General features: G+C 48.7%; 1 protein-coding gene and 1 long non-coding RNA gene across 2 annotated transcripts; both read left to right on the plus strand.

The window, feature by feature from the left end:
- Positions 1-14,090: 14,090 nt before the first annotated feature.
- Positions 14,091-34,407, plus strand: LOC311510330. Its single transcript, XR_014709075.1, has 2 exons — positions 14,091-14,301; positions 33,804-34,407. It is a non-coding gene; the product is annotated as an uncharacterized lncRNA (long non-coding RNA).
- Positions 34,408-36,103: 1,696 nt separating this feature from the next.
- Positions 36,104-47,192, plus strand: LOC311510449 (syntaxin-binding protein 2-like; the record flags this gene model as incomplete). The annotated part of the gene is made up of 4 exons (XM_084610114.1): positions 36,104-36,351; positions 37,378-37,425; positions 46,419-46,576; positions 47,113-47,192. The coding sequence occupies 4 exons, from the start codon at positions 36,104-36,106 to the stop codon at positions 47,190-47,192; spliced, it is 534 nt and encodes a 177-aa protein (XP_084466240.1).
- Positions 47,193-72,089: the final 24,897 nt, after the last annotated feature.

Here is a 72,089-nt window from a genome sequence, read left to right on the forward strand (position 1 = left end):
CTAACTGCCATTGGCTTTAGTGGGATTTGAAGGTAGTGGGGAGCACTTTGCCCTAAAAGTAGGTGTATCTAGTGTCCTTGCTAAGAGGAATTAGGGCCCAATCCTGTTCTCTATGAAGTGGATGGCAAAATTCGCATTTCCCTCAAGGGCACAGGATTAACCCCTTACTGAGCATCACCTGAAAAGCAAAGGAAGAGAGAAGTGGAGAAGAAGAGAAGACAGAGAAAGAGGGTGAAAGGAGATGATGATGATGATGATGATGAAGAAACTAAGGAGAGAGAATGGGTGGAGAAGTGGGAAACAGGGGATTTTTAAATGTACAGTAATGAAATCTGCTCCCTTCACCTCCTCCCCCAGGAGCCTCCTGGCAGAGGGGCAGCTTCAGCCTTTGTGTCTGTTTAAACGATATGCGTGAGTCACAAAGGGCCTGAACTTACAAATGCTCAGCACCTCCTGCAAAGTAAGGAGCATTCTCAACTTCACTGAGTGCCACGGGAGCCAAGGAACGCAGCACCTGGTGCAATCCAGGGAAGGGAGCACAGTTCAGGGCCTGTTTGCAGACTTGCTCAGTCACTTAAATCTGTACCAAGACCCCCTAAATATCCTGGCTGGGATGATTTAACTGGGAATTGGTCCTGCTTCGAGCAGGGGGTTGGACTAGATGACCTTCTGGGGTCCCTTCCAACCCTGATATTCTATTCTATGATCCATTTGGAGCACCTACAGGAAGTGCTGGCACTTACCACCACAAAATGCTTGTCTCATCCTGCTGTCCTCGACTAACTCCAACATGGAGATCATGACGTTCAGGATCATTCCCACAAAAGGGATACACTTAAGTGCTGCAGAGAAAGGCCAGAAGAGAAGGAAGACAGACAATCAGCTGCTCTCTGCCTTCTTACAACACACTTAGAAACACTGTGGGGCAGGATGCTATGGGCTCCGAGGCCATTGGCGCTGCGTAAGCAGAGCAGAATGGCTTTAAAGCAGCCATTGAAAGCCACTGGGGGAGTCACCCTGAAGAGGGGAATCCTCCACAAGTGTACAGCTGTGCCCAATGCCCAACTCACTCCCAGAGTAAGGGGAGAGAGCACTGGGGCGGGATGGGAAGTGGGGTGGAGAAGAGCTCCACTAGACCTGATCTTCCACTCATTCCCATCCTTCAGGTACTTCACTCAGGGGCATAAGTTAGAGCTTGCACCTCCGGCTGGATCGCTCATGATCTGGAGGCCAGAACTAGCAACAGCAGTTAATCTTGTGTTTCTACACACACACTCAAACAGAGCTCTGTTTAGCGGTAACATTTTTAGGTAGAGAGATAATCCCCTGTCCTTAAATGAAAAACAATCACTTTGAAAGAAAAGAGGGAAGTGACCATACCATAGGCGGATGACAGGTTGCCCAACGTAATGAAAATAAACTCCTCAGGCAGCTCCAGATGATATATCAGCTCTAATATGACATCACTGAAATAGCAGCGTGCCAGAGTCACTAAGGTGTTGCTAGCTGCCACTTTTAGTTCATTTCTTGCTTCCTAAAAACAAAAACCAAAAGAGAGAGACTGAGGTGACTGAAGCCGGTTGCACTAGCCAGAGTTGGTTACATGAGTCAAGTCCTTATTTCTGTGCACAAGTTGTGAATGAACCAACCCAACTTTCTGAGGGTAGAGTCATTCGTCATAAATATTCCTTGACTCACTTGGCTAAACAGTTTTCAGCCTTCGAGTTGCTTGCAAGCTGCTTCGTTAGCCTATTCACTGTTAGCTACTTGTGGTGGGTGACTGGTCACCATAGTCACATGATATTTTCCCTGCCCTTCCCTGAGGCGGTAAGTGAGACACAGACTGGGCAGCTTCAAGATATTCCGAGAGCTTTCCTGGAATAAACTGTCCCCCAAAAGGAGGCTGACTTCCTTTGGAACAAGAGAGGGATTTTTCCATGGGGTTTCCTGCTGGCAAACTAGATTCTAAATCCAATGCTGCTTCTTTTGGAGATAGCTCAGATTCTGTCTGTCTTGGGGCTTTATACTGCCACTTATCGCTACAGTATCAGAGTGCCTTCCCCATAAAATCAGTATCAATAATGAAATCCTGAGTAGACTTCGGGAAAGACTTGCTCCTTAAGACACCATAGGCCTGTCTCTGGGTCTGAGATCATGTGTCTCAGGTCCTGATCCTGCAAAGCACTTCAGCACATGTGTAACTTTCAGCATATGAGTTGTCCCATCTTATGCATGTGCACAAGTGCTGTCTAGGACTTGGGCTTTGGTCTGGAGGAAGGTGTGGGCCTCTAACAGAAGAATACATTTTCATTTCAGTATATAGTTTATCCCCCCAAAAGAGAGTTTGAATGAGTTAAAGCTTTGGATCCTTTGATTGGTATCTCGGGAGAACTAACTTACCTGAGTCTCTCTCATGTGGTTTGAGGCTAGTGTAATTATTTTCTTCAGAAGCCTTCTCTCCAGGCCCTGGGTGTCCTGCTGTAAGACTTTCTCCAGGACACAGTAAATGTCTACTCTGTTTTGCTGGGGACAAAACATAAAAGAGAAGAATTGGGAAAACTCTTTCTTGCCGACCAGACAGTAATGTGGCTAATAAGCCCCTGCCCTAATTGGTGGCTTAATTGGTGTAAAACGTGCCCGGCCCTCCACAAGCACCGCATTGAGCAGCGCTTCAGAAGTAGCCGAGCAACTGACATCGTTTAATCTTCCTGGAGAGAAAAGAGCCAGAGGAAGCGCCCTTCACTGCCCCCTTCTCTAGTTTCATTTATTCAGAACAAACAATAAAAATGAGCACCTTGCCCTTGCTCTAGCCACTCCAGGCAGAATTTGTAAATGTGGAATATAAAATACCCAACTCCTGCAGTAAGTCCTCAACCGCTCCCAGGGGCAATGAGCTCTGCCGTTAGATCTTCATGGGAGTGGGTTTCTGAGTGGGGGTGGAGGGACACATGTGGACAGGGGGTGCCAGGACCCACGGGTGTGCAGGAACACATGGAGACAGGGGCAGATTGCCTTACTGAATGGGAGAGGTTAGGGGTCAGACAGGGTCTGCATGGGGGGAGCTGCCTAACAATTCCTTCCCGCCCCTCCCAAAAAAACTCTTCCATACTTTTCCCACCCATACCCAGCAACGCTCCAAGTTCACACCCAGGCTCCTTCCCAGCAATTTACTTCCCTCTCCCTCAGCTCCTCCATTACCCCTGACTCTACCAAGCCTTTGCACTGCGCCTAAGGGGTGCAAGAAATATGGTTCTGTATTGAGTTTAAATGAATTAGTACTTTGAGTTCTGTATTAACATGCATAGTAAGGAATCAGTTTGTCAAAAAACATCTCCTGAATCCTTTTTGTTGTCTGTATTCATACAGACATACTTGCTGACAGGTATTTTGAAATAAATAACCAAAAATAATTTTAACGGGTGTAATTATATTGTATTATTTTGACAAACAAAATATGCAGAATTTTGCAGAACTTCTAAAATATTGTACGCATCATTTTTTTTTTTTTCTTGCAGAATTCCCCCCGTAGAAAATATATAGATAAGGGTCCCTTCAATGCTATAATCTCAATAATATGTCATCATAATAAAGGAGTGTTGGCTAGGATTTAGAGCAGGGAGTCAGTTCACTTGGGTTTTATTCACATTCTTTGACTAACTTGCTAAGTGGTGTTGAGCAAGTTACTTAATTCCCTGTGACACAAGTCATCCGTACATGAGGATAATGCTTCCCATTCTCACAAGGGGGCTGTGAGTCTTAATTCATTAGTATTAGGGAAGTGCTTTGAGATTTTTGGATGAAGATGCGAAAGAAGGGCAAAGTATTATTAGAAGAGATTACTGCTAGTCCGATCGTGTACTTTTACTGTCTACAGCCCATGTACTCCACTGTGTGTAAAAGGACAATGCTCTCTTTATAGAGCATGATATCATCCTGATCTGTAAGAACAGCATTTTGCATGATGAGTTTACGCCTGAGGACAGAAGGGCGAATACTGATTCTCCTGATGGTGCGCCAAGCCAAGTTCTACACTGAATTATCCCCGTGCAGTCCCCTGTACCCCCATGAAGTCAGGCAGAATTTGGTGTGGACACCTGGAAAGCGGATGTAATTTCATGAAACTGCCCTACCTCATCCTTTTGCAGTTTCTCGAGCAGAACTGTCAGAACGATAGCCAGCTTGGTCTCGGCTATAAAGGCAATCCTGAGGGCAATTTTGCCCTTATCTTGATCATCCATATGTGCCAGGAGGGAGACAACCTCATTATAAACACCTGAAATTAAATAAAAGGATAGCAGAAATTGGTGCTGGCCTCTTTAATTCACTATCCAGTCAAGATTCTGCAGGAGCCCCAACACTGTGAGAAGTAGACCTGGGAATCGTGGAAATCCTCTTCCTTCCTCCTCATGACCAGGTTTGTTTGCTGAACTACCCAGTGTGCTTGGGGGGAAATCATAATGAAGCAAATTTGCTCCTTTCAAGTAGATCCCCCCGTAAAATAATCTTCCTTTCCCTCTTTACTGTCAATTGATGAGTTTTGATAGCATACAGAGTAATAATTTAACTCTAAACCAAGAAATAGAGCTAAAGTGAAGCACATGCTTAAGAGTTTTGCTTAGTCAGGGCCCCATTTTCAAAAATCCTGAGCACCCAGATGTACCTATTGGCTATGCTGGGAACTTTTGGGGCTCGGTATCTCTTGAAAATCAGGCCACTGTTGGAGAGCTCAGTATGAATTTAGAAGCCTAACTTTAGGCCCCTTGTTTTGAAGAAAGCCTTTAATCTTCTTTTATGGTAGTTTAAATACTTGCAGAGAAGACTCATGGAACAGAGTTCATCCAGTTCATAGAATATCAGGGTTGGAAGGGACCTCAGGAGGTCATCTAGTCCAACCCCTTGCTCAAAGCAGGACCAATCCCCAACTTTTGCCCCAGATCCCTAAATGGCCCCCTCAAGGATTGAACTCACAACCCTGGGTTTAGCAGGCCAATGTTCAAACCACTGAGCTATCCCTCCCCCCTGTACAGTTGCCTGTAGAGGTCATAAAGGAATTCTCCCGCCCCCCCTCCCTACCCCCATGCACAATTGGCGAGGTGTACGCTGTGAGTGGGGTGGGGTGGGCTGAGTCCCTCCAACCTTCATCTGAAGCGTCAGGGATTGACCATAGCAGGAGATGGGACACCTGGTAGGGTGGACCAGTGCTCTAAGATGGTTCAGAGAATCTGTTTCCTTAGCTGTCCTGTTCACATGCTCAGGGTCCAACTGATCTCCAGAGTTGTGGGTGGGAAGGAATTTCCCCCTGGTCGGATTGGCAGGAACCTTTGAGTGGGAGGATGGGGCACTGATCACCTGCTAGGATAATCTGAGTATATCTGACCTAATCAATTCTCGACCATTGCAAGGGCCTCAGGCATTGGTGGAACCTCAGTCTCTCCTGTCCTCTGCCGATGGCACACAACAGTTTTGTCTCCTAAAGACTGAAATGTTTTTGGGGTTTTGGGGTTAAAGACAAGTTTTGGGGTTCAGGTAGTGTTGCTAGGTGAAATTTAGTGGCCTGTGAAATACAGGAAGTCAAACTAGATGATCTAATGGTCCCTTCTGGCCTTAAACTCTAGGAAACAATGAAATAGCTGGTGTATGAAAAAAACCAGGATTTGATCTCCCATGTATCTCTTCGCTCTGGGCAGAAATTCTACAGGAGACTTAATATTTCACAAGAAATCTGAAATGCCGTATTTATCTGTCTCCATTGTAACAGCATTCCAAGCATGAAGGAGGAACTAACAAGATTTCCCCTTCCCAGGAAAGACTGCCCATCCGTTATGCAAATTGAATCCTTCAGTTGTAACACCCAGATGCAAACGGAATCATAACTGTAACCTACACTGCCCATCCGTGTGGGATGAGGAGCACTAGTGTTGCTAAGAAATGTGACCCCCATGGTTTGTTCTCTTGCATTTAAGATATTAGCAGAGCTTCATTTAGACAGCCAGAGGAGAAGTCCTTCTGCCTTTTTTGTTCTAACTTCCCCTCTCTCTGATGGAGTTGGCTCCATGGATGCAGAAGACACAAAATGAGGGCCCATAACAAACATAAAACAACTGGGAGAAAAGAAGGAAGACCTCCCCCATAACATTCCCTAGAAACTCAGATTCTCAGGAAAGTTTCCAGGTCCAGAGGCTGTAGGCCAACTCCTCAACTGGTGTAAATCAACACAGCTACAAAGAAGTCAACAGAGGGACACTGGTTTCCAGCAGCTGAGGTTCTGCTCATACAAAAGGAGAACATTACAGCTAATCTGTATGCCTATGCTTTCTAAATGTGTGTGTGAATATAGAATGGATATAGAGAATACAGTGCTGACCCTTACCTCTGTCGGTTACCTCCTGCTCACTCACAAATTTATTCATGTTTTAATCTTTCCTCAACACTTCCTCCAGTCCTTTCTCCAAAGAGCTCCAGTACTGATAGGCAGCTGGCCTCTCAGGCTGTCCTGTCCTGTCCAGGATAGCCAGTTCAGATTATGCAAGCACTATTATGACATCGCTGTGACTGTGACATAGCACATAAACTGCTGCTGACCAGGTAGGTGCTGTGATGACATGGACAAGAGCCTCAAAGGGATTTAGGCTCCTAACTCACACTGAAATCAATAGATGTGAGGAACCTAAATACATTTCAATATCTGGGCCCATCCATGTACGCAGTCCAATAGGTGGCTAAATTTGCTCCAGTGTAGAATTTCTCATTCGCTCAAAATCATTTTGAATTTTGGTTCCGTCCCTCTCTCAGTTTGCCACACTTTCCAATATTGGTTTTATTGGAAAATCTGCTCCTGGTTGAATGGATAGAAAATAAAAGCACCGAACAAAGAAAGAGAAGAAACTGCCTTGGAGAATGCACAGTGACACTTGAGTGTGATTGGTTGGTTGCAATGCACAGTGACACTTGAGTGTGGGTGGTTGGTTTCCTTTGCTTTTTAATTCGGTTGATTAAAAAGCTTGATGAAATCTTATTGGACTGTATTACAAATATTGATTTTATATTGTTTTACAATGAATTGAAATTTATTCTTCATTTCCATGTCCCGCCAAACAAATCAACTAAATTATTTTTTGTTGTGTTTAATACAGTGTGGTGTCATATGTATGGCCATATGTAGAGGCCACACTTGATTTTGGAGATGATGTTGCCTTCAAAGCATTCAGAGTGATGACACTCTTTGCAGTAAACCATATGGAAAAAGAATTCCAATGACATGTGTCCTTTGCTATGTATAAGTGATTTTGTGCCTTACCCTTTCTGATTTTGCCCTTACACGGACATGCTATTCTTTTGTACTCCTCCTTAGTAATTCGTCCATGTTTCCCCATTTTGTAGGATTTCTTTTTGATTTTCAGGTCATTACAAAACTTCTGATGGAGCCATTGGCCTCTTACTATTCTTCCTGTCTTTCCTTTGCATTGGCAGTTGTGCCTTTAATATTGTCTCCTGGAGGTTAAACTGCCAGCTTTCCTGAACTCCTTTATGCCTTAGACTTTTTCCCCATGGGTCGCTACCTACCAATTCTATGAGGATGTTAAAGTCTGCTTTTGGCAGTCCTTCTCCTGTCATTCTCACTCCTTCCTTTCCTTAGAATCATGAAATCTATCCTTCATGATCCCTTTCACCCAAATCACCTTCCACCTTCACATTCACCACCAGCTCCTCCCTGATGGTCAGAATCAAGTCTAAAATGGCTGTCCCCCCGCTTACTTCCTCCATTTTCTGAAACAAAGCATTGTCCCCAGTACATTCCAGGAACTTATTGGGTAATTTTGAGTTTTACCATATTCCTTTTTCAGCAGATGTCTGGGTAGGTAAAGTCCCCCATTACGATCAGGATTTGTGTTTTGCATATTGCTGTTGTTCATTCTAGAAATGCCTCGCCTCCCTCCTCTTCCTGATTTGGTGGTCTGTAATAGACCCCCTATCAGGACCTCACCCCTGTTTAGTCCCTCTTTTATCTTTACTCAGAGACTTTCAACTGGTCTGCTTCTCACCTCCTTCTGGACCTCAGAACAGGTTTACAATGCAATATGTCCTCTCTTTTTTTTCCTGCCTGTCCTTCCTCAACAAGCTATAGCCCTCTATACCAATAGTCCAGTCATGAGATTTATCCCATCAAGTATCTGTGATGCAGTTAAGCTCAGTTAAGATTCATGTACTAAAACTCCCAGTTCTTACTGCTTATTCCCCATTATTATTACTCCTTGCTTGTGTGTACAGACATCTAAGATGTTAAGCGGATGCCCCCATGGATTTCCCTCTTGTTTCTCCTGTAATTCTACTGCAATTTTCCACATCTACTTCTCCCCACACAGCTATTAAGGCCACCTTTTTTTACCTGGTGGCTTTTTTCACCTGCCCCTCTGAACTTAGTTTTAAGCTCTTCTCCTGAGGTTGGTGAGTCAGTGCATGAAGATGTTCTTCTCCTTCTTGGTCAGACGGACCCCATCTCTTCCCAGCAAACCTCCTTCCTGCAATAGCATCCCATGGTAGAGGAAGTCAAAGCCTCCCAGAGACCCATCTTCATAACCCTATTCTGTGGGCATGCCTACCATTGAGTGTGTATTGAGCAGAAAGAACACTCAGTGCAGGAGACAAGGGGACTGAGTTAAACTGCAGATGTCAGGTTCACATACTTCCATTTACCGTGACTAATCTCTTAAGCTAGTGGGGATGGCCACACTATAAAAATATTTCTGGAGATCAGCATGTGATTATTTGTATTGCAGTACTGCCTCACAGTCCCAGTCACAGAGCAGGATCCCATTGTGCTAGGACCTGTACAAACAGAGAACAAGATGATCCTTAACTGTCATTAATTAATTAACACATCTTAACAGCACAACAAACAGACAAGAGGATAATAAAGCAAGCAAAAAGCCCCCTTTGACCAGGTACCAGCAGATAACTAATATAGTGCTACCTATTTCGGGAACTTTCTTCCTGAGTTAGGGTCTGATGTGACTCAGCCCCTGTTCCATGCCATTGTGTAAACTGGGGACTCGTACATTTGCACAAGATGGAAAGTATCCAGTGGCACACAGTTGAGGCCTACTCCATTTTTAGTACATAAACAGCAGGCCGCTCTGCAAGAAGCTAAGGGCATGGTCAGCACAGAGAGTTTGCCTGTCTCTGTGCTGGTGTTCTGCACCCCTCACAGTCTACACCTGGCTCCATAAAGTCGGGACTTTCAAAAATGCAGCATCAGGTAGGAGCACAAGTAATTGTAAGAATGCTTGCTCATTGCAGCTGTTAACATCCGGGCAAGGCATCCACATATAAGTCCACTACGGATGGACCAGTGATGGGAAGAGTGTTCAGCATGTGACAAGTAACACCATGAACTATGTCATGCCACAGAACAAATTAAGATCAAGAACAGAACAAGAGTATGTGTGGCAAAACCATGACAAACACTGTGCAGGCATCAAGGAGCTCATAAATTAGCACATCATCACCCAAACACTGCCACAGCTTGACTTAGAACTTGGGCAACAGTAGACCCTCAAAAGGAGGAGGCCACAGCTTTACACCCGTGGTCACTGTGATGTTAACTGGCTGCATTTGACAAGAGCTGGATCAGAGGTTGACTTTGAGTGTATTTACAGGGGGCAAGGTTTTCAAAACACAAGCCTTGTGCACACACGCAAATAGTGTTCTGTAGCAGTGCAAGTTGAGCTGCAGCAATGAGCAGCGGGATCCTGCTTGGGCTCGTAATTCATACACTTCTCTCACTAATGAGGATCAACAGATTAACCCATACTGAATGCAGCTTGACAATATACCATCACTTAAAACACATTACAGTCAGAGAGGATGATAAATATTCCATTTATACACATTATGTACAAGGCCCAAAATGACTGAGGATGTAAGAAAACAAAGCTGGTAAATACAGAAAATGCATTTGTCATAAATATAAAGGGAAGGGTAAACCCCTTTAAAATCCCTCCTGGCCAGAGGAAAAATCCTCTCACCTGTAATGGGTTTAGAAGCTCAAGGTAACCTCATTGGCACTTGACCAAAATGACCAATGAGGGGACAAGATACTTTCAAAAGCTGGGAGGAGGGAGAAAAAACAAAGGGTCTGTGTCTGTGTCTGTCTGTCTGAAATCAGTGGAAGCTAGGAGCCTAAATACCTACTGTAGAATTTGACCCAATAACAACAATAATAATGATTTGCATTTCTAGAGAGATAGAATCATAGAATATCAGGGTTGGAAGGGACCCCAGAAGGTCATCTAGTCCAACCCCCTGCTCCAAGCAGGACCAATTCCCAGTTAAATCATCCCAGCCAGGGCTTTGTCAAGCCTGACCTTAAAAACCTCTAAGGAAGGAGATTCTACCACCTCCCTAGGTAACGCATTCCACTGTTTCACCACCCTCTTAGTGAAAAAGTTTTTCCTAATATCCAATCTAAACCTCCCCCACTGCAACTTGAGACCATTACTCCTCGTTCTGTCATCTGCTACCATTGAGAACAGTCTAGAGCCATCCTCTTTGGAACCCCCTTTCAGGTAGTTGAAAGCAGCTATCAAATCCCCCCTCATTCTTCTCTTCTGCAGGCTAAACAATCCCAGCTCCCTCAGCCTCTCCTCATAACTCATGTGTTCCAGTCCCCTAATCATTTTTGTTGCCCTTCGCTGGACTCTCTCCAATTTATCCACATCCTTCTTGAAGTGTGGGGCCCAAAACTGGACACAGTACTCCAGATGAGGCCTCACCAATGTCGAATAGAGGGGAACGATCACGTCCCTCGATCTGCTCGCTATGCCCCGACTTATACATCCCAAAATGCCATTGGCCTTCTTGGCAACAAGGGCACACTGCTGACTCATATCCAGTTTCTCGTCCACTGTCACCCCTAGGTCCTTTTCCGCAGAACTGCTGCCTAGCCATTCGGTCCCTAGTCTGTAGCTGTGCATTGGGTTCTTTCGTCCTAAGTGCAGGACCCTGCACTTATCCTTATTGAACCTCATCAGATTTCTTTTGGCCCAATCCTCCAATTTGTCTAGGTCCTTCTGTATCCTATCCCTCCCCTCCAGCGTATCCACCACTCCTCCCAGTTTAGTATCATCCGCAAATTTGCTGAGAGTGCAATCCACACCATCCTCCAGATCATTTATGAAGATATTGAACAAAACCGGCCCCAGGACCGACCCCTGGGGCACTCCACTTGACACCGGCTGCCAACTAGACATGGAGCCATTGATCACTACCCGTTGAGCCCGACAATCTAGCCAGCTTTCTACCCACCTTATAGTGCATTCATCTAGCCCATACTTCCTTAACTTGCTGACAAGAATACTGTGGGAGACCGTGTCAAAAGCTTTGCTAAGGTCTAGAAACAATACATCCACTGCTTTCCCTTCATCCACAGAACCAGTAATCTCATCATAAAAGGCGATTAGATTAGTCAGGCATGACCTTCCCTTGGTGAATCCATGCTGGCTGTTCCTGATCACTTTCCTCTCATGCAAGTGCTTCAGGATTGATTCTTTGAGGATCTGCTCCATGATTTTTCCAGGGACTGAGGTGAGGCTGACTGGCCTGTAGTTCCCAGGATCCTCCTTCTTCCCTTTTTTAAAGATTGGCACTACATTAGCCTTTTTCCAATCTTTTGAAGATTTTCTTCTTCAAAGCATTTTACACACATGTTTGCTAACTCTCTGCTTCAAATAAAAGCCATTATTGACAGACAATTATATTTTTCCGTCACAGCACAGACAAATAGGAGAGTGAAGAAAACACAGTTTATTAATGGGATTTTAAGCAGGTTCTCGTATGGAAAAAAAATTTAGGATCCAGCACTCAAAAGATGACTCTGCTTAGCTGTGTGCCTTGTGGCTTAAAGCAGAATTCCAAGAACATTACTTTGCTTTTTGAAATGGTTTCTCAATTAATGACAACTCAAAATATCTGCTTCCACCTAGTGGTGCGGGTTTGCATAACATGTGTTGTTTGTATTCCCTGTTTTCGATATCTTTGCCTGAAAGATTAAATACATCAGAATCTACTGAGACAATTCACACTTCTGCACAAAGCCACAACAGCACTAAGAATGTATATCTTTGTTAGCAAATAGGATCATTAGGGAGAAGGAAAAGGATAATCTCAGAAAGAGGCTCTCTCTTTCTCCTTCACTTTATTCTATCTAGGTTTTTCTACTGTTCTCATCAATGAAGTATCTGAGTAGCTTCCTCTAGTACATTAATAATATGACTCACATCTGTCATGGTAATATCTTTTATTGGACTAACTTCTGTTGGTGAAAGGAGTGCACAGAGTTCTCCTTCAGGTCCTTGAAAGGTTATTTCTTTCACCAACAGAAGTTGGTCCAACAGAAGATATTACCTCAGCTAGGGTGACCAGATGTCCTAAGTTTATAGGGACAGTCCAGATATTCGGGGTTTAGGCGCCTATCAATCCCACCCCACCCCCATCACGATTTGTCATACTCACTATCTGGTCACCCTATCCCTCACCCACCTTGTCTCTCTAATAGCCTCGGAATGACATGGGAGTTTGTTCTCCTGTCACAGACTGTCCCCTGAGAAAGCTCTATCTACTGCACAGACAAGCCTCATCCTTAGAGTAGAACACTTCATGGTGCCTGAGAAATAGGCCCTGTCAGCCACACCCCTAATCCCAGGGATTTACCTGATATTTTAGATATACTGGGCCCTGGCCACTGAGCCCCTGGAAGAGAAGGACTGCGACCTGGAACCTGACTTGATGTGTTCACGTTGCAGAAGTATGTACACAGTGTCGGAAGGCAAACAACAAACAACACTTCAATGGTCACTGAATGAGGGGCCTGTGGAAAAAAATACTACCATTGTGCAATTCAAGACTGTGTCAAAATGCACGTGCACAGTACTCAGACTCCCTGAATCCTGGCATTTCCGAACTTTCCATTGCTCAGTTTTGCAAACTTACTAATTGTTATTTTCATGCAGATTTTTATGTATTTGATGGGCGTCTAAAGATAATAATAATAATAATAAACAATAATCACAACGGGGTGGAGAAGCAGAAAAGTTTATTTGCAGCTGCAAAAAGGTACAGGGAGAATAGAATCTCCAATCCTGCACCCAGAGCAAGAAGTTACACAGGCTTTTATACATCCTTTTTCCCAGCATACCTGTCCAATAGCAAGCTGCCCTAAGTATCCATATAGCCAGCCAATCCAGTTCCCAGCTAGTGCCCTTGTTCTCTGTATCATTTGTTAAACTATACATAAAGCTGCTTTAGTCAGCATTGGTCTTCCATATCTGCCCTGTTTGGCCTTGTTTAGTTTCAGGCAGTCTGACTCTGCAACATATTGTTGCAGATCCTCAGCATAACTGCTGCGAGTGCCTCCAGGCGCGGGGGCCAAGGACACTTGGGCCTAGTATGCAGAGCTGCTGCGAGTGCCTCCAGGCGGGCGGGGGGGAGGGGGGGGAAGGACACCTGGACCTAGTGCGAGGGGGCCTCATCGACACTCGTGGTCTTCCATCCCCTCGAGTTACCTAGTGGCCATGCCCCAGTGTCCCCACTGAACTCCCACATCTGAACTCCCAGCCAGAGCCCGTACGTGCTCCACCACTAGAGGCCCTGATGCAGCAAGCCACCCCATACAGCAAAACAAAACCACTTCCCACATGGCATTAGGATGGCAAACGCTAATAGAGAAAGATAAGAACTTGCTATAACAGGGGTTCTCAAACTTCATTGCACCACGACCCCCTTCTGACAACAAAAATTACTTTGCGACCCCAGGAGGGAGAACCAAACCCTGAGCCCGCCCAAGCCCTAGCTCCCCCGGGCCAGAAGGGGCCAAAGTCAAAACCCAAGGGCTTCAGGCCCAGGCAGGGGGCGGGGGGAGCTGTAACCTGATCCCAGGGCTGAAGCCCAAGTCTCAGCCCTGCTGCCCAGGGCTCAGGCTTGGGCTTCAGCCCTGGGCCCAGGCAAGTCTAACTCCAGCCCTGGCGACCCTATTAAAAAGTCCACGCTACCTCTACCACTACCCGACCGCAGAAAACGTCTCATTGAAAAGCGGCTCTCTGACAAGGCCCCCTTTGTGCACCGGAAAGTGATCTCAGCAGGATTCGAATTAAATCCCATTTCCTTTACCCTTTTTAGGAACACTAGTACAGCTGCTTCAGTCTCCAGAGTGCTTTAGAAGCATTCCCAAGAGCACCGGTGTGAGACAAGTCATCCCGTCGTACTCATGGGGGAAAAGGCGGGCACACACAGCCTGACCCATTTCAGGCAAGTCACTTAATACTGAGAAAACTCTCTGGAGTCCTGCTAGAAGCTGCCGTTACGCAATAATGCTGAATTTACTCCATTTGCTTTTCCATGACAATCGTGTGATGCCACAAACCCAGGATAATGACACCATAGCAGGCTCAAATTCAAGGAGAGGAAGAACTGGGTTACAGTCTATGCATATATTTTATTCTCATGCAGAGACCCAATAACAACAATTGTATCTAACTCACTGATCCCCACTCCTCCAGCATCTGGACATCCCCTCACAGTCAGACCCCCCTGCTGAGCTCAATCTCCCCGCAACTCAACCCCCTCCCCCCACTGAGCCCCAACTACCTTCACCTGGACCCCCAATGCAGAATCCCATTACCTTTGCAGCCAGAACCCCCAACAAGCTCCTGGGCATCCAGATCACCCACTGAGCCGCCAGCTCCCAGATTGCCCCACACAGAACTCCCTCACCCCACAGTTGGATTTGTTCCAACTCGGATCCCGCCTTGTGAGCCTCCCTGTCCACACCTGGTGCACCTGGCATGGTGGGGTGTTTCTGGGGCAGACCCAATCCTTGCATTGTGTCAGGGTTGGGTACAGCCTCACCGGTGAGTCCGTGTCCCCTGGGGGCAGGGGTGGGGGAGGAGGAGGCGGCTGCACAATGATCTCCCACCTCTGTGCATCCAGTGGCTTGTGCTCTCCAATGCCATGCTGGAGCCTCCACATTTAATTAACAAATAAAATTTGCAGAATTTTAAAATATTGTGCGCAGAATTTTTCATTTTTGGGTGTAGAATGCCCTTAGCAGTACTGGGCGCACACCTACAAGGCAGTACCATGGCTGAAACAGAGCACTCCAACTAAAGGTACAGCAGCCATGATGCAGGTCCACTTCTGCTATTACAGATTCACACGCTGTCAAATTGTTGTGTTCAGCTGTACAACAAAAGGATTTCACCAGAGCTGACGTGATACCCCTACTCATGGTGATTTCCACAGCCACACAGGAGAACAAAACTTGTTTTCTAACCTCCTTCTATATGACACTAAGTCCCAGTTATCACTAGGCCCCTTCTCTACAAATCCCTTTAAATGCGTGGACCTCAAAATGCATACAATTGTTTCAAGAGCTCTAGTTCTCAATTACTGATACAAATTAAGCAACCTCATTTTCCTTTCTACAGTATGCAGAAGATTGTTTCCCCCCACCCCTTCCAAAACTTAGACATTTATTTCCGAATCAGCATGAATGAGATCTAGCATAAAGCACATTCCGGTTTCTGAGAGCTTGCCTAAATACCCATTTCTGTTCCCACTCTTTTGTCATTGACTTTAATGGAAGTGGATTGGGCCCTAAACTAATAATCTACATTGAATGCTCATCACTTAATCTTATAATTTAAAACCAAATTAAGCCCTCCCAACCTGATCACCATTGATTGAGGAAACAATTTAGATGCCAACTTGAAAAATCCCTTTCTAGAATACTAAAGAAAATAAATGCAAAGCCTAACTTTCCAGCTGAACCACTAGGAACATTTATCCCATAAGGAATATTGGTTGTGAGCCAATTTTCAGTCTATTTTGCAAACCATTTTCATGAACTCTAGCCTAACCTACAATGAACAATGTATTACATATTTAGTGAAGATTAATTGTAAAGAGGTTCCTTGATCAATTTTACACTTATTCCATACAGACATTCAGTTTTAAATAATTTTAGCAGACAACTATATGGGTAAAGGACTTTTCAAGAAAAAACTTTTTTGAAAAAAAATCAGTCTTCATAAAAATGTCAGAACAAGATATCAAAGTGTCAAAACATTTCTAGAGACAAAAATATACCCAGGCCATCTTACAAAACCTCAGACAGCAATACGTTCGTCAGTCTCTCATAGCTTTACGTGAACAAATATTACAGTCAAATTATACGTCTCCTCCTGGCCCAGGTGAACCAAAATATGCTGATAACTGTCCAATACCTTCACTTTACGTAAGCTTAAGCTTCCAATGAGAAGGTCAATTACTTGCTGGGATAATAAATGCCAAGGTTTTGCCTGATCCAGTCTTTGCAGCTCCAAGTACATCTTTACCTTGCAATGATAAGCCTATGGTCTGCCTCTGTATCTCAATAACCATGCGATACTGTGCTTCTTGCAAACCTAGTATTTGGGAGAGAAAAAAAAAAGATTCTTACTTTTTGCCTTGGATAATGATACATTTTCCCATAAGGAAAAATACTGCAGGTGGCAACATTATCTTGGAACTCTGATATTTAAAAACAAAAACTCCTGAAACAGCCAATGAAGAAGACTGAGGAAAATTGGTCTTTGATTCAAATACTTTCCGAAGAACTGTTGGTGTACTTACCTTTCAGTGTTTTGTTTGACAATGGGAAATCTGAAAATCTTTCAATTTCATTTGGGCTGATCTGAAACAAAAGGATTTAATCAATGCTAGAATATAAGAATACCATGGGATTGAAATGATATCCTTTTCGTTTGCTGGTAACGTTGGTAGAATTTTTAGTGGGTTAATTCTAGGAGTACCTGGCAATCAACCGCAACCAGCTCACTGGAGGTAAAAGGTCTACACATAGGCATAGTTTGACTTCTACATTTGGGGGGCCAGCTTCAGTCAGGCCAACAGGACTCTGCATGGGGGGAGGGGGATGCGCAAATTCTACAACTGTCAAGGCCTGCAGTTTGGGGAGGAGGGGCAACCCTCCCACCCCACAAACTACACCCTTGCATCTACATGAGGTTTACCTAACCCTGACAATTTTTCCTAATCTAGACACATTTTAAAATGTGGAAAGTGGAGCAAAAGATGCACTTATCATGGCTCTCTTATGTACAGTAGCAGTTCAATCTAAGGTCTTCAGAGACATCCAATTGTAAGGATAATCTAAGATACATAATCAAGGTTTAAGCATTCCATATGCTGCTTGCCAAAAAGCCCAAGCCATGCCATGCAATTAAATGTTCATACTAAATAGATGATAAAACGATATCAAACCTAGGAGCAGAATTTCTCTAGATTTTTCTGAAGCTGTCCCACCACTGGGGACTCTCTGCTTCTCTCCCTCCCCCATCCCCAGGGCCCCTGTGCTTCCCCACTCCCACCCCTCGACTGACCTCTTCCTTGCCTGCCCACCCCCAGACACCCTAGTGCAGTGGAGGAAATAGACCGCAGGAGCTGGAGGAGGGCACCTGCATGGCGCAGCAGGTAAGAGCTCCAACTATGTGCCACGAACAGACCTCTGGTATGGAACTCGAGATGGGGGTGCCCCTCCACCCTCCCTAAATGGCAGTCCTGGCCAAGGCTCCCACGGCTTCCCCACAGCTGTTTGTGTCATCCCCACACCTTTGCAGGGCGGGTGCAGCAACAGGGGCAAGAGTCGCGCACTGGCTGTATGGAGGTGGGAGATCACCCTGAAGCCCCCCGCCTCCCCTGAGACATGGACTCAGAGGTGAGGCTGCACCCGACCCTGACACAGTGCCAGGGCTGAGCCTCTCCAGAAACATGCAGGGACTCTGCCCATCTGCACTGAGCTGTAATGTATCTATAGCCTGAAAAAGAAAACTCAGAGAGAAGGGAAGAAGCAGCTGATAGGGATGGGAGAGAATGGGGATGGACGGATGGAGAGAATGGTATTGGTTCCCTCTAACTAGACAGCAGGGATGGGTTTGTGTCTTGGAGAGAAGATGGTTCCCATTTTTCTCAGCAGACTGGGAAACCATCAAATTAAAGAGGCACTTTGTAGCCAAGTCTAACAGAAAAATGTGTGAGTCTCAAATAACATTCAGGGACAACACCTGAGCAGGAAGCCCTTCTCCTCCACCAGTAGTGAAGTAAAAGGGGTGGGATTTGGCGTTCCCACCATAGCACAGCCCTTGGACTCCACTGAGTAGGAAAGGAATCATTTGAAGCAAAGTCTGGTTAGTAGGTTTAGTCCTCTGGTTATTAGATGTGTGGTTGTGACTCTTGATAACACTTTATGATCATCTGGTGCCTTTTATCCAGAAGGATTTCAGTGCTTTACACATGGTATTATTTTATCCTTTGCTGAATTGCAGCCAGGCCTTGGATGGAACATGTCTGGCAACCTTCACTACATGTGGGGTGAAGCGCAGAGTAATCTATCTATTTGAGACTGCTGTGTGGGCATGAGTGTATGCTTTCCTCGATTAGGCTTGTTTCACTCTTGTGAGCAAAACCCATAATTGGTGGTGTATTCTTGTATTGGGTTTTGTCACGTTTGCGATGGAGCACACTATGAGACTGAGTACAGCAGCGATAAACTTTCTGTTATTACTAGGGCCCTACCAAAATTCACAGTCCATTCTGGTCAATTTCATGGCCATAGGATTTGAAAATAAGACAATTTCACATTTTCGGAAGTTTCCCCTGAAATTTCAGGCTGTTGTAATAGTGGGGGCCCCAACCCAAAAGGGGATGGGGGAGTGTTGCAAGGCTGCATTGCAGGATTGACACCCTCACTTCTCTGCTGCCTTCAGCAGGGATGGAGACCCCCTGCATCCAGACCTACCCCCACAGAGTCCCCCCTGCATCTGGATCTGTGCTGAGCTCCCCCTCCCTGCATCCAGACCCATGCTCTGACTAGCCCCCTGCACCTGGACCATCCCAAATGAGCCCCCCATCCCACTGAACCCCCCAGCACCTGGACCCTCATGCTGAGTCCTCAGCACCCAGCCTCCCCTGCTGACCCCCAACCACCTTCATCTGGACCCCCTGCACAGTCCCATTCCCCCTGCACCCGGAACCCTCACTTCTGAGTCCCGGCCTGCGACCAACACGCGCAAATTAGGGCCCGCGGGACCGGCCTGTCCGGCCCGCCTGAGCTCCCGGCCAAGGAGGCGAGCCCCGGCCCCTCCCCCGACCGCCCTCCCCCCATCTCCGCCCCATCCAATGCCCCCGGCTCCCTGACTCTGTCCACAAACCCCTGCCCCTCATCCAATCCCGCCCCCGCTCGCCGGAGCCGGTCCCGCCGCTGCAACGCTCCATGGCAGGAGCAGCGGGCAGAGGGCGAGCGGCTGCGGGGGAGGGGCCGGGGTTCGCTCCCCGGTGGGGAGCTCAGGCGGCCGGACAGGACGTGGGCAAACGACGTCTGACCTGCAGGACCGTCCTGTCCAATCCCCGGCCCCTCCCCCGCTGCCTCCCCTCCCCCGGGGTGTGGATAGGGGACAGGGAGTGGGGGGTGTTGGGGTCCCGGGGGCAGTTAGGGTGCGGGGGTCTCTGGAGGGGGCGGTCAGGGGACAGGGAGCAGGGGGTTGGATGGTTTGGGGATTCTGAGGGGGGCAGTCAGGGGGCGGGAAGTGGGAGGGGGTGGATAAGGGTGGGGGCCATGCTATTTGGGGAGGCCCAGCCTTCCCTACCCGGCCCTCCATACCATTTTACAAGCCCATGTGGCCCTCGGGCCAAAAAGTTTTCCCACTCCTGCCTTAGTGACACGGTGGGCCTGGCTCATGGCTCTGAGAGTGAAGGCGCAGCCTGGCCAGTTGGAAACTGGTCCATGAGATCTCTGTGCTTCTCTGAGCCATGTGGCTCCTGATCATCGTCAGCTCTCAGACACGCCAGCATGACCCCCGGTCTGAGTCCTGTAGGCCTAGAGAGCGCTAAGCCCCTGCTGTGCCCTGTGATTCTGCTGCAGAGAACGACAACCTCCGGCCTTCTCAGTGCAGCTCTCCCCTCTCCTGCCTGGGAGCTGACCCTTAAAGCACGCTTCCCCGGATTTGTATTAGGCGTGTTTTGTAGGTTGTGAAACTGAGGCACAGAGAGGCCAAATGACTCTCCCAAAGTCACAGAGGGAGTTGGTGGCAGAGCTGAGCACGACAACCTGGAGTCCTGGTCCCCTGCCCACCAGGGGAGATGGTGCTCCACAACCCCCCGTGTCTTATCTGGTTTGACCTACATGGTTCCAGAGAAGGCCTGGCTGTTCATCTGCCTTTGTAGGGGCAATGTGCATGAAAGGCCAGGATTCCCTGAGCCTGGGAGGGAATCTGTTACCCTGAGTAATGGTGGGGCAGAAGGGGATTGAAGGCCAGAGCCTGAGAGGTGAGAGTCGAGAGGCTGCTCCCCTGTGTCCACTGCTAACTCTCCCCCTTGAGCGTGTTGCTTTGGGCCAGGTCTGGCAGAGCTGCACCCAGTAGCGGGTTTGCGGTGGCCGTGGCGTCTCCGATGAAAGGCCGAGTATTAATAACAGGTGCCCACCATACCGGCGAGCTGCCTGACTGCCAGCGTCACACCAGTGCTGCTGCCGAGCTCTGCTGTGGGTCCAGGGCCAGGAAACGTGCTCGGGAACGGGCATTCGTGCAGCCCGCGGAGCTAACCTAGGGGCGGCTGTGTGTGAGGAGCCCAGCTTGGATGTGCCAGGCCCCCTGTGTCCTAGTGCATGGGCAGCAATGCGGACGCACTGACGGCCAGGCGAGAGCAGAGCCTGGGTATTCGGGCTGCTGCTCACAGCTGGTGTGGACACGCTGCCTCCTTTGCTATGCGAGAGACATGCCTGGCACTTCCCATGCCAGACGCCCTGCGCAGCTCTCAGCAGGAGCCCGGCCTTTACACCCTGCTGCAGCTGCATTGCCTGCTCCTGCTGCTGCTGGAAGGGCAGATGCTGGTTCCTGATGGGGAGCATCTGGCAGTGCCCGTTCTGCTGGGGCCAGTCACCAGGGCAAAGTGTACTTGGCAACGAATTGAAAAGAGAAAATGGCAGAATGAATGCCAAGCCGGATACCAGTGCTTCTGGGAAGGCCAGCCTGGGCCCCCAACTCCAGCTAAGGAGGGTGGCAGATCTCCTGCCTTCAGAAGCCTGTCTGTGGCCAACTCCCCCTTCTGTCTGAACAGCGGCATGCAAGCTGTCAGCCCCTCTGGGGGTGCAGTCAGCGTCCATCTCACAGTTGTCTTGTGGCTGATCTGCCCAGTGTGGGGGCTGCTTTATTGGGGCGTTGAGTTCCCTCCTTTGCCCGGCACCAGCTCTCACTAAGGCTGTTGGCTTTCTGGAGCATCCTCCTTTGCATCTAGCTTGCAGCCGAAGGCACAAACCTCGTGCACAGGAGCAAGTTGACACCTCACTGCCTCCCACCGGGCATTGCCATCCTGTGCAGGGGTGAGGTCACTCCCTGAGCAGTTCTCTTCACAGGTCGCTGCTCCCCACTTGGAGTCTCTTTTTCGCATTGCCCTTCTCAGCTAATGTGTTGTGTGTGGACACAGCCGCTAATGTGAACAAAGACCTGGACCCTGCAGCTCCAGGCCAGGCCACGATTGTAGAGATGCCATCAGCGTGGGGCTCGCACCAGCTGCTGGGCAAGAGGGACCCTGGCTTTGATTCCACCTGGCAGTTCCTGTGGTCCTAGACAGCAGCAGGTTCAGGAGAGTGGGTGTTCTGCACTTGTTAGACTCTGCACTGAGCTCTGGGAGCGGGCGGGGAGAGTGGGGGGGGGGGGGGGGGCTATGTCTACACTGCAGTGAACCCCACAGCTGGCCTGGGTCAGCTGACTTGGGCTGAGGGGCTATAAAACTGCTGGCTGGGGGACCTGTGCTCTGCTTCCCTGCAGAGAGGTGGGGGAAATCTCCTCCTCGGTTGCTAGGTGTGACTGCCCTGGCTTTTGGGCCTCCCCTTGTCTTTTCAGATCCTCCACTGACACGGGTCAGTTTCAACCAGTCCTTAATGACCCATTCATTCAACTTCAGACAGCGTGACCCAACACCTCTTAAGAACGACCATACAGGGTCAGACCAAAGGTCCATCCAGCCCGTATCCTGTCTTCCAGCAGTGCCAAGGTGCTGGCACTAGGAGTGCTGGGGGTGTGGCAGAACCCTCTTGCTTGAAGTGGTTTCCCTCATATAGTGCATTTAGTTTTGTTCAGTGGCTTTGAGCACCTCCACTTTAAAAATGGTGCCAATGCCCCTACAGCAGTGGCCAGTGCCAGACGCTTCAGAGAGAATGACCAGAAGAAGGCAATTTCGAGTGATCCGTCCCCATCATCCAGTCCCAGGTTCTGGTGTTCGGTGGTTTAGGGACACCCAGAGCACGGGGTTGCATCCCTGACCATCTTGGCTAATAGTCATGGATGGACCTGTCCTCCAGGAACTTCTCTCATTCTTTTTGAACCCAGCTGTATTTCTGGCCTTCACAACATCCCCTGCCAATGAGTTCAACAGCTTGTCTGTGCACTGTGAAGAAGTACTTCCTTATGGTAGTTTTAACCCACTGCCGATAAATTTCATTGGGTGACCCCCTGGTTCTTCTGACACGTGAAGAGAGAACGAACATTTCCTTCTTCATTCTTTTCACACCACTCGTGATTTTATAGACCTCCCGTCATTGTCAATTTTTCCAAGCTTGTGAAAAGTCCCAGTCTTTTTAATTTCCCCTCCTACGGGAAGCTGTTCTACCCCTTGTGTGCTCCTTTCTCCCCAATATCACACTTGTGACAGAGTGCTCCTAAGCAGGGCACAGCTGGGCACCTGGGAACAGAGCTGAGCCTCCCCTGAGCACAGCCAAGGTCACTGACTCTCAGGAGAACTGGTGGCTTTCTTAAAGTCCCAGCTCCTGGAGTCATGTGAATTTGTGAGAATTCCAGTTTTTGCTTAGCCAATGAAGTCAGTGTCTAGCGCTCATGGCTGGGGAGCACAGTCCAGCAGCTCCATGGAGGGATGAATAAAGAATCCAAACTGATCAGTTTTGTAATCCCATGATTTTGGGGGCCTCACTTCTGAGCTCTGAAGCTGGTGACGCTGCATAGATGGTGGGCTCTATGTGCCTATTAGCTCCAAAGTACGCTAGCAACAACCAGCACAGAGATGTCCTCTGAAGTAGCTGACAGTGTTAATGAGGGGAGCTGCAAGGCTTAGCTGAGCCACTGGGTGGGAAAGGGTGGGTTGTGGGGAGGGATGCTGGGTGGGGCAGGGCAGGCTGGAGAGAGTGAGGTGGCAAGTGGGGAAGACTGATTGGGCGACGGAGGGAAGGCTGGCTGAGGGTGTCAGGGAAGGCTTGTGGGGAAGGGGGTGGGGCGGTGGCAGCAGCAGGTGCTGGAAGGAGGGTGGCAGGCACTGGGTGGGAAGTTGAGGGGGTGTTGGTTGCGGGAGGCTGGGTTGGGGGAAGCAGGTGCTGGGTGGGAAAAATTGGGGGGCTGAGACATGGGGGGCATGGGTGGTGGGCTAGGAGGCGCAAAGGCTAGGCTGGGATTGGCAGATGCCTGGCAGGGAAGGCTGGGCTGGTGGGGTGGGGAAGGCCACGGGCACTTTGCTTGGCCTTTCCACACAGCATCTGTCTGTCCAGCCCTGTTATCAGGGCGTGGCCTCGCTTGCTGATCAGTCTTCAGAGGCTGTTGCTGCAGTGCAAAGGCAATCAAGAGCTGGATTAACCTGACTGCTTCTGCTCCATGCCTCAGTGGGCATCCTGCATGAGAGCCGGCAGAGGGACCCTTGCATCCTTAGCAAAGCTCCCTGCCAAGGGGTTCTCCCAGGCAGCCTTTCCTTCTGTGCCAGAGCTTTGGGGTGAGAGGAGATGGCTGCCCTGGCAGGAATCTAGAGTGAGAGGAGATGGCTGCCCTGGCACGAATCTGGGTCCCATTGATCCAACACCCTTTGTCCCTTGGGTGGCTGTTAACATCATCACGGGCTCGTCTGTGAGCCTGTGTGGGATAGAGGGCGGCTGCAGTTCATTGATCCCTCACCCTCGTTATCTGTAGCCTCTTCCTGGCCGATAAGGGGGCTCGAGGGTGAGGGCAGGGCGGGGCCTGGAGCCTGAGCTTTGGCAACCTGCCACCGACTGCCATGCCGGTGTTACGGTAACACCAGGACTCTGATTTGAACGCTGCTTCATGCTGTCACCTTGGGCCTGGAGCTTCGCCACCTGGCGTTCGCCTAAAGGTGGCGAGTGGTTTTCTTCTAATGTCTGAGCCAAATCGGTGCAGCTGTTTGAGTCCCACAAGGTGGGTCTCTACGCTGTGATGTGGAGAATGAACTCTGCGGGTGGGGCAAGGGCTCTGCTGCTGGGGCGGCGGGGGCCTGCTCGCCAGGCCAGTTCTCTAAAGTCAGCCTTTGTATCTTAAGAACATAAGTGTAACCTTTCTGCCTGTCAGAGTTGGCAGCAACAAGGGCCGGGTTCAGTATCTAGGGGTTTCATTCCAATAACACAATGGAAAACCGGCTCGAGCCCCCACCCAGTGACCTGGGACAAATATATACCACCCCCGCTGGGCGCCTCCATGAGGCAATATTTCCCCTCTCGCAAGCACAGAGTCTGAGTGTAGCAAAAAGCCTTTTAATAACAGAGAGAAACAATGTGGCATTATGTTGGGGAAACACCACCAACAGGATTCATAACACAACCCATGAGCAAAAACCCCACCCCAAGCAAATTGGGGCATGTCCTTTCCCTTTGGTTCTTGAGTTCAGCAACTCAAAATCACCCAAAGTCCCGAAAGTCCAACGACCCAAAAGTCTCTGTCCCTGGTCAGGGCAGCCCCAGAGTTCAAAAGTTTATCTGCAGAGTTTTACCTCCCAACCTGGGTGGAGACTGGGGTTAAGGGGCACCTTACATGGTCCAAAGCTGATGGCCCCACCTCTCCATGGGGCTCTGCTTTGCCAGCCACCCCATGAGTTGCTCTCGGCATCCAACAAACTGCTCTGCTCCCCGAGCCGCTCTGCTCCGCTCGCCATCCTGCAACTGCTCCACCATATATCTTCAGCCTCCCCCACTACTTAACACAACACTCAGTGATTTCAGCTCTTAGTAAGTTTAGCTCTTTCATGATTTCAGCTTCTAGTAGGGGAGCCTCAGTGTGGGTGCACCATTAGCCCAAAGTCAATTCAGCTCAGCAGCCTGTAACTAGACTCCTAATGGAATCAAAATTATAGTGGAAAGAGGAAGAAGTGCAATTAGCAAGTAAGGCCCTCACGAAAGGCAGGGGGGGGGGCATACCACCAAGTATTAATACCTGTCCCCAGCCTCTCTCCCTTCACAGAGTTTTGGAACCCATGTTCCTTGCCTAGCGAGTGAAACTTAGTTGATGGAGAGTCCCTCCATCATAACAAAAGGCCAAGTACAGTTCCATTGTCCTTGATTCCCATAATCAGGGTAATAACAATTTATTCTTCCTGCCCCAATAACAGAGACACTGGGGATCCCACAGCAGCCAAAGTGACCATTTGGGCAGCTATGGCCTCATTCTAGGCGGGCTGGGTGTGCCTATGCAAATGAGATCGGCCCCTGAAGTTCTTTTCCACAACTTGCCACACCTCACCACCAGATGTCAGGGTGGAGCTCATCCCGATTCTGCTTACGAGAGGAAAGTGATCAGGAACAGTCAGCATGGATTCACCAAGGGCAAGTCATGCCTGACTAAACTAATTGCCTTCTATGATGAGATAACTGGCTCTGTGGATGAGGGGAAAGCAGCGGATGTGTTATTCCTTGACTTTAGCAAAGCTTTTGACACGGTGTCCCACAGTATTCTTGCCAGCAAGTTAAAGAAGTATGGGCTGGATGAACGGACTATAAGGTGGATAGAAAGCTGGCTAGATTGTTGGGCTCAGTGGGTAGTGATCAATGGCTCCATGTCTAGTTGGCAGCCAGTATCAAGTGGAGTGCCCCAAGGGTCGGTCCTGGGGCCGGTTTTGTTCAGTATCTTCATTAATGATCTGGAGGATGGCATGGATTAGTGTTTGCAAGTTTGCAGATGACACTAAACTGGGAGGAGAAGTAGATAGGCTGGAGGGTAGGGATAGGATGCAGAGGGACCTAGACAAGTTGGAGGATTGTGCCAAAAGAAATCTGACGAGGTTCAACAAGGACAAGTGCAGAGTCCTGCACTTCGGAGGGGAGAATCCCATGCACCGCTGCAGACTAGGGACAGAAAGGCTCAGCAGCAGTTCTGCAGAAAAGGACCTATGGGTTACAGTGGACGAGAAGCTGGATATGAGTCAGCAGTGTGCCCTTGTTGCCAAGAAGGCCAATGGCATTTTGGGATGTATAAGTAGGGGCATTGCCAGCAGATCGAGGGACGTGATCGTTCCCCTCTACTCGACATTGGTGAGGCCTCATCTGGAGTACTGTGTCCAGTTTTGGGCCCCACACTACAAGAAAGATGTGAAAAAATTGGAAAATGTCCAGCGGAGGGCAACAAGAATGATTAGGGGACTGGAACATGTGACTTATGAGGAGAGGCTAAGGGAACTGGGATTGTTTAGTCTGCAGAAGAGAAGAAGGAGGGGGGGATTTGATAGCTGCTTTCAACTACCTGAAAGGGGGTTCCAAAGAGGATGGCTCTAGACTGTTCTCTGTGGTAGCTGATGACAGAACAAGGAGTAATGGTCTCCAGTTGCAGTGGGGGAGGTTTAGGTTGGATATTAAGAAAAACTTTTTCACTAGGAGGGTGGTGAAGCACTGGAATGGGTTACCTAGGGAGGTGGTGGAATCTCCTTCCTTAGAGGTTTTTAAGGTCAGGCTTGACAAAGCCCTGGCTGGGATGATTTAGTTGGGGATTGGTCCTGCTTTGAGCAGGGGGTTGGACTAAATGACCTCCTGAGGTCCCTTCCAACCCCGATATTCTATGATAAGTCTCTGCCTGCGCTAGAGCTTCAGTCTTTGAAGTTAATGTAACCCTTCTGAAACAGGAGGGAAGTTACTCAATGTTCCAGCTGAGGCCACGTCTATATTGGGAGCATTTTGCCAGTACAGGTAAACTAGTGTGGACATAGAAGAGCACTACTGTCCCCCACTGAATGAAGAGCCTTTACCCTTAGAAAAGAGCAAGAATACAAAGAGGATGAACCCACTGCTCAGGCTTGCTCTGCATGGCTTTTCTATCACTATAGCGATGTTGGCTAGGGGTGTGATTCCTAACCAATACAATCATACCAGGACATCATCTTAACACGTGGATGTGCTTATACCAGTACAACTAATATACACTAGCACTGGAGAGCTTAAAATAAGATACTAGACTGAGAGGACAAAAGAAAGGAGCAGATTCTCCTCTTAAATATACAGCATTCTCGCCCAGGATAGAAGACTGAGAAGAGGGACTTGCAGACAGATGTACACTGAATAGAGTTATTAGCAATATAAAAAAAGATGGCTTAGCAGCTCTCCTGCTCTGATTGCAAAGTAAAGAATTAACTGCAACATCAGATCACTTCTGCTTTGGCCAGCCAGAAGGCATCCATCTAACACTGGCTGCATTTGCTCCATGGCCTGTATTGGGAAGTAAATACCCTGGTCCCATGAGTGAACTGTTGGAAGAGAATAGGCTGAGTACCACTGAGCTAGGTATTCTGAAGAACCTGTTTCGCCTTTCTTCAGGGTAAATGCACTGATCTGAAGGGCATTACTAAATATGAACTGGATGCTTTTACGAAGTGGTAAATGGATGAGCGATATAAATATGAAATAAAGACGGCTTCTTCCAGCCTAATAGCAAGTGAATGCATCCTTCTAGCAAAAGGCAGCACAGCGTACTGAGCTCACCATGCATTAGCATTTACAAAAATATGATTTCCCAAGTGTATTAGAGACCTTAACATCCCATCCTACCTTCCTGCACTTTATAAGATGATAGGGAAACCAACAGGCCCTGATTTGATGATAGTTATCATAGGGACATTGTATTAACCTCTCCGGATCCAAAGCATCAACTGGAAGAGAAGGAATAAAAAGACAAAAGAAAACATTCTGTAAAACAAGATCTAAGTTCATCATCAACACAATTAACAAGAGTGGAAACATACTAGCTACTGGAGCTGCCCTCTAACGGGGTGAAGCCATCAATTTTTAATAGCCGAGACAAAAATGCTAAACTGCTAAGTTGGCACTCACTGTGTGTACCCAACCAAATTCACTTCGGATTTTGGGTGAGTGGAATGTTCAACTAAAAATGAGGAAAGCGCAATCAGTAGGGCAGAGTGGCCAGTACATATTAATGACTATACTTATGCAGAACAGTGAGCTGGAAATAAACATTACTATAAAAACCCTTGAAGCTACCAAATTAGCTAGTTGTTCAGCAGTGAAATGCTAAGGATTGGCAGAAGCACGGCATTCTGAAGTAAATCCTTTTGCATTTACCTTCAGACTCCAAGGCCATCTCTGCTGGATTAAGAAAAAAGTCAAACTCAAACAAACATGTCTGGAGTTAAGGATGCAATTTGCACTACAGTGCACTTGGCCCTGTAAAGTGCAGAGGTTGGCAGGTGCTTAAGAGCCCAACACTCACTGAACATAGTGAGGGGCTAAGTCACAGGCACTTTTTGAAAGCGTTCCCTCCTAGTCCATACTATGACCCAGAGACAGGCACGAATCACCTTAATCACTTAACAGTTACACAGAAGGGACAAGGTAGGGGAGGACCAACTTCTGAAAGTGACAGACACAAACTTTCAAGCATACATAGACCGCTTCTTCAGGATTCAGTTTGTGTCCGTGCAGCAGCTTTCTTGCCATCACAAATGTGTCTCCCCTCACACCTTCCATGCTATTTATCCACGTTTGTATCAGTGTACAGAGGGCATGCACAGAAGGAACATGGGCCAATGGACTGTGGGAGGTTTTCTAGATAGCTGGAAGTAAGGAGGACGGGCCAGATTGATTACATAAATCAGTGTTTTTCAACCTTTTTGATACCAGGGACCAGCTTAGAATCATAGAATATCAGGGTTGGAAGGGACCTCAGGAGGTCATCTAGTCCAACCCCCTGCTCAGCACAAGACCAACACCAACTAAATCATCCAAGCCAAGGCTTTGTCAAGCCTGGCCTTAAAAACCTCTAAGGATGGAGTTTCCACCATCTCCCTAGGTAACCCATTCCAGTGTTTCACCACCCTCCTAGTGAAATAGTGTTTCCTAATATCCAACCTAGACCTCCCCCACTGCAACTTGAGACCATTGCTTCTTGTTCTGTCATCTGCCACCACTTTGAACAGCCTAGCTCCATCCTCTTTGGAACCCCCTTTCAGGTAGTTAAAGGCTGCTATCAAATTCCCCCTCACTCTTCTCTTCTGCAGACTAAATAACCCCAGTTCCCTCAGCCTCTCCTCATAAGTCATGTGCCCCAGCTCCTTAATAATTTCCGTTGCCCTCCGCTGGACTCTCTCCAATTTGTCCACATCCTTTCTCTAGTGGGGGGACCGAAACTGGACGCAACACTCCAAGTGTGGCCTCACCAGTGCCAAATGGAGGGGAATAACCACTTCCCTCAATCTGCTGGCAATGCTCCTACTAATACAGCTCAATATACCATTGGCCTTCTTGGCAACAAGGGCACACTGCTGACTCCTATCCAGCTTCTCATCCACTGTAATCCCCAGGTCCTTTTCTGCAGAACTGCTGCTTAGCCAGTCGGTCCCCTGTCTGTAGCAGTGCATGGGATTTCCTTCCTTCCTTCCTTCCTTCCTTCCTTCCTTCCTTCCTTCCTTCCTTCCTTCCTAAGTGCAGAACTCTGGACTTGTCCTTGTTGAACCTTATCAGATTTCTCTTGGCCCAATCCTCCAATTTGTCTAGGTCACTCTGGACCTTTCCCTACCCTCCAGTGTATCTACTTCTCCTCCCAGTTTAGTGTCATCTGCAAACTTGCTGAGGGTGCAATTAATCCAATCATCCAGATCATTAATAAACGTATTGAACAAAACCGGCCCCAGGACTGACCCTTGGGGCACTCTTCTTGATACCAGCTGCCAACTAGACTTGGAGCCATTGATCACTACCCGTTGAGCCCAACAATCTAGCCAGCTTTCTATCCACCTTATCGTCCATTCATCCAATCCATACTGCTTTAACTTGCTGGCAAGAATACTGTGGGAGACCATATCAAATGCTTTGCTAAAGTCAAGATATATCACATGCACTGCTTTCCCCATATCCACAGAGCCAGTTCTCTCATCCTGGAAGGCAATCAGGTTGGTCAGGCATGACTTGCCCTTGGTGAATCCAAAGCTTGCAGCCTTTCTAAACAGTGTCAGGGAGATCTGAGGGACAGGCCATTGTGAAAGATTGACACAGGTACTTAGGACAAATGGCTACTTGTGATGAAGTGGAAAGTGTCTTAGTGTTTGTATGAATACTGTGCACACCTCAGTTTTCCCTATGTGTTGCACAAGTATCTAGGTGGTGGGATAAGGGTGTGTGACCTTTGCAGATACCCCGAGAGGGAAGGTGCAAGTGCCTTCTAGCTCCCTGGGCCCAGACAATAGATGTATCTTGGCAACTGATTGCCGGGCCGCATCCTCTGCAAGAGCCAGCTGGAGGAATTGGAGAACAAAGGGAGGTGGAGGCCAGGTGACCGGTTTGCCTGGGGAACAGCATACAGGATGGAGGAGGGGCAACTGGGTGTGACTGAAGGTGGGCTGCTGGAGGCTGGTCAGACTCCTGGTTTGGGACTCAGGAGGACAGCCCATGGCTCTGGGTCTCCTCAAGATGAACTTTGCTGTAACTTCCTGCTTTCTGTGCTAACAAGATTCTGCTCTATGCTGTGTTCCAGACGACTAATAAACCCTTCTGTTTTACACCGCTGGCTGAAAGTCACTCCTGACTGCTGAAGTCGGGGGTGCATGGCCCCTTTGGAGGGCATGTAAGGTTTCCCCAGGTGTCCTATTCAGGTGGCTCACTGCAGGGAGCTTATGGCGTGAGACAGGGATGCTGAATGCTCCGAGGTCAGACCAAGGAGAAGCTGAAGCCCAGGAGGCTTGTCCTAGTGCGAGTGTGCCCCAAGGGGTAGTCACACTGCAAGAGGGCCCCCCCTGGTCTGGGGGCTAGTCTTCACCAGACTCACTGCAGCTGCGCTAATGTAGGGCAGTAGTGTAAACGCACTATGAAGACCAGAGAGCGCTTTCCTGTCAGCATAATTACTCCACCTCAGCGAAAGGTGGAAGCTATGACAGAATGAGAGTGTGTCCCACTGACTTAGCGCTGGTGCGGATAGCTCGGGGGGTGGCTTTTTCATATCCGTGACCGACATAAGTTACATCAACTTAAGCTGAAGCGTAGACAAGCCCTGAACTTCATTCAATGGTTCCAGAGCACCAAGCCCGTGCATCCATGAACTACTATGGGGGGAAAAAGTCCCCAATGCCTCAAACCAACACCGTATATCTGGCTATGCCTCTGGAGAGGGCAGCACCCTTACCTGACCATGGTACTAATTAGGGCTGTCAATTAATCACAGTTAACTCACGCGATTAACTCAAAAAAAATTCTTAAAAAAATGAATCGCACAGTTACATTTCAATTGGTATTCTATTGCGTATTACACATTTGTGGATGTTTTCTACATTTTCAAATATATTGATTTCAGTTACAACACAGAATACAAAAGGTACAGTGCTCACTCTATTCTATTTATTGCAAATATTTGCACTGTAAAAATGATAAACAAAAGAAATCCCATTTTTCAATTCACCTCATACAAGTACTGAAGTGCAATCTCTTTATCGTGAAAGTGCAACTTACAAATGTAGATTTTTTTGTTGCATAACTGCACCCAAAAACAAACCAATGTAAAACTTTAGACCTTACAAGTCTACTCACTCCTACTTCTCGTTCAGTCAATCACGGAGAGAAACAAGTCTGTTGACATTTATGGGAGATATGCTGCCCACTTCTTATTCACAATGTCACCTGAAAGTGAGAACAGGCGTTTGTATGGCACTTTTGTAGCCGGCATTGCAAGGTATTTACATGCCAGAGATGCTGAACATTCGTATGCCCCTTCCTGCCTCGGCCACTGTTCCAGAGGACGTGCTTCCATGCGGATGGCACTTGTTAAAAAAATAATGGGTTAAATAACGTGTGACTGAACTCCTTGGGGGAGAGCGGTGCGCCCCCTGCGCTGTTTCACCGCACGCTGCCACAGATTTCCTGTTATAGCAGTCGCGGATGACGACCCAGCACAGGTTGTTCATTTGAAGAACACTTTCACTGCAGATCTGACCAAACACAAAGAAGGTACCAATGTGAGATTTCTAAAGATAGCTCCAGTACTCGACCCAAGGTTTAAGAATCTGAAGTGCCTTCCAAAATCTGAGAGGGTCGAGGTGTGGAGCATGCTTTCAGAAGTCTTAAAAGAGCAATACTCCAATGTGGAAATTACAGATCCAAACCACCAAAAGAGAAAATCAACCTTCTGCTGGTGGTAGCCAACCCAGATGATGAAAGTGAACATGTGTTGGGCCACACTGCTTTGGATCGTTATTGAGCAGAACTCATCATCAGTATGGATACATTATCTCCTGCAAATGTAAACAAACTTGTTTGTCTTAGCAATTGGCTGAACAAAAAGTAAGACTGAGTGTACTTGTAGGCTCTAAAGTTTTACATTGTTTTGTCTGAGAATGCAATTTTTTTGTACATAATTCTACATTTGTGAGTTCTACTTTTGTGATAAAGAGATTGCACTATATTGCTTGTATTAGGTCAAGTGAAAAACACTATTTCTTTTGTTTTTTTTGTACAGTATAAATATTTGTAATAAAAAATAAATATAAGTGAGCACTGTACACTTTGTATTCTGTGTTGTAATTGAAATAAATATGTTTGAAAATGTAGAAAACATCCACAAATGTTTAAATGGTATTCTATTATTTTTAAGTGCGTGATTACATTTTTTAATTGCTTGACAGCCCTAGTACTAACAGGATATTAACCATGTTGCGTCTGTAGCAAAACGCATTTTGGAGCCAGCCACTGGTAATAAAGTCAATTATGAATTATGGCAAGGACAGGGCCTTAATAAGAACAGTCACTTCACTGGGATGATCCCCAGGAAACTGATTTAGGCCCTGGCTGCACAAGACATGACTGTAGCTTTATAACCAGTTTGTATCCCACACAGCAAAGTTGATCTGCTAGTTGGATCCTCCATTTCTCCAGACCACAGACATGCTGCAGCTGGGGGACATAGTCCACTAGGTCAATGTGGGAACCCACAAACCATGATGCACACTGTGGAGGACTGCAAAATGGCAACTTCCTGGAGGTCTTCATGCCTTGAACATGACTGATAAGAAGGCTGCGGCTTGGCCGGATTGCAAACACTAAATAAATAAAACGAACCACACACAGCTGAGTTACGCCCCCACTCCAGCCCTCCTGGCTCACAAAGGTTGGGGCATGATGTAGAGTATCTGCACCCAATACACTGCCTAGAAGCATTTGTCTCAGTACACCCAGTCCCCAACCCAACATATTACCCAGCCAGTCTCACACCCACCTTGCAAAACCTAGGTATTGTTTCTTGCTGTGATATTGACCCACATCATCCTTTATTGCCTCTAACGTTTGTGTGGTTTTGAATTGCAAGACCACCACTGCACCTGGTTTTGGGTCCCAGAATGAAAGAAGTTGTGAACTGCTGCTCTAATACACAGAAGCATATATTCACCAAACTTAATGCCTATAGCGGAAAGTTACTCCACTTCCTCCTTTAACCAAGTTTAAGATATTTTCATACTTGCAAAGATCTAAGCGGTCTCTCACTGTATCTTTGCAGGAACCATGAATAGAAACAGAGAATTGTGGGACTGGAAGGGACCTCGAGAGGTCATCTAGTCCAGTTCCCTGCATGAATATTAGAAGCCAGCAAAGAAATACTTACCAGAGTTGCCTTCTAAATCCATTTTACTGATGCTGAAAGAACTGAAGCTTTGTTGGAGGACCCTTTGAGCCAGTCTCTGAGTGTCACTCTCCTCCTAAAAATATCAACCCTACAGACGAAAAATGAGGAGATTCACAGATTTCTAAAGCCAGAAGAGACAATTATGATAATCTAGGAGTGGTTTTTAACCTGTCACCTGCAGACCCCTGGGGGTCCACAGACTATGTGTAGAATTTCCAAAGGGGTCCTGCACCTCCATTCAAAAATTTTTAGGAGTCCTCAAATGAAGAAAAATGGAAAACTACTGATCTAGGCTGACCTTCTGTAGCACACAAGGCATAGGACTGCCATGAATTAATTCCCATTTGATCTAGAGCAGATCTTTTTGAAATCAAAATTGGATGTCTTTCTAAAATTTGATGGAGAATCTACAACAGTTAGTCATTTTTCCAGTGGTTAGTTATCCTCACTGTTAAAAATAAACCTTATTTCCATTCTGCATTTTTCTAGCTTCAACTTCAAGGCACTGGAAATAACTTTAAAGTCATTTCAATTTATCCATGACAGCTATTAAGTGTCAAAGATCAACTGCACTACAGCAAGTGGTAGACTTTACAGCTACGCTGTGCAAACATAGGATACAAGGTTATTCTTGGGGGCCCACGTATAATGTAGGGTACCGGGAACCACGTATTCTTGTGCTCCACAGAGAAAAGGTTTCCTCCAAGATGCTAAAATCCACAGATTTTTGTCTGAAACATCCTCTTTTCCCAATACATTTAAGAGGATTCAAAGAACCAGTTCCCAAGAAAAATTAAGCCATGTATTTGGGGAGCTCAGTTATCTTTTCTTATACACACTCAAAGTAATACTCCATCCTGAGCCCCTCCACCTGCCTGAGAGGTCAACACTTTTACACCTACCTTGTGGCTCATGATCTGTATGAAGAACTTTGTTCCTGATGTTTTAGTTAAAACGAACAAACAAAAAACGCAAAGAGTTAGATTCTCTCCTGTCTTCACTGCAATTCACACAATTTGAATGCATCAGTCATCTAAAAAAATCCTTCCCCCCAAGATTATAAGTTTAAATAAGACAGAATTTAAAGAACTGCACAGTCTAAAGTCAACCTGAATCTCAGATTTGGTTGCCCATCAGAAAATATGTTTGCTACCCCGCCGGCAAGTTGTCCCTTCAGTCCCATGATGTCCTTTTGCTCTGAAACGTGACTGGCTAAAAATGGCATCTCCTTAGCTGGCCTGCTCTGTGTGTGTGTATTGGAATCAGAGCTGTGAGGGTCGTGACAAAAATGAGAAGGGGGAGGATTTGTAGCATTTTGCTCATCTTAACTCTGCAGAGCCAGCCCAGCTACAGGAGGGAGAGCTCAGGTGTATTCTGCATCATCATTGTTGTTATTTATTTGTATTAGCATAGTGCCCAGGAGCCCTAGTCATGGACAAAGATCTGTTGTGCTTGGCACTGTACAGTGATTAAACAAATGCAACATTAACAGAAAGAAAAGGAGTACTTGTGGCACCTTAGAAACTAACCAATTTATTTGAGCATAAGCAGAATTAATATCATATTGCCTCTATATAAATCCACACTACATTCCTATCTTGAATACTGTGTGCAGATGTGGTCGCCCCATCTCAAAAAGATATCTTGGAAATGGAAAAGATACAGAAAGGGGCAACAAATATTATTAGGGGTATGGAACAGCTTCCTTATAAGAAGAGAGAAGACTGGGACTTTTCAGCTTGGAAAAGAGATGACTAAGGGGGTGAAAGTAACTAAGGAAGTGTTATTTCTGCTTCTCATAACACAAGAACTAGAGGTCATCAAATGAAATTAATAGGCAACAGGTTTAAAACAAACAAAAGGAAGTATTTCTTCACACAATGCACAGTCAACCTGTGGAACTCCTTGCAGAGTCCAGAGGAAGTTGTGAAAACCAAGACTATAACAGGGTTTAAAAAAGAACTAGATAAGTTCATGAATTAGTCAGGATGAGCAGGGATGCAAAACCAAGCTCTGAAGTGTACCTAGGCTCTGTTTGCCAGAAGCTGGGAATGGGCCAACACTAGGTAAGGAGGAATTCTAGGCTACCCTGAGCTGTATGGTTATGACACTATCTGACCCCCGTGCTGGATCCCAAGGCCACAGAGCCATTCAGCCAAATGGATGGTATTGAGATGGGGGACTATGACCTGTTCAAACAGGCTTTGCTGCTGAAGTTTGAACTGACCCCCGAGGCGTACAGGAAACAATTCCGGGGTGTACGCAAGACCCCAGGTGTCAGTTACAAGGAGGTCACCAATCTGCTGGGGGAATATCTCCATAGGTGGGGGAAGGGCACAGGGACCACTACCACAGCGGAGGTGTGTAACCCGGTGGGGTTGGGGCAGCTGTATGACATCTGCCCTCCAGACCTGAAGATGTGGTTAGTGGACCGGAAGGCTAAAGATCTGCGCAGTGCAGGGGCACTAGTGGATGAGTTTGTGAACAGCAGATAGGGGGCAGGAGGGAGACTGGATGGAGTGCAGGAGGATCCCTCCTTAGAGAAGCTGAGGGCCCTTGCTGGCCACAATGGTGCAGGATCCCAGGGGGAGGACCGCCGGGAGAGATTCCTGTGGGAGAAGGGATTCCTGTACCAGGAATGGGCTGGTTCAGGGCCAACTGAACCTTGGAAAGCCAGGAGGCAATTGGTGGTCCCCTAGATGTACCACCACAACATTCCCCTTTCAGGGCATCTGGCGCACCAGGCAGAGGCTGCTGCAGAACTTTTAGTGGCCCGGGGCCTTTGACGCCGTCCAACAGTATTGCAGGGCCTGGGACTCCTGCCAGAGGGTGGGGAAGGGCCAGGATAAGTGTAAAGCAGCTCTGAGACCTCTGCCCATCATAGAGGAGCCTTTCCAGAGGGTGGCCATGGACATAGTGGGGCCCCTCAGAGTGGGGTTCCCCAAGGAGGTCCTTACAGACCAGAGGTCCAACTTCATGTCAACCCTGCTCCAGTGCTTGTGGGAGAAGTGTGGGGTCCGACACACCTGGGCCTCGGCGTGTCACCCTCAGTCCAACGGGCTGGGGGAGAGGTTCAACGGGACCCTAAAGATGATGCTGAAAACCTTTATGGACCAGCACCCACAGGACTGGGAGAAGTATTTAACCCACCTGCTGCTCACATACAGGGAAGTGCCCCAGGAATCCACAGGGTTTTCCCCTTTCGAGTTGTTGTATAGGAGGAGGGTGAGGAGACCCTTCGACTTGATGAGGGACAAGTGCGGGGGGAAGGCCTCCCCCGATGGAGTATGTACTGACCTTTCTGGAAAAGCTCGCGGAGCTCATGGGCTTGGCCAGGGGAAACCTAGCCAGGGCACAGAGGAAGCAGAAGGTCTGGTACGACCGCTCAGCACGTGCCTGCTTCTAGGCTACCAGGAACCAGGAGATACTTCTCATCCCCATGAGGAAGCACAAGCTGCAAGCTGCCTGGGACGGCCCCTTCAAGGTCATCAGACAGGTTAATGAAGTGAAATATGTAGTGGAACTGTCCATCCGGGCACACCGCCACTGGGTGCACCATGTCAACATGATGAAGCCATACTGGGACAGGGAGAAGTTGGGGCTGGCTGGGTGTGGGCAGTGGGAGGAGAAGGGAGAGGATCCCCTGGTGGGACTCCTCCCTGAGGTGGGGGCTGACCCCTCGCTGGAATCAATTCTCCTCTCAGACCAGCTAACCCCTGCCCAGCAGGCAGAGATCAGAGAGGTGCTGCCTTCACACTGGCAGCTGTTCTCCAGCCGGCCTGGGCTCACTAACCTGGCTGTTCACTGGGCGGAAACAGGAGCCAATCTTCCCATCAGGTGTTCCCCATTCAGGGTCACTAGGAAAACAGCCCAGGACCTGGAGAGAGAGGTTGGAGACATGCTGGCTTTAGGGGTGATCCAGCCGTCCTCCAGCCCCTGGGCCTCTCCCATGGTGCTGGTCCCCAAGAAGGACGGGTCGATCCGGTTCTGTGTGGATATGGGAAGTTCAGTGCCATCACCGTGTCCGATACCTACCACCGATAAAATCTCTAGACAAGTTGGGGGGGCGCTGATGTGATGAAGTGGGACTGTTCTTAATGTTTCCTCTGAATAGTGTGGGGGTGCCTCAGTTTCCCTATGCAGTTCTTAAGTATCTAGGTGGTGGGATAAGGGTGTATGATCACTGCAGAGCCCTAGAGGGCAGGTGTGTGCAGGAGTCTGGACACAGAGAATGGCCGACACCCTGTTTCCTGGCCACTGATGGCCTGGGCCCTTCCCCCATGCAGGGTGAGAGCTAAAGGGTTGGAGAACAAGGGAATCAGGTGACCTCCTGGTCCGGGAAAGGAACAAAGCCCAGAAGAGGAGGGGCTGGAGGGAGTTTCAGTTTGGGGCTGGCTGGGACATGGAGTGAAGGGCAGACGTGGTTGTCTGGCTCACTGCCCCCCAAAATGGACCCAGCTGAGGGGTCCTGTTCTCTGCACCTACAAGCTCTGTTTTAGACCATGTTCCTGTCGTTTAATAAACCTCTGTTTTACTGGCTGGCTGAGAGTCACATCTGACTGCAAAGTTGGGGTGCAGGACCCTCTGGCTTCCCCAGGAGCCCCGCCTGAGCGGACTCACTGTGGGAAGCGCACGGAGGGGCAGAGGATGCTGAATGCTCCGAGGTCAGACCCAGGAAGCTGTGTGAGCTGTGTGTCCTGCAGACAGTCTGCTCACAGACAGGAGACTTCCGCAGAGTCCTGACTGGCTTCATGGGGAGCAGTTCCAGAGCATCGTCCGGGGACTCCATGACAGCTATCAAATCCCCCCTCACTCTTCTCTTCTGCAGACAAAATAACCACAGTTCCCTCAGCCTCTCCCCATAAGTCACGTGCCTCAGCTCCCTACTCATTTTCATTCTCTCTCCAATTTGTCCGCATCCTTTCTGTAGTGGGGGCCCAAAACTGGACGCAATACTCCAGATGAGGCCCTCACCAGTGCTGAATAGAGGGGAATAATCCCTTCCCTCGATCTGTGGGCAATGCTCCTACTAATGCAGCCCAATATGCTGTTAGCCTTCTTGGCAACACGGGCACACTGCTGACTCATCTCCAGCTTCTCATCTGCTGTAACCCCAGGTCCTTTTCTGCAGGTCCTTTTCACCAGTTCCTTATCCACCTTTCAATTCTCATAGTAGACCCCATCTTCTCCAATTGAACTAATAATTTCCCAATTGTATCAAATGCCTCACTGACATCCAGGTAGATTAGATCATTGGTTACCAAACTGGGGGTCACAACCTGGTTAAGTGGGGGGTCACGAGCCCCAACCCCAGCGCGCGGCTGTAAGTTGCGAGCCCCGACCCCTGCGCCAGGCTGTCAGCTCCGACCCCTGTGTGGAGCTGCGGGGCTACGAGCCCCAACCCGGGCACACGGCTGTGGGTCCCGACCCCTGTGCTAGGCTGTGAGCCCTGACCCTGGTGTGCGGCTGTGAGTCCCGACCCCGACCCCTGCGCCGGGCTGTGAGCCACGACCCCGACAGGGAATCGTGGTTGTGAGCACCGACTCCAACCCCCATACAGGGCTGCAAGCCCAGACCCCAACCCTGGCCAGGAGCGGGGCTGTGATCCCTGAGTCCGACTGCCACATGGGGTTGCAAGTCCTGACCCCAACCAGGAGTGGGGCTATGAGCCCTGAGCTGGGGCATCCAGGAGGCTGTGAGCCCCGATCCCTGTAATGGGGTTTCAGGCGGAGCCCGGCCATGCTGAGGGTTATCAGCCGAGAGCACACACAGGGTTGTCAGCCCCGAGCCCCGCCACCCTCTGTGTTTTAGTCTTAATTTAAAAGCAGTGAGTAAAGGTAAATTCATTTTAAGCCATAGGGTTTAAATTTAGTATTTAACATAGTGTTAAATATCAAAAATGTGTTTTTAATTTTTAAGGGGGGGGTCGCACTCAGAGGCTTGGTGTTCGAAAGGGGTCACCAACACAAAAAGTTTGAGAACCACTGGATTAGATCTACTGCATTTCCTTTGTCTAAAACCTCAGTTATCTTCGCAGAGAAACAGATCAGGTTGGCCTGGCAGGACCCACCGATTGTAAAACCAGGTGATATTTTATCCCAGTTACCGTTCACCTCTTTGTCCTTCATTACTTTCTCTCTCAAAATTTGTCCCAAGACCTGGCAGACAGTTGAGGTCAAATTAAAAGGCCTGTAGATACCTGGACCACGTTTTTTTCCATTTCTTAAAAATAGGAACTATATTAGCAATTCTCCACTCCCCCACCCCGAGTTTAGAGAGTCATCAGAAATCCTTGCTATTGGGCTTGCAATTCCATGTGCCAGTCCCCTTACTCTGCATGGATGGAGCTTATGGGGTGCTAGGGGCTGCAGTGAGTGGGGTGGGAGGACCCAGTAGGGGGCACTCGCCCCTTCTAGTCTGTGCCAGCCCCAGCATAGTGCTGAATTTGTGCTATTTTGGGGGTTGTAAATCTAAGCTCCTGAGCGCTTGTCACTAAGGAGCCCATGTGCAGTGCAGCCTGGTCATAGAATCATAGAATATCAGGGTTGGAAGGGAGCTCAGGAGGTCATCTAGTCCAACCCCCTGCTCAAAGCAGGGCCAGTCCCCAATTTTTGCCCCAGATCCCTAAATGGCCCCCTCAAGGATTGAACTCACAACCCTGGGTTTAGCAGGCCAATGCTCAAACCACTGAGCTATCCCTCCCCCCTGGCTCCCTGGCCCAGCTCCCCACGCTCTGTGCAGCACAGTGCAACTAGATGTGGGATTCTTCACTTGTCCTAATCTACTGTGCTGTGTGGCTGTTAAACAGCTGCTCCGTCCCACCCCAGAGGTGGCTGCATCTCAGTGCTGGGCAAAGGATCCCTGTATAAATAGCCCCTGCGCCCCACCCCAGAAGTGGCTACATCTCAACCCCAGGGATGAACTGAGTGACTGGAATACAAGTGACTCTAGTCCTGGGAGTGACCAGGGCTGCTGGGCCTCTTGCCAGGGAGGTGGGCAAGAGATTGGGGCCCTGAGGTGGTGCAAAGCCGGGGCCGAGATTCTTCTGGCCATGGGAGCCCAGTGACTCAGTCAGTGCCCTGCTCCCAGCCAGCCCTCCCCATTCACCGAGCCCTTCGTGCCAGCCATGTCGCTCTGAGGCGCAGTAGGTGCCACTCGGTAGGTCACCTACAATCACACGGTTTCTTTTCGCTGCCTCGACTGGGCAACGGGTAATGAGAGGTGGATAACGGATTCTCCAGGCCAGGACTACAGACCTGCTCCCCCGCTACGCCAGGGATGCCCCGCTGGTCCCATCTCTGCCCCAAGAGCCTCCCCCTGCAGTCCCTGGTAGGGAAGGGATTGCCCCACTGCCAGCGCCCAGCAGGCCTATGTGTGACATGAGTTTGGGGGTCTCAACCCCGTCCCTAGGGGGATGGGTCCATGCTCTTACGGGGATTAGCTGACAGCCAAGGACTGGCCAAGAGTGCCCTCCCCGCCTTCTCGGGCAGGGCAAGGGGTGGAGTACAGAGTGATCTGCTGTGGGGCCCAGGCCCTCAGTCTCTGGGACTGGCAGCACTGCCCCAGCGATGAACCTCCCCCAGGGGCAGGGAGCAGCTGCCGGGTCCAAAGCATCCCAGCAAACACTGGCCATTCGGCACCAGCCAGGGGAAGGTCTCGCACCCAGGCCATTCTGGATCAGAAGCGTGTGTGGGGAGATGGGAGCTGAACACGGACCCCTCTCCAAACTCCCAGCAGCCCCCAGGGCCTCGTCCCTGCGATCCCTCTACCGCCATGGGCACAGGGACCCTCAGCCAGCCCCCGCATAGGGCCCAACAGTGGGGAACCCAGCCCCTTACCTGGCTGGTCCCTCCCATGGCCTTGACGCTGGCCCCAGTTCAGCCCCGTTCCCCCACTCTGCAGGGCTCTGGAGAAGCCTCCACTGGCAGCTTTGCCGCTGGCGCTCTGTGGCAGCTCCTGCCGAGGCCCCAGGGCCCAGGCCGGGCAGCGCTGCCCTCCCAGAGGGCTCGTTAGCCAGGGCCATGCAGAAGCCTGGGGCCCAAAAGCCAACCATGGCTCCCCAGCCGGGAGCGGGTTTCCTTGACACCTGGGTACCCCAGGGGGCCAGATCCTAAAGAGCAGGAGGGGAAGATGCAGAAAGAGGAGAGCTGTGCCCGGGGCCGTGGAGCGGGGGGATGGGACAGAGCGACGTTTAAACCAGAGGGGTGGAGGGCGCGCCCCATCTTCCTCAGAGCCCTGGGCTGGCCTGTGCCCCCTGGCCCCAGGGGTGGGGGCTGGAAAGTGACTTGCCTTGCCCCAGAGTGCCAAGGCCACTGGCTGTACCGGAGAGACAGGGCAGCTGCAGGAAACCGCCCCCCACACCCACCCACCCCCCCAGAGCCGGGCTCCGTGGGGCCAGGATTCAGGCCTGGGGAGCTTTAGGCCTTGTGGAGGGGACTCCAGCACTGGGGAAAGGGCCAGCTCGACTGCCCCAGAGCCCAAGGCTTGCGTCACACCCCCATCCCCCACGCCAACGGCCCTGCCCTGAAGGGACCCATCTAGGGGCAGAGCAGAGCTCAGGCTCTGTAGCCCCAGCGTGCCAGTCCCACAGCTGGCAGGCAACGCGGGTGCTGTCCCAACAGGAACTGGACTGAGCCCCTCTCCACAGCCACCACCCACTGTCAGACACTGCTCCCCTGGGACAGATTCGAACCCGTGCCCCAGAGAGGAGAGACGCCCCCTACCCCCGCCAGCCCAGAATATTATTATTCACCTTACATAGCACTGTCCAGCAAAGCACTTCCCAAAGGAGGTCAGTGTCATCATCCCCACTGTACACATGGGGAAACTGAGGCAGAGGGCAGGGAAGGGATTTGCTCAAGGTCACCCAGTGGCAGAGCCAGACATAGACCTCCAGCCTGCTGCATCCCAGTTCAGTGCTTTACCCGCTAGGCCACACTGACTCCCTTGAATCATAGAATCATAGAATATCAGAGTTGGAAGGGACCTCAGGAGGTCATTTAGTCCAACCCCCTGCTCGAAGCAGGACCAATCCCCAATTAAATCATCCCAGCCAGGGCTTTGTCAAGCCTGACCTTAAAAACTTCTAAGGAAGGAGATTCTACCACCTCCCTAGGTAACGCATTCCAGTGTTTCACCACCCTCCTAGTGAAAAAGTTTTTCCTAATATCCAACCTAAACCTCCCCCACTGCAACTTGAGACCATTACTCCTTGTCCTGTCATCTTCTAAAAGAAGACTCTGTGGCCATAGCTCGGGAGCGGCTTTCCCTCCACGCACTGCCAGGGGGAGCCATGAGATGTTTAGTATTGTCTGTCCCAAGTGTGGGGAGGCACGAGCCACCCCGGATCCCACACAGGTGCCTCTGTCCAGATGGCACGAAGCCGAGTGGGCCCATCAGCTTTGGTGCCCTTCTTGCCCCCCAACATTCAGAAGTCACTAGTCAGGCCTCAAAATCATGAGATTTGCTTAAAAAATCACAAGATTTTAATATTTTTTTGCATTCTGGCGTGGCTGTGTTTGGGAGGTGCGAGGTCTGGGACTTCTCCTCCACGCCGAGGGTGGGCACTTTATCTAACGAAAGCGAAGATTCTTCGTTACTGATCCCATTCCAACTCACCCACTGCTGAGCTCACCATGCAATGATGGGCGTTGGCAATGCTGGCCATTTAAGGGTTAAAGTGTGACAGGGTGTTGGTCTACCCTGGCACTAGAAGGGCAGCAGGAAGAGCAGCAGCCCCACAATTGAGCTGCCTTGGAAATTTGGGGGTGTGTGTGGAACCCTTATGTTTTCACCCCTTGGAAAAAATTTTCAAAAGCCAAAAATGTATATGTGTGTGTGTGTGTGTGTGTGTGGTTTTTTTAATCCCCTCCCATCCACTTTCCAGTGGCAAATGAGAAAAGGACAAAGGGCAGAGAAATGGGGGAGGGAGGGGTAATTTTTTGAAGGCTTTTTTTAAATTGCTCATCAAAAACCTGAAATGTTTAGAAAGAAGCAATTTTTTTCTTCAACACTGTCAAGAAAAAGGCCAATTTACCAACAAAAAAGCTCAGGCTTTAGTTAAAAGAGGAGCGAAAGAAGCAGGGCTGAAATAGGTACAGAATATAATGAAAGGAGGGGGGTGCTCCTATTTGCCCCCCCCTTCACCTGCCCCAGTGTTACAAGAGCAATGGGACGCTCTGTGAAAGCAAATGTCAAGGGAAGTTACATAATTAGCCAGGGGAACTCACTGCCACTAGATGTCACTGACATTGCGAGCCTGGCAGGATTCAGACAAGGATGGTGGGGGGTGGGGGAGCAAGGGTGTCAGGACAGAATTTAGAAAACAGGGCACAAGGCCACTGCTGACTGTCAGGATGAGGGAGTTATGCCCCCCTCCCCCGACTGGTTATGTCATCATTAGCCACTAGAGGGGGTTCTTGCACCTTCCTCTGAAGTAGCTGGTGCTGGGGTGGCTGGCCCCATTGATCTGATTTGGGGAAGGAGGCAGCAGGGAGAGGGCAGGGTACTGGGCTAGATGGGTCCTGTGACGCTAGCAGACCAGGTGCCAGCTCATGCCCAGGCCTCACTGAACACTGACAAATGCAGAGCTTGACCCAGCCTGTGTGTTAGCCGTGTGACAACAGCTGCTGATCAGCGTGTGTGGAGTGTTTCGACTTGTGGAATTGCTTGCAGGATTGATCTCTCCCATAACCTCTGTAGCCCGTGGTATAAAGTTAGAATGAACGTTTGCATCGTAAACCTCTGTAACTGCTCTACACCACTGAGTTTGCAAGGCAGCTTGCGTCCACCTAACACTGCGTCTACACTAAAATTTGGCTCCCGCTGATGTAACTCACCTGCTTTGCTGACTTAATCATGCCACTTCCCCCAGTCAGCGTAGTTAGGTCAATGCAGTGTCAGTGTACATACTGCGTTGCTTACATCGACTGTCCCGCAATGCCCCACACTGACAGTACAATCGATACCACACACCACAGACACAAAGAGCCAGGTGTACACACACACAAGTGCTGTAACTACTGTGGCGGCTGCATGCAGGGCGATTTGATTTTGTAGTGTAGCCGTGGCCTGTGTAATTCCCCCAACAGGGGAGAAGCATGAATTAGTGTAAAGTGCTGGGCCTGCCCATTGAAACCAAACGAGCCATTGCGAAACATCTTACTGATTGCCTCTGTTGTTAGATATTTCACTGCGTGTTTGTGTGTTCTCCCTGTGTGCTGCCCCAGCTCTGTGCAGACAGCCAGCACAGCAGACCTTGAGTGAACCGCCCAATGACCACAAGATCCGTTAAGGGATGAAGGCACCTGGCCAGGTTTATTGTTGACAAGGCATGCTAATAGCACCTGGCAGATTCTACGAGGATACTCAGACACGTATGCCTGTGACAATGGACACAGCTCAGTGAATGGCAGGACTTTCCATTTCCCCCTTGGCTGGACCAACACATTCTCTCAGAGATACCCTGATACAAACAAGCTGCCCCTCTGACTTAGATACTGCCCTCTGACCTGGCTAGTTATTGTCCATTTTTTTTTGTACATGTTGGTTTGATTAAAACATTTGTATTTATTACGTTGCTATTTGACCTGAGAGCAGGAAAGGAGTATGGATGAGAGCAGGAAAGGGGCACTGAGGGCAGCCCCCTGCCGCTCCCCCCCCCACCCCCCAAATGAGGGGCCCTGGATCTGGCTGCAGGAAGTCTCCGCCCTCCTCATAATGGTGGACGGGTGGAGAGTTCACACCAGGGCACTGAGCAGCTGAGGGGGATGTGGGGAGATGGGGGGGCATCACTGGAGGAGTCAGCGTGTTCTTTGCTGGCTCCCCATGCCCCCCCCCTGGAAAGGGGGCCCCAGGCTGCTCCCCCCAGGGACTGTCAATCATTCAGTGAGGAGCCGTCCCAGCCCCTCCACCCCAATGGGGCCTGGGTTGGCCACCAGATCCAAGGTTCCTGCTGCTTGGCCCCTGCTGATCTGTCCTCCCCCCACCCCCTGCCAGGACATCATTGAGGACAAACTGGACAAGAATCTGTGGCCCTTTTTGTCAGACCCGGTCCCTACCACCAGCTCCCAGGCTGCTGTCAGGTAAGGCTGAGCCTGGCTGAGCTGTGGGTGGCAGAGCCCTGACACACACACCCCAGGGTGTAGGAGCCTCTGTGCCTGGGAGTGTGTGGTCAGGACCCTGCCCTCTACGGGGGAGGGGATGTCCAAGAGCCTGGAGCCCTGGACCCCTCTTACCATGTCCCCCGCACCCCAGCAGTCCCTCAACACCCCAGGGCCCAGGATGGAAGAAAGGGACTGGCCGAGCTTTAGACAGACCCCCAGCCCAGCGCAGGTGCCACCCTCCCCTACTCCCTCTTGCCTGCTTTGGGACTCCTGTCCCACTCCCTTGGGCAGGGCCTGGCCCCGCAGCCTCCTCCAGGCCCTGCCCTTCCATCTGGCATTCCCTCAGCGAGCCCCTGGTATCCACACTGCCCCTCTCTCCCCCCAGCGCCCGCTTTCGGCATTGGCACAAGAACAAGCCAGCGGCCGAGTACCGGACGGGCCCGCGCCTCATCATTTACGTGCTGGGTGGGGTGTCCATGTCTGAGATGCGCTGCGCCTACGAAGTGACCCCGGCCATCAAGGGCAAGTGGGAGGTGGTGATCGGTGAGTGGGGCGAGTCCTGGGGGGAAGGGCGGCTGGAATGCCCAGGTCAGGGAGAGTTGGGACCCCCTGGGAGGGGGAGACCCTAGAACTGCCTGCCCAGCACCCACAGGGCTCCCATGCTACCCTCTGTTCTCCCACACCCAGGGGCCTGGGAACAGATGTGCTTGCCCCACATGGCCTGTATCTAGCCGCCTGATCTCCTGGCCTCTGTCTCCCCCGGCCTCTCATTGCCCAGGGACCATGTGTGGGGGCCCAGTCAGACACCCCCAGTAACTCCCATAGGGATATGGCTCACCCCCTGCACACACCCCTCGAAGACCCAAGGGTGAGGAACACTGTCAGCGCGGGGATTCTTGCCTGGCTGTGCAGGGTACAGCGGCACGAGGGGTGCGGTGCCAGGCCAAGGGGGATAGGAGACAGTCCCTCGCCCCCTGCACTAGAGCAGGGTCCAGCTGCAAGGATGGGGGTGATGGTGATGCCAGCCACATACCTGCCTCACTGTGCCCACCACTGCCAACCACCTCTCTCTCCCCCAGGTTCCAGTCACATCCTGACCCCCAAGCGCTTCCTGGATGACACCCAAACCCTGAACCAGCTGGCCCCCGAGGAGGCCTAGAAGCAGCCCCCTCCCCCCAGAGACTCTGCCCCCCACAGCTCGCTGACCCCAGCTCCACCTCCTCTTCTCAACAAGGCATCTTCCCCCCTACTCTGGGCTGCGGTGTCAGTTCTTGGGCGGGGGGAGGACCCCCAGGCTGCTTGGCTGTTCAGGCAGGGGGCAGGCCAGGCTTCCTCCCGTCTTTGCAAGTCTTTGCCTCCCGTTAACAGCAGCCGGGAGGGAGGGAGAAGCTAGGAATTGCACACCCGCCCCGCAAGGCAGGTCGGTCTTTCCCAGAGGCTTGGGGAGAGGCTCTGCTTTCACTTTGGCCCGTTCGCTCCATCTGACGCTGTTGTGGGCCAGATGTAAACCAAGCTGGCTGGGTTTCAGTCCAACACTCATTGCAGGGCCTCTTGGAGAGGCACCAAGTCCCAGGGTTAAACAGGGCGCCCTGGGGCTCCCAGCTCCCTGCACAAACAGCAAAATCTCATACCCAGGGGGACTGTTCTTAATGTTTCCTCTGAATAGTGCGTGGTTCCTCGGTTTCCCTTAGGCAGTTCTTACGTATCTAGGTGGTGGGGTAAGGGTGTATGATCGTTGCAGATCCCTAGAGGGCAGGTGTGTGCAGGAGTCTGGACACAGAGAATGGCCGACACCCTGTTTCCTGGCAACTGATGGCCTGGGCCCTTCCCCCCTGCAAGGTGAGAGCTAAAGGGGTTGGAGAACAAAGGAATCAGGTGCCCTCCTGGCCGGGTAAAGGGACAAAGCCCAGAGGAGGAGGGGCTGGAGGGAGTTTCAGTCTAGGGCTGGCTGGGACATGGAGTGAAGGGCAGATGTGGTTGTCTGGCTCACTGCCCCCCAAAATGGACCCCCCAGCTGAAGGGTCCAGTTCTCTGCACCTACAAGCTCTGTATTAGACCATGTTCCTGTCATCTAATAAACCTTCTGTTTTACTGCGAGAAGCAGCGTGGGGCGAGGGATGTGCTGGCCACGGCTTCCTGCAGCCCCCGTTGGCCTGCAGTGGGGAACCGCGGTCAGTGGGATCCGCGGTCGGCCAAACCTGCGGACGCGGCCGGTAAAGAAACTGGCCCGGCCCACCAGGGGGCTTACCCTGGGGGGCTGTGTGCCAAACGTTACCGACCCCGGTGCTACAGCAATCTCCCGTACAGCAATGGCTCTTACAAGACAGAGTAAGTTAGAACAACCCAGAGTCTAAAGCTCAGGTGTATTTGAGGATCTGGGCCAGTACTTGGCTGTTTCTATAGTAATGACCCCTGAGCAAGCAGTGTAATGTACATGCTTATCACTGAGCTTGTCCAGAGGCTGCATAGAATCATAGAATATCAGGGTTGGAAGGGACCTCAGGAGGTCATCTAGTCCAACCCCCTGCTCAAAAGCAGGACCAATCCCCAGTTAAATCAGAATGACTAGATGTCCTGATGTGTAATAAAAACACTTTGAATCATAAAAAATCAACCCAGCCTACTTTACAGGGCCTGATCCTTCTCTCCCTTACAGCATCTGAGCAGTAGGAGAATGGCTAATACGGGCCAGTATTATGGTTGTTGTATTCTATTTATAAAAGTATAATACTGGCCAGTAATATAGTTACTGTATCGTGCTATAAAACAACAAAATCAATAGAAAAATAAAAAATACAAATGAATGTTTTGAATTAATTTGGGGAAAAGAATTTACAGCGCAGTACAAGGATTTAAAACATTTAAAACATTCCTTTCTTTCTCTCCAGTATTATAATCTCTCTTGTTCCAATTTTGGGTCGCAGGAGCGAGTAGTATAAAGGCCCTACCATCAATCAAACGTTAACCCCACCGCTTGACCCTGTAAGCCCTGCACACAGGTCACTGGAAGTCCCACCTCATGGGAGTATTACTTCCAGGGTCAAGGCGGACACATGTCTGGAAGCAAGGTGTGTCATGTGACCCCTGTAAGAACTCCTCCCACTGTCCTCTGCTGATCAGGATGGATTTTGCCCTGACAGGAACGACTCGAGAGAAGATTTGACCAATCAGGGGGAGTTTCGGGGTTTGTGTGACCCCTCTAAGAACTCCTCCCACTGCCCTATACCAATCAGGAAGGGTTTCAGCCGCTGGGGACCACCCCGAGAGGAGATTTGTCCAATTGGGGGGAATTCTGGGGCGGGGTGACCCGTCAGGAAGTGGCTCGTGTGACCCCTCTAAGAACTCCTCCCACCACCCTCTACCAATCGCGATGGGTTTTGGCCACAGAGGACAGCCCCGAAAGGAGATTCGACCAAAATAGGGTGGGTTCTGGGATGGGGTCAACCGCCCAGAAGAGGGTCGTGTGACCCCTCTAAGGACCCCTTCCAACGTCCTCTGCCAATCAGAGTGCAGCACCATCACCTCATAAGTCCCAGCGGTGGGAAGAGGAGGCCATCTCTTACCAAGAAGACATGTTTTAGAAATTGTGGAAAGGCTGAGAGGAAACGTGGACTCCTTTACCACTCCTGTGAGACCTTCAGACTTTGTTTTAGCCCCGAGGACCTTTGGAGTTGTGTGGAGAAAGCGCTACAGCAGCGACAGTTCTGAAGAGGATGAGAGAGAAGCCAAGGGGATTCCTTTGGCCCAGCCATTGATGGATATGCCAGAATCCGACCCTGAAGCCCAACTGCTCATGAGACACCCCCATGAGCATGGTGGCCTCTCGTCATCCGCCACCCTGGAGGAGGAAGGCCATCATGGCGTGGGGGAGGCACTGGCAGACAAGGTGAATGGAAAAGACGTAGCTCAGGTAAATGAATGATTAAGAAGCGACGGTCGATGATTGGGTGTAATGGGGTTAGGAACCAGGGGTTGTGTAAATCTAAAAACAAGCAGTGGGAACTTACGCTTGTTTCTTGTCTGAAAATCTCTCGACAGCTTGACGATGCCTTTCTCGAGGACCCGGAGGCCCTGGACGGCGTTGCATCAAACAGCGAAGGTGAACCAGGCCCGCCTTGTTTTTGCTCAACGCCGCTAGAAACTGTTGAAGATGACTCCGAGGAGGACGGCTATGAGGAGTTTAGGAGAGGCTTGGCATGGAACTCGCTGAGCCAGTGCCACGTCACGAGCGTAAAAATGTTATGCGGACTATTGTACACGTTGCTGTTTATGCTGTTCTTCATCACTGTCTTAGGGAAAAGCTTTTTGAAAATGGTGAGGGCTGTGTCATAAATGCCCCAGCCCAATGGCACCATGCCTGTGTGACTTGGACTTCAATGGATAGAAACTGCAAGCTCTGGGGCCTGTGTGCTGAGCTATGTTTGGAAAGCTTATTGAACACTATTATTGCCATAGGTTATGTTATGCAACATCTGTGCCTAACCCAAGAACATTTAGCGCAAGCGGTGACCTTGAGAAATGCTGTGCAATTCAGTGGAGACCCTGACCGTGTTTTAAAGAAAATGTCCAAAATGGAAGATGCCTGCTTACAGCGTTACATTGACCGTCTGGTCCACACAAAAACTGACAGAACCCTGCTTAAGAAAAAGACTATTTGTAAGAAATCTAAAAGGATTAATTGAGAGAATGATGAGGGGACAAACATGCAATATCAAACTTGGTCACTGTACATTTTAAAAAATTGAATGAAAAGGGCTTTGTGATTATCTGTGTTTCTGTTAGAAGGTCTCTGGCCCTTAAGTGAGCTAAAAGTTTTAATGGAGATCTGGGTTTGTTTTCAAGAAGCTGTATGACTTTTAAATTGAAAAAAATGGTTTGTGAGAACCTAGCTCTTGTGTCTTTGTGTAAAAGAGACCCATTTACAGCAACAAACTGTGAAGTGGGAGGGGAACAAATCCTAAAAATGTGTTTACAGTGTAACCCTTCTGCCCATCAGAGTTGGCAACAACAGGGGTCTAGGTTCAGTATCTAGGAGTTCCATTCCAGTAACACAATGCAAAACCAGGTCAAGCCCCCACCAGTGGGGCACTGAAGCTCCCCTACGACAAGTTGAAATCACTGAATACTGTGTTAAGTAGTAGGGGGCCTCAGAGCTGGGGCACCATGAACCCAAAGTGAATTCAGCTCTGTAGTCTGTAACCAAACTCCTAATAGAATTAAAATTCTCTCTGATATTACATAATGGAGAGAAGGTACAATTGGTGTTTGGGGTCCTCAGAAGGGGGCTCACACCACTAGGCACAAACCTCCATCCTCAAACTCTCTCAATTCACTGGCTTTTGCAATCCTTGTCCCTTGCCTAGCGAGTGCTACTTAGTTGATGGTGAGTCCCTCCGTCATAAAAGGCCAAGTACAGTTCCACTGTCCTTGGTTCACATAATCAGGATAACGACACTTTATTCTTCCTGCCCCAATAACAGAGACACTGGGGATCCCACAGCAGCCAAAGTGACCGTTTGGGCTCTTGTGGGCTCATGCTAGGCGGGGTGGGTGTGCCTGTGCAAACGAGATCAGCTCCTGAAGTCCTTTTCCACAACTCACCACCAGATGTCAGGGTAGAGCTCATCCTGCCTCTGCTTACAACACGAAAACAAAACAGGGATGGTTCAGACATGTGTTTGAGTACAACAGAGTTGCCTCATCCTGTTGAACTGAATGGTTTTAACCACACCCCCACTGAATAGTGAAGGTAACTGTGATTCCTTACCCTTGTTGCTATAGGGATAAATTTGATGGGTGTGCACCCATAGTAAGGGAGGTGGGTGGGTGAGTTCGGATTAATATGAAATGAAATAAAACCTCAGGAATTTGCAGATGCTATTGGGCAGTTTAAATATAATCCCTGGAGTTGGTAGAGCACTACTGGACAGTGAAAATGACCCAGGAATTGGCAGAACTCTACTGGACAGTTTAAAGGACCCAGGAACTGGCAGAACTCTACTGGACAGTTTAAATATGACCCAGGAGTGGTTTTGAATGCTATGGGTCACTCTTTCTAGCAATTCAAAGCCATTAAAAGTTTAAAATACTATATTTACCAAAAAAACCCAAAACAACCAACCAAAAAGCCCCACCACACACATTAATAATCAAGGTGGGCCATTTCCAGCACAAATCCAGGTTTCCTTACAATGTAAGTGATCACTTTAGATAAGCTATTACCAACAGGAGAGTGGGTTTGTTTTTCTTTGGGGGGGGAGAAAACCTGGATTTGTGCTGGAAATGGCCCACCTTGATTATCATACACATTGTAAGGAGAGCGATCACTTTAGATAAGCTATTACCAACAGGAGAGTAGGGTGTGGGGAGAGAAAACCCTTTGTAGTGATAAACACTCATTTTTTCATGGTTTGTGTGTATAAAAACATCTTCTGTATTTTCCACGGTATGCATCCGATGAAGTGAGCTGTAGCTCACGAAAGCTTATGCTCAAATAAATTGGTTAGTCACTAAGGTGCCACTAGTACTCCTTTTCTTTTTGTGTTTTAAACTCTCTCTCTCTCTCTCTCTCTGTGTAAAAAAAACATAGGTGGGTTTTTTTAAAGTATATGGCTGCAAACTGATAGTAATGGTGTGTTTCAAACTAACAGGGTGTTTTTTTACTGTGCAAAATGTGTTTTAAACTGGATTTTAAATGTTGATTTTAAAAGCAGTTTGGTTTTTATTTTGCAAAATGAGGTGTATTTAAAAAAAATGTTTGCGGGTTTGTTGTTTTTTGTTTTAAAGTGGTAGAAATAAACTCAAAACTCCTGTTTGTTGTGCAGCCTGAAATGGATTATTTTGTTTGAAAGCTCTGACTTTTTAAATAGAAAAACACCCTAATGAATATTTTATTTTTAACTTTACAAGACAGTTTCATGTGATTTATAATAATCATCATCATCATCATATTGTCTGCTCCACCGTACGGTGAAAACATGAGAGACCCTTAGACCAGAGCGTAAACAAGCTTAAAAGAAAAAGAAAAGAGACAGCTGAAAAGAAAAATTCCCCAGATGGATGGATGAAGCCCAGTAAATATATTGTGTTTGTGAGGTTATGAGGTTTTGTATTTTAAGTAAATACATCGGTGTGGGTGAGAAAGATGGTAAAGTTAAGTTTTGTAATATGTCCCTTCCCCCCTAATCGGGAATGTGCAGTTCTCCTGACAATGCTGTAGTCAAAGCTACAGGGACACCTCCACCAGACCAGCCAAAGAACCAGAAATCTGCTTTGAGACCTTTAACAACTCAAAACAGCACAAGAGTGCAGATGAAGCATCAGGACAGTCCAAACCTCAATTACGTCAAAGCCAAGGACAAAACAAAAAACTCTGGTGAAAACCAACCACGCAAACACAACACCAGTTCCTCAGCGGCCACCTCCACACCAAGCCCTGAGAAAACCGTGAGTGAAAACGCCCACCTACGATGCTTCGTTCAGAAGACTGAGGGACGTTGTATCCTCGGGGGTTCTAAAAGAACGGCATTCTAAAAAGGTTTGGGGAAAATATGATGCCTCGTTCAGAATACCGGTGAATGGTGTATCTTCAGGGGGTCTAAAAGAACGGAGGGCTGGAAAGCACATCAACAAAGCAAAAGCTTTGGTGGGTGACTTTTTGAAAAATATTTCAATTTTTGGCTCTGCGCAGGCGTGACTAGTCGTGGAAAGGGGCACCCGCAAGGATACACATCAGCTCAGGTGTAAACAAAAGGGGGGATAGCGCTTGGTGGACAAACAAATGGCTGCCAAAAAGTTCCAGGCCAGGATCGCTGTAAAAATTTTAAAAAGAGCTAAAGAGGTAATGGGGAGGGGGGACAAAAAGAGATGCCCTCGACTGGAGGCTCTCAAACTGGCATGTCTGAAAATGGGGAGGTGGAATCAGACTCTCACACAGAGTCTGGTTTAGAAAATTCCCCAGAGGGCTCTCTAGAATGATGGGTCCCCATCTTCTCCCGATGACCCTCACGGAGGCGCCTCGGAGTCTGACTCTCAAATAGCATCTGATGTAGAAGATGCCGCTGATGGTCCCGTAAAGGAACCCCCAAGTAACCCTGAAAATGCAGAGGTGTGTATGGAGACAGTGAGAAGTTGGCAACGTGAATTACCTACATTTGGGGGGTCCGTGTATTGTGAGGAATTTCATTTTGTCAATCTTGAGCGAATAAATTCAGCTCAGCAGGTTGTTGAAGCCATACACAGGGGGATACAGTTAGTTCTCGATGATGTTAATGGTAGGGTAGGCCCTGATGATTATGTTCAGTTACATTTAGAGAGCTGTAATTTAACTAAGCCGTTGTTTTTGGTCTGAAGAACTAGGGATGAGCTGTCTGCTGAGGATTTCTTCAATCAGACCTCAAAGCTGCCACAGAGCAATAAAGTTGCATGTCAATGGGACATTGCACCTCGTTGTGACAGTTGTAAAAAAACAGGGGTGGGGACCGCTCATAGAGTTTTAAATTCTATCCTCAGTAGTCAAATAATCCATAAAAAAGAGACAATGTTTAGTAGACCTGACTTACACGGGTACCCATCTGTGTTTTGAACGTGGACTCTTGGCTGTCATGTCCGACCATAAACCTACGGACGCGGAATCGTTAGCGGGGGCAAGAAAGTTGCATGAGAAACTGGGCTGGTCAGATCAAAAAAAGATTATGCTCAGTGATGTAGCAATGTCTGAACAGCATTTAGGAGTCAACATACAGGTGGTGCTGTATGTGGCGAAAGGGGCTTTTTTAAAACGGGGGGGGGCAGTTTACCCCAAGACTTATTTCATCCTGTTGCACGATGAGCATTACTAGGGGGTTCTGGTTGTGAAAAAGTTGTTTGGAGCAAAAAATTATGGTGAGTTTTGCCCCACGGTGCACAGTCACGGCCACTCTTGCAGGTCCAGCTGCTGCCTCTGCTTGAGCATAACATGCTCAGACAGCGTGGACGTGCAGCTGAGGTCTCCTCGCTGTAGACTGTATTGTCAGTCCAGAGAGCGTTTAGACAGACACATCGACTGGGCGTCGACAGAACAAGTTGAATGCCTGTCTAAAACGTTGTGCGATAAGGGTCAGTCTTACGTGGACAAGTGGCACAGGTGTAAAGGGAGGCGCTATAAGCGGGGTCAGGCTTTGATCGCTGGTGATGTAGACGGTCACCTCGGTTTTATGGACAGCCTTAGAAAGCCTGAATCCTCAGAAAAGTGTATTTGTTATGATTCTGAATACACATAGGAGACTGGGTTGCACACTCCCAATTACATATTTGCTATGTCCCTCAAGCTGGAAAAGTCCTGGGAATTTAAGGGTGATGAGTGTCTTTCTGTGTTTGTTCAGACCTTTATTGGCAAAGAGTTCCGGGTCTACACGTTCCAGGCGCACAATTCCAAAGGTTACGATGCATACTTCATCATTAGACAGTTAATGAAGGAAAAGATGTGCCTAGAACTGATCACTCAGGGTAGTAAAGTAATGTGTGTGGAAGGTAAGGTCCTGGGCATTCGTTTTATAGACTCTTTAAACTTCTTGCCCATGAAGCTTGGTAAGCTCCCGCAGGTGATGGGGTTTGAAGGGTGCAAAGGGTATTTTCCACATTGTTTGAACACTTTAGAAAATCAAAATGACGTGGGGCCTATGCCCGATGTGGAGCACTATGGTGTAGAAAGCATGATGCCCAGGGAAAAAGCAGAGTTTCTCGACTGGTAGCAGGCCCACAGGTAGGAGACGTTTGACTTGCAGAAAGAGCTCGTGTATTACTGTCAGCAGGATGTCAAAATTTTGAGACAGCCTTGTATCCTCTACAGAAAAGAGATTATGAAAAAGATGGAGAAGGGAGATCTAGTAGAGAGAGAACCTGGTAAATTCACCAAGATAAAACTCTGTATAGATCCATTCTGGTACATAACACTGGCATCTGTCTGCATGGCTATGTACAGATTTATGTTTTTGGAGCCTAACACAGTAGCTCTTCTCCCTCCAGACAATGATCACAGGCAGGAAAAAGATATTCGACCCCATCTGTTCAGTAGCTGTTGAATACCTCTCACAAAGAAACTATACAAATACGTCATGCTTTACAGGGTGGGGAACTACAGGTAGGCTCCTACTCTTTAGACGGTTATGCCAGTGTTGACAGGGTACACACAGCCTTAGAGTTTAACGGGTGTTCTTTTCCATGCTTGTGCCACCTGTCATTGTGAAAAAGCACAAAACCCTATGACGGGGACAACTTTTGGGTTTCTTTATTACAAGACGCAGCTCAAGACCGACTATCTGAAACAACTTGGTTTTGTAGTGAGGACTCTTTGGGAGCAAGAGTGGGAAGTGATGAAAGAAACAGACAGGGAGGCCAGTTGCCCTAGCCTCTCGTGCCTAGGGATGCTCTTTTTGGGGGAAGGACAAACGCTATGCACCTATATTACAAACTTCACTCCAGGGAAGAAATCCACTATTATGATTTTACCAGCTTCTACCCTTTTGTAAAGAAAACCAAAGAATACCCTCTCGAACACTCCGATATAGTTTATGACAAATTTGGACCCCTTGCAAATTATTTTGGAATTGCAAAAGTTAAAGTGTACCCCACACAAGGGTTCTTTTTCCCATTGTTACCTGTCAGAGTGGGTGGCAAGCTTATGTTCCCGCTATGCCGAACCTGTGCGGAAACCGAGCAGCGGGAGATGTGCATCCATACTGACGAGGAGAGGGCCATCCTGGGGACTTGGTGCACGGTGGAATTGAACGCGGCCATAGCAAAGGGGTACGCGGTGGCAAAAATATATGAAATCTGGCTTTTTAATGAAAAATCTGATGTACTCTGAAAAGACTTCATCAAATGACACCTCCACCGGAAACAAGAGGCTTCAGGGTACCCCAGCTGGTGCACAGACGAAGAAAAACAAAATAAGTACATGAACGATTTCTACCAGAAAGAAGGCGTGCGTTTGTGCCAACACGAGATCAGGTTTAACCCCGCTAAATGCCAAATCGCTAAACTCTTTCTAAATTCCCTCACGAGTGAGATCCCGCCAGATCAACACATCACCGAGTTTGTGTCGGCAGGCCCGAAAACATACGGGTATAAGCTGTCGGGAGGAAAGGCCTGTATGAAAGTCAAAGGTATTACCCTGAACTTGGCAAACTCTCAATAGATCAACTTTGACAGTTTGAAAGATCTAGTCCTGGACTATTGCACGGGCCTGCGAGAAAACACCTCAAAAAAGAGAGAGGTGCAGCAGCCCTCTATCATAAGGAACAAAAATCAGTGGTAAATAGAGACCAAAACCCTTAAGAAAACACAGAAAATCATTTACAACAAGAGGGTCCTAGGAGAAGGGTTTAAAACCCTGCCCTACAGATTTTAAAATGGATACGAGGTGGAAACACCCCTTTTCTGCAATTCTCGCGGGGCCTAGCAACTGTGGGAAAAGTTACTTTATAAAAAATGTGTTGGATAATGCCAAACAAAACATTGTCTGTTATGCCTGAGAATATTGGATAACCTGGCTATAAAAAGCATTGCAAGATACACATGTCTGGGCTTGTTGAAACACATTTTGAGCAAGGCTAGGCATGCCCAAGAATTTAAATGTATTTTTTACAAAATTCATCGCCATCTGGTCGTTTTGCACTAAGTCATTAGAATACAATTTTAAAATCCGGTCAAAAGATAAACACTTGCTCCGATGATGTAAGAAAAACACTCGGTGATAGTCGCAGGCGACAGAGCGGGGGTCTTGTAATTGTCTATTGTGAAACACAATGCCTGTGGCATTTTTGTTTAAAAATTTCATAATGCTTTTAGGAAACAACATGCTCTTTGGGGGGGTGCCCGTATGAGTCTAAAAGCTCTCCACGTTACGCTCCGCCAGACACAAGGCAAGCCAGTGTTCACCAGGTTGGTTGTGTGGATGTGCAATACAAACCTAGGGGTCTCTGAGACAGCTTGTCGCCAGGGAGCCAAATCACAAGGGAACACATCTAAGAAATTCTTTTTTGTGTATGGCACCTTGATAAGACACACGAGAGCTGCACGGTGTCCATGTTCACATATAGTCAAGCAGAACGTCTCTCCTCTGATTTCTCTCTATGATGTTGTCAAAAACCCCATGCACGATCAGATTGACGGTGATGGTTAAAGCCTTCCCAAAACGTATTTCTGCTCTCAGGTTCCCGGTTTTAATCAGGGAATAGCCATCGGCGCATTCCTGGTCGGGAGACAGGTCAAAGGCAAACAAGATGTAACTCTGTGGAAACTTCTCATGGTCGATTAACAGAGAACAATCTGTCATGTGTTTACCAGCGTCTGTACCAGATTCATGTATTCTCTCACGCAGCATCCTGCCTCCAAGTCTGGTTGCAGAGGCTTGGTTGGTATCTGTTCACCAGCCACATACAAGGCCACAAAATTAATATCATAATGTTTAAAATGAAAGGGATTTTTCGTGTAACTTCCACTCAAGGCATAGGACAAACCCTAGGACAAGCATTTTGGGTAACTGTCCCAAAAAACAGGTTCTCCTGGTTATTGACCCTGCTGCCCACGGGGATGCTGAACACTTTCATTCCCACGCGGTCCACGGGATATTTAGCATTTGTGGTAAGCAGGGACTCCGCGAGCCCCAGACGAACGCTCAGGGCCATCCGTACTTTCTTCACAAAAAGCGATGCTGATACAATGCGCAATTTAAAGCCTTCGGCTGCACTGCCCATTAAACAGAAAGTGTCTTTACTGCGCGTCAGTTTAATTTTCACATCCACTCCGTTCAACAAATGAGACGTATCTGTTCTGATCTGTCTTTATTTCAATGGTAATGGTATCGATGTGGTGTTTTCTGACAGGAACGTGATGAGGTTTATCGTAGGTGATGGTGACAAACTCATTGTTCCTTCCTCAGACAGGGACACAGCATAACAGGGGAACAGAAAAGTCCCTCACAAACTGGTGTTCTACAATAACTGTGTGCAGATACAAGGACTTAACCCCCCCTGTGATGTCTGCCCAGAAGGGGAATTTTTGGACGCTGCGCTTGGGGCCCAAACCTAGAATGTTAGCTAGCTCCCTGCTGGTAGAAAACATAAAAGGAAAATCAGCGGATTTAAGGCTAACTTTTCTACCCACAGGGTCATAGTTCATGACCACCTCAGGCGGTGGGGGAGGACGAGCCACGGTACTGTTCATATGATCCAATCATTCGGGTATGGATGAGTAATAACCTCGTCGTAGGATAAAACTCTAGGCCATATCTTCAAAGGTGATTTCAAAAGGGGTGTTCTCGCGGATAGTGTTCCAGCTGTGTGGGTGTTGTATTTCCACTAACCCCACCTTCCAGGCACCCGGGAGACCCAAGGGCTTAATTAGCTGTATTGTAAAGTTCGAGCTGGTGTTTTGAGGAAAAACTGCAGAGCTGGCATTGCTGGGCAAAGTCATGTAACACCTGCCATTGCTCATTTTTCTCTCCCTCGGTCTTTGCAGGAGGAATCTTTTTGTTTGTTTGTGTCTAAACGTCAGAATTGAGAAGCTTCCACCCAGCTGGTAAACTTATCGTCCCCGTCCCCCCGGCAAACCATTTCACCAGTAGCTGCTTTTTTCTCCCTTTTCCTTTCTCCGCTAGAACTTTTTCGATCCGGCAAATCCTGTCTCCTTTGGGGTTTACTTTTTGTAAATCTTCAGGGTAAAAAGATCCAGTAACTGTCTCACCCTCGTAATCTTTTAATCGGTATACAGGTCTCTGGCTCCTGGTTAAGGCTTCATCCACTATAAATATCTCATTGGTAAACGTCTGTTCACAACCTTTTTCAAAAGCTCCTTTGGTTTTAGAGAGAGTCTCACGTGGTCGCCTTTTCTAAAAGGGGCAACAACCGGTTTTATTTTAAAACCATCTCGATCAACCAGTGTCCATATCTTCAGAGAATTGGAAGGGTTAACATCAGCGGGTCTGGTACGTAGAATTCTGTAAAAGCTCTGGTTGTAACTCTTCATAAAGTCAGGTAACAGGTCAAGGTGGCGAAAGGCGTTATGGGCTGTAAAATATCGCCACATCCTCCGCATCTTTTTCAAGTTCTGTTAAATCGCTCCACAACCCCTGCTTTGACTTCATTGTCAGTAACAAAAAGCGTTAACGCTGTGCCGTTTCAACAATCTGCTAAAAGGTCTGTTTCAAAATTCTTTCCACCGATTAGTTTGTCATTTTTGAGGCACGCGACCTTGGCTAAAAATAGCTTTAAAGGCCTTGGATACCTCACCACTCATCTTGTCTTTTAGGCCTAAGGCACAGGCATATTTGGATAGAACGTCTATCACTGTTAAGATGTACTTAAAACCGCTGTTGTGTTTGGAGAACCAGTGCATACGGACCAAATCTGCCTGCCATTGCGCATCCACATCTGAAAGAATGGTCTTGGTTCTTTTAAAACGTATTCGAGCTGGTTTGTGTAAAGTGTAAGCATCCTGGTGTGAAAGCCAAGCTCCTACCTGTCTTCTATTTAAAGTTTTATGATGCTTTTTGGCCACTTGAAAAAGAAGATTGACCCCATCAAAGCCCCCAACTTTCCTGGGGGTTTAACAGATTTTCTTTAACAGAGCCGTCTGTGGAGACATGACTCTTCCTGGGACCGTCTTTTACGAACACAAGTATGGAGGGGGACATGTTCATTCTGACACATTTAAATAAGTTTTATTAATCGCCTGGTTTAACACAATCTTTTACAGCCGCCTGAAACAAAGGACGCCATGACCCCTACCATGAGGGAGTCTGAGCTGGTTCATTCTTCCATTTTTGTCCTTTTCTGGATTTTCCTCTTGAGATCTGGGTCTCAGACAGGAGCAAAAACAGCTGATGCGTGATGGATTTACTCCCACAGGGCTACCGATGTGCAACTTCTCAAAGGCCTCTAGAAAGGCATCGTCGAGCTGTTGAGAGATTTTCAGACAAAAAACAGTGTAAGCACCCCACTGCCTGTTTTTAGATTTATGCAATGCCAGGTCGATTCCGAACCCCATTACACCCCCATGATCGACAGTCGCTTCTTAATCATTCATTTACCTGAGCGCCATCTTTCCCGTTCACCTTGTGACTCCCCCAAGCCACAATCGCCTTCCAACTTTAGGGCATGGACAATGAGAGGCTGTCACACTCACTGGGGTGCCTCACAAAGGTTTGGATTTTGGGGTCAGGTTCCAACGTAGCCATCAACGGTTGAGTCAAAGGGCCCTCCTCGGAACTGTCACTGCTGTAGCGCTTTCTCCACATAACTCCAAAGGTCCTCGGAGCTAAAACCAAATCTGAAGGTCTCACGGGAGTGGTAAAGGACTCCATGTTTCCTCTCAGCCTTTCCACAATTTCTAAAACATGTCTTTTTGGTAAGAGATGGCTTCGTCTGCCCAGCGCCCGGACTTATGGGGTGATGGTGCTGCACTCTGATTGGCAGAGGGCGTTGGGAGGAGTTCTTAGAGGGCTCACATGACCCTCTTCTGGACGGTTCACCCAATCCGAGAACCTGCCCCATTTTGGTCAAATCTCTTCTCGGGGCGGTCCTCTGCAGCCAAAACCCATCGCGATTGGTAGAAGGTGGTGGGAGGAGTTCTTAGAGGGGTCACACGAAGCACTTCCAGACGGGTCACCCCACCCCAGAACTCCCCCCAGTTGGTCAAATCTCCTCTCGGGGTGGTCCCCAGTGGCTGAAACCCCTCCTGATTGGTAGAAGGCGGTGGGAGGAATTCTTAGAGGGGTCACACAAACCACTTCCAGACAGATCACCCCACCCCGGAACTCCCCATGATTGGTCAAACCTCCTCTCGGGGTGGTTTCCAGTGGCTGAAACCCCTCCTGATTGGTAGAGGGTGGTGGGAGGAATTCTTAGAGGGGTCACACAAACCACTTCCAGACAGATCACCCCACCCCGGAACTCCCCATGATTGGTCAAACCTCCTCTCGGGGTGGTTTCCAGTGGCTGAAACCCCTCCTGATTGGTAGAGGGTGGTGGGAGGAATTCTTAGAGGGGTCACACAAACCACTTCCAGACAGATCACCCCACCCCGGAACTCCCCATGATTGGTCAAACCTCCTCTCGGGGTGGTTTCCAGTGGCTGAAACCCCTCCTGATTGGTAGAGGGTGGTGGGAGGAATTCTCAGAGGGGTCACACGAACCACTTCCAGACAGGTCATCCTGCCCCGGAACTCCCCCTGATTGGTCAAATCTTCTCTTGGGGCGTTCCTATCAGGGCGAAACCCATCCCGATTGGTAGAGGACAATGGGAGGAGTTCTTAGAGGGGTCACATGACACACCTTGCTTCCGGTCATTTGTCCGCCTTGACCCTGGAAGTAATACCTCATGGCTTGGGACTTCCAGTGACCGGTGGGCAAGGCTTACAAGGGCCAAGGGTGGGGTTAACGTTTGATTGACGGTAGGGCCCTTATACTACTGGAGCGCCTTCTTCTGTTTGTCTCCGTTCCGCTTCAGTCCCCAAGCACTCGGCCAGGACAGATGTCACTTATGACCTCCGTTGCCACCAGCTGGACAGAGGGACTTGGGTCTTTCTTGAGGACCTGGAGAGCTGAAATGACACAGGACAACATGTTAGTATACAGACTGTCAAATCACAGCTAAGCGTGATCACAGAATCTTGAAGTACCAGAGTAGAATGATCACATGGTAAAATGTGAAACTAGGCTCAGTCCTTCTATTGGGGTGGAAAATACATGAGAGATGAATATGCCTCACTTTTCATATTGTCACCTGTGCCGGAAATAGCTGGAGACTTACTACCTCTGAATACCACGCTACAGAAGCTCTCCAATACAAAGAAAGCTTTAGCTTCCTCCATTGGCTCCCTTCCATGCTCCCAACAAGCGGGGAGACCCTGACTCGACCAGAAAGTCATCCATTCTGCTGTAAATGGAAGAAGGTCCATTGTTTCAATAGCTTCCACTTTTAAGTTTATTTTCCATCTCTATTCAGGAGCCACTGTCTGAGCTCCAATAACCCTGGAATTGAACAGAGGCCAGGTCCAAGCTGCTTTGTGCAGGATGCAGGGCACCTACTGGAAGAAAAATTGCTGGTGGGAAATTTGGGGGAGCAGAAAGTGGCTACAACTTCTCCTCACCTGGGGAGTCCACAGAGAGCCAATAAAGCCCAAAGAGTGGATAGCACTGGCTGCGGAGGGGGCCTTGCCAGGACAACCAGGAGATGCACGGACTCACATCACACCCTCTGCAGCTTCCTCCTTCAGGGGAAATTAAAGCTGACTTTCTACTGGGCAAGAGTGAATTTGTCCTTTGACGTGTGGCTGATGCACTTTGCACCAGTGCTATCGGTTACAGCTGCTTGTCAGCTAAATTCCTTTAGAACTCACGGATGAGCAGAACTTCAGCTGTATTTATTACTTACACATAAGCAGATGTTCCAGGTCCAGCCATTTCATACGCTGCCTGTCTGTGTGTTCCAGGATGATGCCTAAATACACAATGGAAAACAAACAACAACAATAAAACCTTCCCTTGTTGAGTGCAAAGTGATATTAGCAGCCCCTAGACAGGTCTTTGGCCTCTCCTACTGTGGGCCTAAGGGTGAGCTGTGGGCAAGAGGATGCTAGTGCAGTTTAGAGTCCACACTGAAGAGAATGAGAAAGACTTTTTTTTTTTAAGAATGTTTACACAAAACCCATTTGCTTTAAAGAGTCTGTGTTCCTCTTGCCACTGCTGTCAGTTATTGGAGACATACTAAGCTAGTGTCTTGGTCTAGTGGTCTGAGCAAAGGACTGGGGCCAGGAATAAGTGAGTTCTAAGCAGGGATCCCACAAGGTGACTGATAGGCGAGACTTAGGGCACAACGCCTGCCTGTCTCACCTGGGTATGCTTGGGAGAAGAGGGCACAGGGCCAAAGCGGAGGAACCTTTTGCCTCCTTGACAAGGTGGTGTGGCCAGGAACCTGAAACAGCAGGCGCTGAGGGCAGGTGGGCTGCATGCCTCCCAATGATGAAGTAGTAGTGAAGAGCACTGAGCAACACTGTGGGTGGGTCTGCACTTTGAGCGAGGGAGATCACTCCCAGTTCAATGGGACAGGCCCACTCTAGCTCGGACAGCGCTCGCATGCTAAAATTAGAATGTAGCTAAAGCAGCACGAGCAGTGGGAGGAGCTAGCCACCTTGAGAATCGACTTTGGGGTTTGGATGGGATCATACTTGGGGTGCTTAAACTTCCTGCTGCTCCTGCCATCGCAGCTACTCTCTATTTTTAGCACTCAGGGCTAGTGCGGGTATGTCTCATCAAGCTGGGAATTAGACCCCCAGCTCCAAGTGTAAACATGCCCTACGAGACAGTGTCCCAGCCTTTGCTACTAAATGACTGCACCATGCTTTCCCTGCAACAATCCCAAAGTACTTTATAGCAAGTCATGATTTCCTCCGACCACCACACTGGAGAGGTAGGGATATTAACATCCCCGTTTATGTATGGGAAGCTGAGGCACAGAGAGATTAATGGCAGCTCAGTGCTGCACAGTGGGATTTTCTTCTCTCTCCCTCAATGGGAATACCAAAAGGGACACTGGGCATCATCTCTCACCAGCTAACTTGGCTGCAACTGCCCGCATCTCTTCCCAGCTGCTACAGAAGTACGTGATGGTGCTTTTGTACAAGTTCTCCAGCAGCTCGGCATTCTCTTTGGCCTAGAGGAAATCAGGGACACATGAGCTCTCTCTGGCTAGAAGTGCCCTTTGACTGCCAGCACATGCTTTTACGAGCCACAGGTAAATCAGAGAAAGAACAAGTGACTGGGTGGACGTGGCAAAAATGGGGATCTGTGGCAGATTTACATTTTCCATCACCCTCAGTCATATATCCCACTCTGACCGTTATTTCCATTACCCATCGCACATCTCTACACCACCACACGCCACTCCAGTCAAGAATCTCAGACACTTCAACAGCTCACTCACAAGGTGTCTGCAAATGTCCAACTGGAGCTCCTCAGGCTTCAGCTCAGCTGTGCTATCAAGGTGTTCATTCACTGCAGTTTGGAGCCTCTTCAGTCCCAAAAACGGGACACAGAGGTGAAACGTAGCTCTGCATTCCTGAAAAAAAGAAAGCGTGTCACACCATTTAATTGTTCCCTACTGAGTGCTATGGTCATTCAAAGGGAACTCATCTGCTTGCCTGCTCATCTATTCCAGGATAAAAAGGGATTCATCTGGATGTAATTGGCAGAAAACATGCAGGAATGACTAATAGAGGGGAGAGCTTCCACTGCAACCTGGAGGTAGCATCAATGTCTTTTTGGAACAGATCTATCTATGAAAGCTGCTTCACCAGGTCTCTCTTCTGTTCTGGGGAGGCAGGGGCCTGGGGTGCAGAGACAGACAGGAATAGAGAGCTGTTGGGCTCAGACCCATGACCTATCCTGGATTCTGGTGAGGCAGCCATGGAGCAACCTGGCGGGAACTGACTAAGCAGGAGGGCAATGAACTGAGGGGGGAATTTGGGCCTCCAGAGCAGGCAGGAATAGCAGAGCTCCCCTGTCATTGGGAGGAAGATTCCTTTGGCTTAGTAAATAAGTCACTCTTGGTCTTACCACTGAAACCCTGGGGTTCGGGTCTTGCAGGTGCAGCAGAAGTGTGACCCAGCTCTGTCTAACCTGCTCGGCGAAATAGCCCTTCCATTTTCTTTTGGTCAGGCGGGCCAGGATGCCAAATAGGACAAAGGACAATAAACGAAGAGCATCGTCCTCCTACAGCCAAGAAAGCCCCACAAGTTAGTAACTAAGGGACAATCACATCACGTACCTCGCACAGCCATCTCTTCTACGCTAAAGTTGAGGGATTCCAACTACAGCTAGTCGGAAACACTTTCATGAACGAATTTTTGATTTGAATTTGCTGATTCATCAAACTATTTTAGCGACAGTTCCATTTTGATGAAATTCCTCCAGAAGCCAGGCAGGGGTCCTTAGAAACCTGCCTGCTGTCTTGACAGTGCACCCATTCAGCTCCTTGGAAGCCGATCTAGCAGGCTGACTGGGATCGTGGGCTTCCAAACCCACAGAGTCTGGGACCCTGGCTCTCAAATTTGCAACTCCCTGGCACTTCTAGCTCCCACAGTTTCCTGGGTTCCCAGCACCTGGGTTCCCAGCACCGAGAGCACACTGCCCGGATCCAAGGCTTTCAATAGAGCTCAGTTGAGAATAGTAATTCCGTTTCACAAAGAGTTTTGAAGTTTGGGGAGAGGGAGTCCCACAAATAGGAACAAAACCAAAATTTGAAATCTCAAAATTCTCTGCAGAAACGGAATCATTCCAACCTTCTCACATAAAAATGGTATAGAGCAGGCCCAACACTCTCTATTGTACCTTGAAACCCCCTTTTCATGGTTATCTAGCTACCCAATCTAGTATTCAGACTTTCTTTGAGGTTCTCAGTGGCAAGAAAGAAGAACAGAAGGGGGAGACTGTGGAATCAGGGATGTCATCCCCATCCTCCTAATGTTCTCCTCCTCCGTAAAACACCTCTCTTCCCTGGGGCCGAAACATCTCTTCTCTCTGACATGAGCAATGCCCAGGGAGTAAATGGAGTCTAATCAAGATCGCTTGAACTGGGGCTGGAGAGTTCTGGTCACATACGTTGTCAAAGTAGGTCCGGATCTGTTGGGTGAGGTCTCTGAAGGAAGAACCTATGTCCTTCTCTTTCAGCTCCTTCAGGACTTTGGCCACTGCTTTCATGCTCTCGCCAATGACTTCAGAACTGAAAGGGTCACTTAAGGCCCTGATCAGTATGACCATAAGAAACTTCTTGTGCTTTTTCACCTGGACAAAAATATGACATTAAAGAACACTGATCACTGATCACACTTCTAATACGTTTTCTTTAGCAGTTATGAAGCTGTGGGAATTTCATCTCCCCCTCCCACCCCCGGAGACCTATAGCTATATTTCAGACCAGGTTTGAGCTACAATGAGCCAAACTTGGTGCCATAATACACCTGTGTCATCCTATCATTAGATTCCTAGTTACTTAGATTCCAAGGCCAAAAGGAACCCTTGTGATTATCCGGCCTGACCTCCTGCATAACACTGAACTTCCCCAAAATAGTCTCTGTTGGAACTAGAGTGTATCTTTTAGAAAAATGTTCAATCTTGATTTTAAAATTGCTAGTGACAGAGAATCCACTACAACCCTTGGTAAATTGTTCCAATGGTTAATTAAAATTACCATTAAAAATCAATGCCTTATTACCAGTCTGAATTAGTCTAGCTTCCTTTTCCCCCATTGAATCTTCTTATACCTTTGTTTGCTAATGGGAAGAACCCATTCTCAAAATGTGTTCCCCATGTGAGTAGTTATAGACTGTCCTCAAGTCACTCCTTAACCTTCTCTTTGTAAGGCTAAATAGATTGAGCTCCTTGAGTCTATCACTAGAGGTATCTTTTCCAATCCTTTGAGAATTCTTGTGACACCTCTGAATCCTCTCTAATTTATCAGCATCCTTCTTGAATTGTGGAGACCTGATCTGGACACAGCATTCCAGCAGTGCTCACATGAGCATCATATTCAGAGGGAAAAGAACTTCTTTACTCTTATTCAAGATTCCTCTCTTTATGTCTCTAAGGATCATTTCAGCCCTTTTGGCCACAACTTCGCATTGGGACACCTTATGTTCAACTGATTCTCTGCCATGACTCAAGTGGTTTTCAGCATCATTGCTTCTTGGGATAGAGTCTCTCATCCTGTAAGTAAGGCCTGCATTTTTTATTCCTAGATGGAGACATTTACACATGGTCATATTAAAGTGCACAGATTGTTTGCTTATGCCCAGCTTAGCAAAGGATCTAGCTTGCTCTGTATTGACTGCAAAGAGGTTACTCGGGTATGTGAGAGAGCAGAATTTGGCCTAGTGCATTGTGTGCAGCCTCTGTAAACTCCGAAGAACTATTTCCCTTGGTTTCTTTAGTTATTCTGCATTCTAGTCAGTATTCTCTCTTACCTTCTCAGGTGCCCCATAGACTAAATTTCCCAGGCCTCTTACAGCCATCTGCCGGACAATGCTGTTCCTATCATGTGACCTTTCTTCCAAGATGTGTAAGACTGGCTTAAGGAACTTCTTCTCCCTGAGCATGGGATCACTCATTAGCTGAAAGAAAATCAACCTGTCCATTAGCTCCAATAGGATCATTAAGATTGGGAATAGAATTTGAGCAGACATGTCATACGCTAAAAACAACAAGGAGTCCTCCTACAGCCCCAGTCTTGAGGATACAGACAAATATGGCTACCCCTCTGATACTTGGCACATAATACACTGTAACTTTAGGATTCCACACAAATGAGAAAGGTCTACAAAACATGGAGCTTTCCTTTTGGGCACTAGAATAGGGATCCACTCACCTCTTGAGAGCCTCTTAGTGGCTGGGTATGGTATCACAGTCCTTTTCTCACCCCTGGTGCACCCTGCCAGCCGTCCTCAGTGAGCCTTCTGTGGCTCAGGCCTCTGGCTGAGTCCCAAAGTCCAAATGAACCCCTTCTGGGGTAGTCCAGAACAGTCCCATTGCCCTCACTTGGGTCTCCAGCCCCAACTCTGGGTCCTTTACATTCTGCCCTTTGTTCAAGCTCTCCATTAGCATTGTCCCCTCCATGGGGCTTATGCCACTGTTGGTGGTAGGGGAACCTGGGCCTGCCCCTAACTCTGGGTTCCAAACCATGGATCCTATAAACAGGGAGCTAGGCACTTCTTGATTCCAGTTCATTGTCGCTTCTTCCTTCCGGCCACTTTTAGCTTCACCCTCACCTCAGGGTTAAAGTTCTTCGGGACTCTCTTCCTGAAAACCCAGCTTAAGTAAAGGCTGCCAGAATCAAACTCTGGCTGTCCCCTGAATTTCTGTGGCCAGAGAGCAGCACCCTTTCTTGCCCCTCCAGTTCCTGCCAGGAACTGACCTGCTAAGGCCCTTCAGCTCCTTTTAGCCGAGCCTCATGGGCTCGGATTGGCTGCTTTCATGAAGCCTCTCTAGACAGACCCAGATTGGGGGCTCTTTTCCTGGGGAAGGGTGTAGTAGGACCACGGGGCCTCTTGTAAGGAGCCTCAAAGCTCAGGTACAGCCCATCACAGGCAAAGAGAGGTTGTTTTTCTTAGAAGCGGATGAGCCCCGAAGATAGTTCTTAGCATAAGTGGGAAATATGATGCAGATGTTGGAGGAAGGCTGTGGAAAGGGAGGATGCTGCGGCAGGTATCACACTAGCCTAGGACTTAGGAGACCCAGGTTCCATTTCCTGCTCCCTCAAAGACTTCCTGTGTGACCTTGGGCAAGTCACTTAGCCCTTCTGTGCATCAGTTCCCTGCCTGTAAAATAGGAAACATAGTCCTTCCCTACCTCGCAGGAGTGTGGTGGGGATACAGACATTAAAGAGTTTTGAGGTACTCAGATACTAGAGTAATGAGAACCTAAGATAGACGTGAATGTAGTTGTGGGTTGCTTGGTTGGTAGTATTAGGACACTAGGTTCATTCAGAAGATCTGCTGAGTGAAATCAAAATCAGGAGCTGTTGGTTAGGATCAGCACTAGCACTTGGCAGAAGAGGTCCAGTCATCCAAACTCTGTCCGTATCTCTCTCAGCCAGCACCTGTGGTTGTGTAGCTAGTATAGGCAATGACGGCAATAAAAACCACAGAGAGAGAAGGACTCAGAAAGGTATCGTGAAGTTCCTGGTGAGGTTTCCATATAAAGGAGGACCTATTCTACTCTCTAAAATGACAATTACTCCTATGAACAGAACTGTACAACTCCCGAAAGAAAGGCAGACAACAGTCTAATGGTGAAACTACTCTTCAGAGCCCTGTGTCTTACCTGGGCAAGGAAAGCTGTGCTGGTGACTCGGTGGTTTTCTGTGGGGGAATTCACCCAGGGGAGGAGGCTCTGTATGATCTCAGGTGTTATGAGTCCAGATCTTAGCAGAAGACTGGAAGACAAAAGAAACCGCTCATGGGCTAGATTGCACACTTCAAAAAAACTCAGCTGCTCTGAGCAGACAGCTCTGATATCTAGGAGTGGGAGCTGTGTGTTTCCACCCAGGACACCCCCCAACCCACAAAGCTATAAACGGGAGGTTCCCTCTCAGCCACTCCATTGGCTACTGATTCCCAAGGATAAAATGATGCCTCCTAGATCTCTTACCTCACCAGCAGACACACTCCCTCATGGTGAGTCTTGGGGTTTTCCAGAAGAATCCAAGTTCTCTGCTTCCTGAGCGCTCTCACCAGTCTCTCATTCCCACCCTTGAAAAGCACAGACTCGAATGCTTTGATAGAAAGCCTGGGGAAAGAGAGGCACAGAACTGCAGCAATCAGGAGGAAGGTGCAGCTTGAACAGAGAGTCAGGAAGCCCCGGCTACTTCTCAGGTCTGCTGTTCAGTCGGCAGTTCATCCATTGGCAATGTCCTGGACACCAGTGTCCCTGGAAGGACTTGATGCTGGGAGGTAAGTTTCAGTCTCATACATCTCATAGGACTAGTTTTGCTAGGGACAAAATTTTGCAGTCCTTTTTCTCTTTCTGCAAGGACTATGGGCACTAGCAGAGTAAAGTGATATGGAAAAGGTACATGATCAGGACCCATAAACAGGGGGCATCGAGTGTGGTGATCACGAATGGACATTCTGGGGTCATATCTCCAGATATGAGGTGACAGAGTGCTGAGGGTTTGCACTTGAGTCAGCACTCTGGTCACTATTCCTACTAATTCCGTTCCTCACAGAAGGCCTAATTGGATAGAGGTGTACCTGATTACAAGGTCAGATTGGGGCTAGTGAGTCAAGGAACCAATCATTCCATTAACAGGGAAACTGTGTAAAAGGACATGGGCAGGAGCCCTTTGAGGGGAACAGACAGAGAAAGAAACTTGGGTGACCAGATGTCCTGATATTTGGGGCTTTATCTTATACAGGTGCCTATTCCCTGTGCAGAGCTGCCGCCGAAGGAAAAAAACGGCAGAGTGCTGTCCGGCGGCGCTACTAATGCCACGCTCCCCCCGGGATCATCCCGTGCACCCCAGTTTGGAGACCACTGGTGTAGAAGACCCGACAGACCTTCCAACAATCCCACCAGGCAGAAAAACAGCCTTTCCTTGCCTGGTAGGTTTAACAGCAAAAGAGCCGTCAGGAATTTATACGGGAGCAAGCCCAGGTCTGGCAACAACTCCTCCAAAGTTTGGTGAGTCCTGTGACAGGAAATGGAAACCAGGAACAGGAGATCAGACTGTAAAATGGGACCTGTGAACAACACCGATGTGTTTTTGGTTACTCTTCAAGGAGCAGCAGTGAGACCTCCTAGGGACAGAACAATGTGGGCCCTTCAACTGACACCCTATTTAACCGGGGAAGCACATACAGGGCTTTTAGTGATGAGCAGGCAAGAGATTATGACATGATTAAGGCAGCCATGCTGGACGAGGTGGGGCCTGTCCACAGAAAAGTACTGCCAGAAATGTAGAGTTGAAAGATGGATTGAGGGATTATGCCTCTGTGCATTTGGACAGGAATTAAAAGATTGGGCCACTCATTGGTAAGGCCAGATACTCAGACTGTGGGGGAGATCATGGACTGCATGATTCTGGAAGTTTCTTCAGAGTCTCCCTGAGCATATCCGAGGATGGGTTCTGTGGCGCCAGCCAGTTCATCTGGACCCCACAGTTAAAGTGAGAGGAATTTACAGAGGCGGACATTCCCAGAGTGAGTCAGTGGTTTAAGGGACTAGATCTGAGAAGGACCAGAGTGCCTACAGCTGGGAAGGGCAGCAAGAAGAAGAGGGAGGAGCCTCAAGGAACTGTAGTGGGAGCTTGGCCTACAGTGTGCTTCCGACATGGACGTGAAGGACATCTAAAAAGAGACTGTCCTAAAATGGACTGTGGGTTTGCCCAGTTTTGTGGTTGGGACAAGACTCCCAGGCAAGAAAGAAAAAAGAAAGTACCTACCGTATCGGTCTGGATAGGGAGGAGCCACCAAAGGGACTAATGGACACAGCTTCATCCTGTTTGCTAATCAGGCAGGAGTTAG

Source organism: Lepidochelys olivacea (genome assembly GCF_965140295.1).
Source record: "Lepidochelys olivacea isolate rLepOli2 genome assembly, chromosome: 20".
NCBI classification, from domain to species: domain Eukaryota; kingdom Metazoa; phylum Chordata; order Testudines; family Cheloniidae; genus Lepidochelys; species Lepidochelys olivacea.